Source organism: Bos javanicus, chromosome 5 (assembly GCF_032452875.1).
Source record: "Bos javanicus breed banteng chromosome 5, ARS-OSU_banteng_1.0, whole genome shotgun sequence".
In the NCBI taxonomy this organism is placed as follows: Eukaryota; Metazoa; Chordata; class Mammalia; order Artiodactyla; family Bovidae; genus Bos; species Bos javanicus.
Window position 1 is genome coordinate 100,335,322 of NC_083872.1, and position 58,330 is coordinate 100,393,651.

The 58,330-nt window shown below is 38.1% G+C and overlaps 3 protein-coding genes across 5 annotated transcripts; 1 reads left to right on the forward strand and 2 right to left on the reverse strand.

Annotated features, from left to right (window-relative positions):
- Positions 1-5,607: 5,607 nt before the first annotated feature.
- CLEC9A (C-type lectin domain containing 9A) lies at positions 5,608-16,951 on the reverse strand. The gene is made up of 6 exons (XM_061417908.1): positions 16,747-16,951; positions 14,323-14,403; positions 10,257-10,403; positions 8,030-8,181; positions 6,805-6,926; positions 5,608-6,189 (listed from the first exon to the last, which is right to left on the reverse strand). Exons 1-6 carry the CDS (start codon positions 16,835-16,837, stop codon positions 6,057-6,059), a joined length of 726 nt encoding a protein of 241 aa, XP_061273892.1. The 5' UTR covers positions 16,838-16,951; the 3' UTR covers positions 5,608-6,056.
- A 5,834-nt stretch (positions 16,952-22,785) lies between these two features.
- CLEC1B (C-type lectin domain family 1 member B) lies at positions 22,786-32,320 on the reverse strand. Of its 2 annotated transcripts, none has more exons than XM_061417910.1 (6): positions 31,910-32,320; positions 30,978-31,076; positions 29,797-29,910; positions 29,482-29,633; positions 25,849-25,901; positions 22,786-23,008 (listed from the first exon to the last, which is right to left on the reverse strand). In XM_061417910.1, the coding sequence occupies exons 1-6, from the start codon at positions 32,091-32,093 to the stop codon at positions 22,864-22,866; spliced, it is 747 nt and encodes a 248-aa protein (XP_061273894.1). In that variant the 5' UTR covers positions 32,094-32,320; the 3' UTR covers positions 22,786-22,863. The 2 variants fall into 2 exon arrangements, with proteins under 2 accessions (XP_061273894.1, XP_061273893.1); XM_061417909.1 differs by having other exon boundaries at positions 25,849-25,955; positions 31,910-32,313.
- An 11,556-nt stretch (positions 32,321-43,876) lies between these two features.
- On the forward strand, positions 43,877-50,385 carry CLEC12B (C-type lectin domain family 12 member B). 2 transcript variants are annotated; one of them, XM_061417912.1, is made up of 6 exons: positions 43,877-44,152; positions 45,931-46,029; positions 47,681-47,899; positions 48,474-48,562; positions 48,965-49,080; positions 50,082-50,385. In XM_061417912.1, exons 1-6 carry the CDS (start codon positions 43,942-43,944, stop codon positions 50,230-50,232), a joined length of 885 nt encoding a protein of 294 aa, XP_061273896.1. In that variant the 5' UTR covers positions 43,877-43,941; the 3' UTR covers positions 50,233-50,385. The 2 variants fall into 2 exon arrangements, with proteins under 2 accessions (XP_061273896.1, XP_061273895.1); XM_061417911.1 differs by having other exon boundaries at positions 43,883-44,152; positions 48,408-48,562.
- Positions 50,386-58,330: the final 7,945 nt, after the last annotated feature.

Consider the following 58,330-nt stretch of genomic DNA (forward strand, 5'->3'; position numbering starts at 1 on the left):
CTGCAGTCCATGGGGTCGCAAAGAGCCGGACACAACTGAGCGACTGAACTGAACTGAGGGTATTAACTTGATTATCCCGGTGCTAAGGTCCAGTATCTTACCATTGTGTTGAAAAAGCCTTGTTGTTCTGGGTCAAAAGAAAAATGCAAGGAAAAATCTTCCACCCGTGCGATCTGTGTGGAAAGCAATATTGCTACTGAGGAAATCTGTAGAGGTTTATGCCAGCTGCTCTGTAGATAAAACTCAGACTTGTAAATACTGCATCACATGCTGACGGATGATGTCAGCCGAAGGATGTTTGCCTCTGGCTTCATTGTACTTCTTCTCAAAAGAGTTATTAAATGCTTCCTATCCTTTCTCTAAACACAACTGCATGACAATACTTTGAAGAGTCTCGAAGACAAACAGTCTTTCCTACTAAAATTTGCCATTGTTTCTCCTTTATTCCAGGTTATTATATTGAACTGCCAGCTGCCAGCTGTGCAAACCAGAAGAGACAGCTTATGTTTTCTTTGCTATTCTCCTTTTATGGGTTCAGCAGAAAACTAGAGAAAAGTCCCTTTTATTGAAATTCCCATTTAAACTTCAAGTCAAGGGTAAATAAAGAAACAAATACAAAAACACACTCATCTCATTCTTAAAAGAACTTCTCCTTCTGAGGTCATCTTTTACAAGAGACTTCCAGATTCATTTAAATGATATCTCAGTTCAGTTCATCTCTCAGTCGTGTCCAACCCTTTGTGACCCCCATGAACCGCAGCATGCCAGGCCTCCCTGTCCATCACCAACTCCCAGAGTTTTCTCAAACTCATGTCCATTGAGTTGGTGATGCCATCCAACCATCTCATCCTCTGTCATCCCCTTCTCCTCCCACCTTTAATCTTTCCCAGCATCAGGGTCTTTTCAAATGAGTCAGCTCTTCATATCAGGTGGCCAAAGTATTGGAGTTTCAGCTTCAGCATCAACCATTCCAATGAATATTCAGAACTGATTTCCTTTAGGATGGACTGGTTTGATCTCCTTGCAAATACAAGGGAGTCTCAAGTGTCTTCTCCAACACCACACTTCAAAAGCATCAATTCTTCAGCACTCAGTTTTATTTATAGTCCAACTCTCACATCCATACATGACTACTAGAAAAACAATAGCTTTGACTAGACGGACCTTTGTTGGCAAAGTAATGTCTCTGCTTTTTAATATGCTGTCTAGGTTGTTCACCATTAAAAGATGCTTACTCCTTGGAAGGAAAGTTATGACCAACCTAAATAGCATATTCAAAAGCAGAGACATTACTTTGCCAACAAAGGTCCGTCTAGTTAAGGCTATGGTTTTTCCAGTAGTCATGTATGGATGTGAGAGTTGGCCTGTGAAGAAAGCTGAGCGCCAAAGAATTGATGCTTTTGAACTATGGTGTTGGAAAAGACTCTTGAGAGTCCCTTGGACTGCAAGGAGACCCAACCAGTCCATCCTAAAGGAGATCAGCCCTGGGTGTTCATTGGAAGGACTGATGCTAAAGCTGAAACTCCAATACTTTGGTCACCTCATGCGAACAGTTGACTCATTGGAAAAGACTCTGATGCTGGGAGGGATTGGGGGCAGGAGGAGAAGGGGACACCAGAGGATGAGATGGCTGGATGGCATCACTGACTCGATGGACATGAGTTTGAGTGAACTCCAGGAATTGGTGATGGACAGGGAGGCCTGGCATGTTGCAATTCATGGGGTCACAAAGAGTTGGACATGACTGAGTGACTGAACTGAACTGAGGTTGTTTACAACTTTTGTTCCAAGAAGCAAGCATCTTTTAATTTCATGGCTGCAGTCACTATCTGCAGTGATTTTGGAGCCCAAGAAAATAAAGTCCTTCACTGTTTCCACTGTTTCCCCATCTATTTGCCATGAAGTGCTGGGACCAGACGCCATGATCTTAGTTTTCTGAATGCTGAGTTATAACACTCTCCTGTTTCACTTTCATTAAGAGGCTCTTTAGTTCTTCTTTGCTTTTGCATAAAGGTGATATTATCTGAATATCTGAGGTTATTGATATTTCTCCTGGCAGTCTTGATTCTAGCTTGTGCTTCATCTAGCCCAGTGTTTCTCATGATGTACTCTGCATATAAGTTAAATAAGCAGGGTGACAATATACAGCCTTGATGTACTCCTTTCCCTATTAGGAACCAGTCTGTTGTTCCATGTCCCGTTCTAACTGTTGCTTCCTGACCTGCATATAGGTTTCTCAAAAGGTAGGTCAAGTGGTCTGGTATTCCCATCTGTTTCAGAATTTTCCTCAGTATATTGTGATCCACACAGTCAAAGGCTTTGGCATAGTCAGTAAAGCAGAAATAAATCTTTTTCTGGAACTCTCTTGATTTTTCCATGATCCAGAGAATGTTGACAATTTGATCTCTGGTTCCTCTGCCTTTTCTAAAACCAGCTTGAGTACCTAGAAGTTCATGGTTCATGTAAAACTGAAGCTTGGCTTAGAGAATTTTGAGCATTACTTTACTAGCGTGTGAGATGACTGCAATTGTGCAGTAGTTTGAGCATTCTTTGGCATTGCCTTTCTTTGGGATTGGAATGAAAACTGATCTTTTCTAGTCCTGTGGCCACTGCTGAGTTTTCCAAATTTGCTGGCATGTTGAGTGAAACACTTACACAGCATCATCTTTTAGGATTTGAAATAGGTCCACTGGAATTCCATCACCTCCACAAGCTTTGTCTGTAGGGCCTTTCTAAGGCCCGCTTAACTTCGCATTCCAGGATGTCTGGCTCTAGGTGAGTAATCACATCATCTTGATTATCTGGGTCATGAAGATCTTTTTGTACAGTTCTTCTGTGTACTCTTGCCACCTCTTCTTAAAATCTTCTGCTTCTGTTAGGTCCATACCTATATTGTGCCCATCATTGCATAAAATATTCCCTTGGTATCTCTAATTTTCTTGGAGAGATCTCTAGCCTTTCCCATTCTATTGTTTTCCTCTATTTCTTTGCATTGATCGCTGAGGAAGGCTTTCTTACCTCTCCTTGCTATTCTTTGGAACTCTGCATTCAAATGGGTATATCTTCCCTTTTCTCCCTTGCTTTTGGCTTCTCTTCTTTTCACAGCTATTTGTAAGGCCTCCTCAGACAACCATTTTGCCTTTTTTCATGCAGTGGAAGAAAGAAATAGATTCAAGGGATTAGATCTGATAGACAGAGTGCCTGAAGAGCTAAGAACAAAGGTTCCTGACATTGTATAGGAGGCCAATGATTTCTACTGCCGCAGTAAATTAGATTTCATTTTACTCTAAGTGGTGTCTTTATTATAAGGAGAGAATGATAAGAATCTTACATATCTCAGCTACTTTTGGTGAGAAATGAGAGATTAAGTAAAAGTATTTTTAATTTAGCATGTATTTGATGAGAGTCTGCTTTATGGTAAGGTGTTGTTCTAGGGATGGTAGATAAGTGGTAGAAAAGTAATAGTATAATCAGTTCAGTTCAGTTCAGTCACTCAGTCTTGTCTGACTCTTAGCAACCCCATGAATCGCAGCACGCCAGGCCTCTCTGTCCATCACCAACTCCCTAAGTTCACTCACACTCAAGTCCATCAAGTCAGTGATGCCATCCAGCCATATCATCCTCTGTCATCCCCTTCTCCTCCTGCCCCCAATCCCTCCCAGCATCAGAGTCTTTTCCAATGAGTCAACTCTTCACATGAGGTGGCCAAAGTACTGGAGTTTCAGCTTTAGCATCATTCCTTCCAAAGAAAGCCCAGGGCTGATCTCCTTCAGAGTGGACTGGTTGGATCTCCTTGCAGTCCAAGGGACTCTCAAGAGTCTTCTCTAACACCACAGTTCAAAAGCATCATAGTATACTATTATATTATATATAATATATTGTATATATATTATATTATATATATTATATAATATATAATAATTATATTATATATAATAGTATACTAATAACAATAATTAGTGAAATATTACTAGTATAATAATAATAATTAGTGGAAATTTCCTTCCTGTAAGTCTCAAGACACTTTCACATCCACTGTCTCTAGGGAACAAGCTAGTCCATGCTTAGGGGAGCCTGCAGACCTAGGACAAAGATTGTCTATAGATTCATTAGGTTTAAGACAGGTATCCTCTCCGGAAACTTGGTGACAATTTACCTGTAAACTTTATCTTCTTGATATCCTTATAACATGAGCAATAAAGGGATCATTTTAATCTGGAGTACACAAAGTGGTTGATGTCTAGAGATGACTGGGGATTTACCCAGACAACAGCAGCAAGCACAAGTAGAGTGTAAAATTCCATGTAAGATGCTCTTCTCAGCAAATTTACATATATGGATAATCTCATCCTCAAACAATATTTGAAGCAAAGTCTATATTTATTTTCAAAGAGGAAATTGAGGCATTGAGAGATGTAGTTAAAAGTGCTGGAGTGTTAGTCTCAGGGATCCAGGTCATGAGTCTTTTTTTTTTCTCTCTTAAAATTGGAATGTAATAGCTTTACAATGTTGTGTTAGTTTCTGCTGTACAATGAGGTGAATCAGCCATATGTATACATATATCCTCTCCCTCTTGAGCCTCCCTCCCACCCCCACCCTCCATTCCACCCAACTAGGTCATTACAGAGCACCAAGCCGAGCTCCTTGTGTTATACAGTAGCTTCCCACCAGATGCCATTCGACACATGGTAGCTACACTCTCAGTTCGTCCCACCCTCTCCTTTTCAACCCTGTGTCCACAAGTTTGTTTTCTACACCTGTGTCTCTATTCCTTCTTACTCTGCAAATAGGTTCAGCAGTACCATTTTTCTAGATTCCATATATATGCATTAATATCTGATATTTGATTTTCTCTTTCTGACTTACTTCACTGTGTATAACAGTTCATTGCAGCAACTATTTTAGCCAGGACAAGGAAGCAAACTAGATGTCCATCAACAGATGAATGGATAAAGATGTGGTACATACATACCAAGGAATATTATTTAGCCATAAAAAGGAATGAAATTGAGTCATTTGTAGTGGTGTGGGTGAACCTGGAGTCTGTCATACAGGTCTTGAGTCTTTTGATATGTGAGCAGTGGGGATGGTCAGTAAGAGGTAGAAGGGAAGATCATAGTTCTTCTATTTTTGTAGTTTTTTTTTTTAATTTATTTTGAATTGAAGGATAATTGTTTTACAGTGTTGTGTTGATTTCTGCCAAACAACAATGTGAATCAGCCATAAGCATACGTGAACCTGAACCTTCTTCCCAACCCCCTCATCCTATCCTGCCTCTTTAGGTTTTCACCAAGCACCGGGTTGAGCTCCCTGTTATACAGCAACTTCCCACCACTAGCTGCCTATTTTACATATGTGTCACAGCTCTTCTTTACTGGATACACGCTGCTGTGCCAGCCTGACTATTCTTTCCACATACATGTAGCTCTGGTTCTTCTTCTCTCCAGTAAAATTCTACAGTCCTAAAAATGATTTTGTCTTATAGGCAGCAGATAGCAGCCTATCTTCCTTCCAGTTTGAAAATCCATGTCACTGTCTTCCCATCCTACCAGTCTGATAACATAACGCCTGGCAAGCCTAGCAAATGCATAGAAAGATTTTGCAGAGTTTGAAAGATCACATTTATTCATTTATTAAAAAGGGTATCAGTTAGCTAAAATTGCATCATCTCATCAGTGATTTATTGATTTTTCTGTAGAGTTTATAGTCACTCTAAATTTAAAAAAAAATAGAAAGAGAGAGAAAGAAAAAAAAAGACAAATGGAAATGGTTTTTCTTCAGCTTGTTCTCCATTCTTTACCGATTTGTCCTCTGTTGCTCTAAACCAATTTTATTCTTGGTAATTAATTTGAACAGTGTCAAAGAAACATCTGGAAAGCATTGAGGAATATTACCAAGTGTAAAGGCAAGATAGGTTTTGTGTTCCAGGTAGCTGGTTTTACAGCTCTTGCACTGGTTTAGTTTTGCGCTGGCTCTTAGGCTCATTATTATAGGGTTTTGAAGGATCTATTGCAAATATGGTCATAATGGAGTCATCACTTTAAGCAAAATTTCTTTCAGGTAGAAGATCTTAGTGCGTACTTCTCACAGATGAAATATTTCCAAACGCTGCAGTTAGCAGAAGAAAGGTCGTTGTCTCTGAGGTATCCACAGACCTGATTTGTTGACTGGGGTCCCTGTCTTGGCAACCTGGAGCGGCAAGTCAGTGCATCTGAGGTTAGGTGTGGGCTTACGGAGATGTTCTTTGGGCAATAAAATGAGAGAGGCACAGCTTTTTGTTTTAATCTGTCCCCCTCTTGTGGTAGTTTTTCCCTTCTTCTTCAATAACAGAGCTATTTTCTCAAAATAAAATGTGCAAATATTATTTCAATGGGCAGCATATTTTTAAAAATGCTTGAATACACAAAGGTAGGCTCTAATTTCAAATCTCTTTTCTGACTCTTAATTTTCAAAATATGAAGGCACTGCTGACCAGTCTCTCCAGTTCTTTCTGAAATCTTACTATGGGACTCACTTACTTAGCACTCTCTCCATTCAATGATACAAAGGAAATGTACTTAATAATCACATAATATCATTCATTCAGACTTTCAGATTTTGATGTGAATGTGCTCGCGTGGGGCTGAGAAGGAGAAAGATTTAGAAGCCACATAGCTACTCTTTATCGTGGCTTGGATTCCAATCAAGCCTATGAAATTATCATGCTCATTATATCTCCTGGAGGAAATGCAAGGTATAAGATAAAATGAATGGCTGATTTCCCACCTGTGTCTAATTCTTGGAACATTTCCCTTAGAGACTTACAGGTCAGCAGAAGGAGAGGAACCATCCTGCCAAAGCCAAGGTTGGTTGGACCCATTCTGTGACAGTCCTACCCAGTAATCATAGTTTCTCTTGATCTTCTTCAGGCTGCCCGTGATAAAGTCCTATAAGAAACAAGACTTGAACAGGTACTCCAAAACAAACAAAAAGCTAATAAACTACCATGAAATAGAAGTGTGATATTTTGCCTCTACAAATGCAATTGGAACTTGAAGGCTGGAAAGAGAGAAACCTTAAAGAAAGTATACTTTCCCCCTTATTGCTAAATGATCAAGGTGGTGTTAAAAACTATGAAAAAAATTGGCATCTGATGTCAAAGTAATTTTAATGGATTCAGAATTTGGCAGATAGTATATATATGTCTTTTCCAGGATACGTCAGTGTGAGAAATAGTTTAGAAGACTCCAGAAGCAATTAACTGCAGGCATATTTTGTAGGAATAAATACTTCTAACTTTTATCACTTAATTTGCACAGAAAAAATAGTGCAAACCCATAACTGTCATTAGCTAGTCCAATTTGCTTTGGTTTATTACCTATCCTTAACAAATTGTTCTATTATTCTTATAAAAATGAGCTTTGACTAATTACTGAATATGGTAGATGTACATTTTTAATAAATTCAGAAATGTGTAACTGTGCTTTCTACTTCACACATAATTTATGGGTATAACGATTTCAAGGAAACATCTTACTCATTAAAATATTAGTAAACTAGGTATAATGTCAATTAAACAGTTCATTTAGCAAATGTTTATTTTCACAAATCTCTCCATTTCATGATGTCACCTCACTTTTTGTACTCCTACTTTTCTTGATAATTATATAATTGTTATAGTTTACTATACCGCCCTAAAGTGTTGAAACTTCAAATTTAAAACAAATTAAACATATATACAATCATAATGTGTGCATATCTGGGAGTGGATTAGCGTGTTACAAAATGGAATTTCTCTTGCTCCCTCCTTTTTTGAGTAACAAAGAACATAGAACTAACATTTTCTCCGTGATTTCTGAATAACCATCCTGTATTTTGTTTCTCCAATTAAAAGGAAAACAAGCCATGCCAATTCCTACTTTGAATATTAAAACATTTTTTTCCCAACAAATATACCATTGTTACAGAGTATTAAGGAATTCTATGAGAATCAGTCTTTTCATTTCATAGGTATTTTCAGAATGATATGAAATCATAAAGCAGTGTTTACCATTTCTTCTTTGCTCTCTATTTGCAGAAGATCAGAGCCCTTCTTCCAACAATCCTTTCTACTAGTGTGCCAGAATGTCCAGCTTTCAAAGACATGATAACAACTTTCTCCATTCTGAATCCAGTTGTCTGGACAAGGGCTGCAGTTATAGGCTTCAAATATAAACATTTCATTAAAGTTATTGTAAAAATATTGGTAGCACACCTCTGCAAAAGAACCCCTTGTATTATTCCCAGGGAAGCTGAATTCTCTCCAATGATCCCCAACTTTTTTTGCACCAGGGGTCAGTTTTGTGGAAGGCAATTTTTCCATGGACCTGGGAGCGGGGTGTGGTTTTAGGGTGATTCAAGCACATTACATTTATTATGCATTTTATTTTTATTATTATTACATCAGCTGCAGCTCAGATCATCAGACATTAGATCCCATAGGTTGGGGACCCCTGCTTTAACCCAGTGGCTCATATGATGCAGTTCTCAGCAATTTAAGCTCCTTTGAAGCTGAATACAGTAAGGTTTGTACAATTACTTCCAAATGCAATAGGTCTCTAAGAGTTTAAGATAAAATTAATTTGGGAATATTTTCCCCAGATTGTTTCTCTTCTACAATAATTGATCTGATTATTCTATTTTTAGATATCTTTCCACCTTTTAATTTTACATCATTTATAATCTTCACTTGTTTGCTTATTGTTTTGTGTCCATTAATATTATTGGCCCAATTTAATTGAGAATGTAATGAGCCATTAGGTGAGTAGAGTAGTAAGCCTCAAGTTGATTTTTAAATTCTGAGAGTCAAGCATGAAAATGTTTCTCATATAGTGGAGAGAACAAACAGGGCACCTTGAGGAGTGATTTTAAAATATGTAGGTGAGGAAAATTGAACAAGTGACCAATATGTTTAATTTAGGACTTTGATATAACTAAGAAGTAAGTCTTAATGTTTCACCAGTTTTATAGAACTTATCTTAAGAAAAAATGTATTCATGAAAGAAGGATGCTCAGATGTGTAAAAGGGAAACCAAAGATCAAGACTTTGACCAAGTGTTTCTAGCACAATTTTATAGAAGGAAAGACTCTGATACTTCCAGAACTGTAGTCTCCAGGGAAAAGCCTTCTACTTAGGGTCACAAATAGTTCATTATCAGTTTCTGTGGCTCAGATGTCAAATTATTTAGGGCTCTTCTTCAATATCCTTTGAGAACAACTCTAATCAGTATCCTGAATATTATTAAAGTTATAGCATAAGCAGTGCTGACAATGGCAGTTGAAAGGCTGAGAACATGCGGGATTTGAATTAATCTCCAAAATGGATTTTGTCACTGATTTAAGTGATCACGTGACTGAGCAACTAAACAACAACGCTGATTAAGTAAGGTTGATGATTCAGAGGTAGGCCTAAGCCATGCTTTCAGCAGATCATAAAACGTTATTTTTTTAAATATTTACTTGACTAAATCTCAGTTAGAAGGAACTAACTACCTGGCTTATTGACGATTACTAAAATGATAGCCACTACAGAGAAGTTAATTTTCTAAATTTTATGTGTAAGTGTACGAGTGTGTGTTCAGTTGTACCCGACTCTTTGTGAACCCATGGACTGCATGCAGCTCACCAGGCTCCTCTGTCTATAGAATTCTCCAGGCAAGAATACTGGAGATACACAAAAATTTGAATGATTGGATAAAACATAAAATGCTTTTTTTGTTTAATCTTACCTACTCATCTCACTCATTACATTTTGACATTTGACTGTATATTTTCCTTTTTTTCTATTTCTTGGAACCTCAGTATTTTCCACATACTATTAATGTAATGTGGGCTTACCAGGTGGCATTAGTGGTAAAGAATCAGCCTACAATGCAAGAGATGCAGAAGAAGTGAGTTCCATCCCTGAGTCAGGAAGATTCCCCTGGAGGATGGATTGGCAACCCACTCCAGTATTCTTGCCTGGAGAATCCCATGGACAGAGGAGTCTGGCGGGCTACAGTCCATACAGTCACAAAGAGTTGGATACCACTAAAGTGACTTAGCATTGATGTATGTATAAATGACATTGAACTAAAGAGCAGATCAAGAGTATCTCTATCCTATTTTTTATGAAATCCTGACTATAATTTACAGAGAAATATGCGTTGCTGTGGGTTTTTTGTTTTGCTGTTGTTGTTTTGAGGAACTGGTGTATACATTGTTATCTGTACAGTGAAAATTGATTTTATATCCATTACCTGAACTGAGAGACTTCTGCATTAAGGTTTGGCAATATGTCATCTGTAGGTTGGGGTTTCTCTTCCACTGTGTGAAGTTGAGCAGTGCTCTCTCCCGTTGGATGAGTTTTTCTTGCTGCTTCATTATAGTAGTGGACATCTGAAACACTTCAAACAATAACAACAATTCCTGATAAAATACTGACACATAACAAAATAAGCCTTCAATCTAGACTGAAGAGAACTACATATTACTCATTATATTTGTGATTAAAAGCTACAAAGGATATCTATTTAGGTGTTCTGCCCTTTTTTTTTAATTGTGTTGTTCGCTTTTTTATATTGAGCTACATGAGCTATTAGTATATTTTGAAGATCAATCCCCTTATTGGTTGCTTGATTTGAAAATATTTTCTCCCATCCTTAGGGTTGTCTTTTAGTCTCATTTATGTATTTCTTTGCTTTGCAAAATCTTTTAAGTCTCCTCTGTTTATTTTTTTTTTTTTCATTACTCTAGAAGGTGGGTTAAAAAAGATCTTGTGATTTATGTCAAAGAGTGTTCTTGCCTATGTCTTCCTTTAAGTTTTACATTGTCCAGCCTTACATTTATGTCTTTAATCCATTTTGAGTTTATTTTTGTGTATGGTGTTAGAGAATGCTCTTATTTCATTCTTTTACATATAGTTGTCTGGTTTTCCCAATGCCATTTTTTGAAGAGGCTGTCTTTTTTCTAATGTATATTTTTGACCATAGGTTCATGGGTTTATCTCTGGGCTTTCTATCCATTTACCTATATTTCTGTTTTTGTGCCCATACCATACTGTATTGATGACTGAAGCTTTGCAGTATAGTCTGAAGTCAGGGAGTCTGATTCCTCCAGCTCCGTTTTTCTTTCTCAAGCTTGCTTTGGCTACCTAGGGTCTTTTGTATTTCCATACAAATTGTAATTTTTTCTAATCATGTGAAAAATGCCCTTGCTAATTTGATAAGAATTGCATTGAATCTGTAAATTATTTTGAGTAGTATTTCACAATATTGATTTTTCCAGTCTAAGAACATGGTATATCTCTCTATCTCTTGGTGTCATCTTTGATTTCTTTCTTTCATCAGTATTCTATAGTTTTGCCATCACTAAAAAATCTATATATCTATAAATGCTGGAGAAGATGTGGAGAAACGGGAACCCTCCTATAGTGTTTGTGGAAATGTAAATTGATACAGTTTCTATGGAGAACAGTGTGGACGTTCCTTAAAAAACTAAAAATAGAAGTATCATACTGCTACTGCTAAGTCGCTTCAGTCGTGTCCAACTCTGTGCGACCCCATAGACAGCAGCCCACCAGGCTCCCCCGTCCCTGGGATTCTCCAGACAAGAACACTGGAGTGGGTTGCCATTTCCTTCTCCAACACATATGCTACTTCTACCCATTTCCCTTGTTCCTCACAGAACCAGTCTAATTGTAGAACAGTATTATACGTAAGAGACCCTCCAAAGGGCCACCGTTCGCCGTCCTCCAATGGATACCATGGCCATGCAGTATCACATAGGAAGACCAGGTGTGTCTTCTTTAAGCCCTGGGGATCAAATTTATCCCAGTTTTTCAGGATACAGTTCAAAGGAGTGAGGCTGGAATTGTTAGCTCCCATCTTGTCCTGAAGGATCCCGGACGAGCCCCCAAGATGAAAGGTTGTTGAATCACACAAAGACACCGGGATTCTTGGCCCCCATAGGAGAAGAATTCAATCTGGGGCCAGAGACGAGGCTTAATCACTCAGAGCTTTTGTGTAATAAAGTTTTATTAAAATATAAAGGAGATAGAGAAAGCTTCTGACATAGGCATCAGAAGGGGGAAGAAAGAGTATGACCTAGCAATCCCACTACTTGGCACATACTCAGGGAAAACCATAATTCCAAAAGACACATGCACCCAAATGTTCATTGCAGCCCTATTTACAATAGCCAGGATGTGGAAGCAATCTAAATTTCCATCAACAGAGGAATGGATAAAGAAGATACATACAATGGAATATTATTCAGCCAAAAAAAGGAATGAAATAGTGTCATTTGCAGAGACATAGATAGACCTAGAGACTGTCATACAAAGTGAAATAAGTCAGAAAGAGAAAAACAAGTATCATATCATATTACTTATATGTGGAATCTAGAAAAATGATACAGATGAACTTATGTACAAAGTGGAAATAGAGACACAGATACAGAGAACAAATTTATGGATACTAAAGGGGAAGGGGAAGTGGGATGGATTGGGAGATTAGGCTTGACATACATATACTACAATGTATAAAATAAATAACTAATTAGAACCTGTTGTATAACACAGGGAACTCTACTCAGTGCTCTGTGGTGGCCTAAAAGGGAAGGAAATCTAAAAAAGGGGGGAAATATGGATACATATAATTGATTCACTTCACAGTACAGCAGACACTAATACAATATTGTAAAGCAACTATATTCCAATTAATTTTTTTAAAAAGCTGCAAAGGATGTACAGCAAAAAAGCTCTTTGCCATCCCTGATTCCTTACCCACTTAATTCCAGCTCTTTGATGCACTCAGATTTATCAATTTATTTTTTATTCTTTCAGAGGTGTTTTGAAATTTACATGCAAATGAATATAAAGTTCCCTCAATCTTCTTTACACAAATGATAACAATCTTTTTACATGGTTTTTCACTTTTCATTTGATCACTTAAAATGTATTTTTGACATAATACTGTTAGTACATAAAGAGCTTTAGCATTCTTTTTTATATTGGAGTCTATTGTATGAATATATCATGATTTATTTTAATAATGCTTCATTGACTTTTACACTATTTGTAATCTTTTTTTATTGTAGAAAGAAATACTATCATGAGGAACCATAGTTATACATAGTTTCACACGTAATAGGTCAAAGTTTTGTGCATTTACATTGCATTAGATATTTCCAAATTACCTTCCATGTATCCTGATGCAAACTGCATAGGTTTGAATCTCCTTGACTTTTACACTACTACCACACTCACACTTCTGACACTTGTGTTCACCAAATGTATTGTCCCCATTCCACCCCACCCCCTTGCCCTGCTCTACAACACCAATTGGGTGTCCTATAATTTAATTTAATCTGACACTATCTTCCTGGAAATAGTGTCAGTTTCCAAAGGTTAAGAGCTCAGCCCCAAAGACTGCTCCCCACCTCAGATGCCAATGCAAGTAGTAGATTCCCAGGTTAGCATGACTTCTTTTTGATTTGCCTACAAATTAGAAGTTTCCATGACTTCCTCCTGGGTTCTATTCATTTGCTACAGCAGCTAATTCCTCCTAGATGGAGAAATGATTTGCCAAGGCATACAAGACATAAGAATTATCTAGACAATTACTCTTCATCACTGTCTTTCTAAGCATATTTCTTTGTGCTAGCATAAGTGGCAATAAAGGTTCTTGGTCTTTTTTCTGGAACCTGTGCTTCTGTAATTGTTACACTTTATAAAAAATTCATTTGCTATATATAAAAGCATGTCTTCACTTTGAACTGAAAGAAAAAAAGAAATATGGCAAAATATTGGCCCAAATAAAATCCTCACATTTGCCTTAAACATACTAAATTGTACCTTGTCTAATATAAACTGAAAAGTTCATAAAAAATAATCTGTATAATTTAGAATAAATGTATATTAGAAAAGGAAGAGCATATTACTGAAAACCTTCAAATTGCATGCTTTGGCATATTAACATAATTCATAAATTGGATCATAATATAAGCAATTATTTGCATCATTTTTCCCAAAGAGACCTATGGTATTAGATTTGAGTTAAACAGCTTACCATTGAATATTAAAAGTTATCAGTGGCATCTGAGTGCTTTAGAGAGTTATAGCTAATGGATGTCCCATAACTTAAATAAGGAAGTCATTATTTTATATAATTATATTCATTTAGGTGTTTCTAATTTATTTATTTATCAATTTATAAATTATGAAGTTCCAGTTAAAATGATATGCATACTTCTATGTAATGCTACATGTAGTATGCAACCTATCTATCTATATAGATTATTTTGAAGATATCTTTTTATACTTACATTTGATGCCCAAGAAAATAGAGGTTGCTAATGAGCCAATGCAGAAAATACATAAGATCACCATCACAAGACACCATACTCCTAAACAAGAAATAGAGGCAATGAAATTGATTTAGAGAAAGTAGGGGAAAGACGTGGGTCAGTTCAGTTCTGTTCACTTGCTCAGTCATGTCTGACTCTTTGCGACCCCATGAACCGCAGCATGCCAGGCCTCCCTGTTCATCACCAACTCCCAGAGTCCACCCAAACCCATGTCCATCGAGTCGGTGATGCCATCCAACCATCTCATCTTCTGTCGTCCCCTTCTCTTCCTGCCCTCAATCTATAGGAAAAGACTAAACTGAGTAAAATGAGGAGGTAATGTTGTAACTGTGTATAACAGGAAAAGGTGAACTCAAACTCTTTGAAATGCAAGACATAACTTGGAAAAATGCCAGCTTGGACAGCTTTCACAATATACTTCCTTTATCCTTGTATGACACCACCAGCTCAGTAACTTGTTAGATGTATTCTCTTCCAACAGTCTTTTAGAGATGATGGCAAACTAGGCAGTAAGTTTTGATTTTTGAGAGCAAAAGGGCTGTTTCCAGGACTTCTTGGGAGTCTAGTGGTTCAGAGGGCTTCCCTGGTGGTTCAGAGACAAAGAATCTGCCTGCAGTGCGGGAGGCCCAGGTTCGATCGCTGGGTCAGGAAGATCCCCTGGAGAAGGGAAGGGCAAACCCTCCAGTATTCTTTCCTGGAGAATTCCATGGACAGAGGAGCCTGGTGGGCTACAACCTGTGGCATTTCAAAGAGTCAAACACGACTGAACTACTAACACTTTCACTTTCAGTGGTTAAGAATCCTCCTGCCAATAAAGGAGACACAGGTTCGATCCCTGGTCTGGAAAGATCCCAAATAACATGGAGCAACTAAACTCCTGTACCTCAACTACTGAGCTTGTGCTCCAGAGCCCGTGCTCCACAACAAGAGAAACCACTGCAATGAGAAGCCCACACACCGCAACTAGAAAGTAGCTACCACTTGTCATGACTAGACAAAGTCCACGTGCAGCAAGGAAGACCCAGTGCAGTCCCCCAAATTAAATAATAAATTAATTAATTTTAAAAAGCTGTCTCCAATCTCCTCATCTCTGGTCAGTGTCATTTGAGCACGATTGATTCAAAGGTATTTCCCTTTGAACGTATGATTTTGGATAAGGAACATTTTTAAAGACAATTTTGCAACAATTCAGGGAGCAAAAATGAGTGAGTGATTCGTTATATTCTTAATGCTAGTGAGAGAAAAAAGCATACAATTTATCTCTGGATAATGATGAAGACTGAATAATGACTCTTCCCAAAATGCCTATGTTCTAATCTCTGGAACCAATAAATATTTCCTTATGAGGAGAAGGAGACTTTAAATGTATAATTAGGTAAAAGATCTTTGAATGGGGATATCATCCTGTTTTATCTGGCCCTTATAAGTGAGACATAGATCAGAGGAACAGACTGCCATATAATAAAGGAAGCCAAGACACATCTGAAGATGTGCCACTGTAGTTGAAGATGGAACAGGAGCCACAGGTTAAGGAAAGCAAGGATGCAACTCTAGAAACTGGAGAAGACAGGGAATGGTTTGTCCCCTAGAGAAGTGTTCCCCAATCTTTTGGCACCAGGGGGTGGTTTCATGGAAAATGGTTTTTCCATGGATTAGGAAGGTGGGGATGGTTTGGGGATGATTCAAGTGCATTAGTTTGTTGTGTACTTTATTTCTATTATTATTGTATCAGCCCCAGTTCAAATCACCAGTCATTAGTTCCTAGAACTTGGGGACTCCTCCTCTAGAGCCTCTTTATGGAAGGTAACCCCACGACACCTTGGTTTCAATCCAGCAGAATCCATTTTGGACTTCTGATCTCTAGGACTAAAAGAAAATAAAACTATGTTGTATTATGCCCCTAAGTCTGTGGTAATTTATTACCTAAACAAAAGGAAACTGATATAAATATTTTACATTAAAGACAGAACTGACCCAGGCTGATGAGTGTTTGCCACTTTTCTCAACCTATGTTTTCTCTTTTATTTCTTAGTATTTATCAGATAATTTACAGGATGTTTTTTATGTGGAAGCTAAAATTACACAAACTATGTGAGTTCTTTCACTTATTTTCCAAATCCAGGAATTGTCTTTCCAGCAAGAGAGAGAGAGAGAGAAACCCAATGTACTACATATGTCAAGTCCATTTCTCTTTTCCTTTTTCACCTCTACTTACTCCTCCTCCACTTTATTTCATTTTTAATATTAGCATACTATGCATATTATTATACTTTTAAGTGGGTTATCTCAGATTATAAATATCACCTTGGGCTCATCATAGAACAGGAGAAAAGAAAACCCATAAACCACAAAGTCTAAGTGTAAATAGTTAGAACTGGTTACCTGAATTTTTGGTAGAAGACAGATGTTTCTGATAAGGGTTTGATGTTGGAGTATCCCACTGAAGAGAGGTGTATATTTCATCCTCTTGCATGTCTGGGAGCTTTGATGGATAAGGCAGTCCACATGAAAGGCTGAGACAAATTCTCCTTTTGTAGTCAGGAGCAGATTAATGCAAGAACTGAAATTAGTTAACTTTTCACACCCCTGGGAAAACATGTTGAGTTTAAGGAATAGGATACATACATCTTCATCCAGAAAGTAGAAGTTTATGAGGTTTTAGCCAAAGCATAACTTGGTAAAGAAGGAAATGAGAAAGAAACTGAACCAATATGGCCAGTTACAGAATAGATTATTGCTCTGGTTTTTACAATGTAGCGGATGTTGAAGGTGATAGTACTGGATTACTGTCAAGATGAAAAGGACAGAGAATGAGCTTATATTTTGGATAGAATATGAAGATGAGAATGACCTTGATAGCAAAGAATGAGGATAACTCACATTGGGCAAACCAGTATGGAAAGAGTTGTACATTACTATATATCTTTAAACAAGGAAGCTGGAAAGGGATTTAATCCCTAAAATAAATAGACACATTATATATTAGTTGGTGATGCAGTTGTTGTGACACATAAACCTCAAAATAATTATTGTTTAACACAGAGTTTATTTCTCACTTACATAACATTTTGTTACCTAGTCCAAGCTCACTCTGCTCACCACTCAACAGGCCAATTAAATGAGAGATGAAGTATTGAGGCAATGAACAGGAGAAGATGGCAGACAAATGTCTCAAAATAACCATCTTATGGGGACTTAATACCAGATTCTTTTATAGAACAGATGGGATGGGGATGAGGAGGTAAAATTAAAAAGGCCATTAATCTCACAAATATTTCCTGGAATGGCCAGTCTCTGTGGAATGAGCATGGGGGATGTGTTAATTTTTTCCTTTCTGTAGCCATCCACAGGTAGACAGGGTCCCGAACAAAGGTATTTTTGTTTAACATTAAGGCACAGGGGCAGGGTTCCCCAAGGCAGGTTATTATGTGTGAACAGTATCCTTTTTTTTTGTTGTTACTGTCTTCGATCATTGCTATTTTAATCTTAGACTCAATAATGCTAACATATGCATTTATTATTGTGTTATTTCTGTTGTTTCCCTGTAGAGGCGGGGCAGGCTAGGGAAGGAGGGGATGTATGTATAATTATGGCTGATTGGCATTGTTGTATGGCAGAAACCAACACGACATTGTAAAATTTTTTAAAATATTAAAAAAAATTCAACAAAGGAAAAAAAAAAAGAAAGAGAATACATTATCCTTGAAAAAAAAAAAAAAAGGTATCCTTTTAGTGAACAAAGCAACAGGAAGCAAAGGTTAAAGTAAAAGATAACAGATCCGCATGGAGTAAATTCTCCCCTGTAACAATTTTAGCTCCAGTAATCCTGATTTAATGGGCTTCCCAGGTGACTTAGTGGTAAAGAACCCACTTGCCAATGCGGATTTGATCCCTCATCCTGAAAGATCCCCTGCAGAAGTAAATGGCAACCTACTCCAGTATTCTTACCTGAAAAACCCAATGAACAGAGGAGCCTGGTTACTATAGTCCATGGGGTCACAAAGAGTTGGACACGACTTAGTGATTGAACAACAACAAATCCTAGTTAATGGGTAGTTGTCTTCTGAATGTAGCCTTGCTCCTTCCGTCTTGTGAGTGATTAAACTGTCCTACTTCTAGCCATTGGATAGAAAAGGAGAAGCTGGAAAATCTACAACCATTTCTTAAAAGCCATGACCTTGAAATACTGGGTATCACATTCACATCCACTAATAATGTCTGTGTTTGGTTCTAAAGGTTGGGCCAGATCAAAATATTTTTTGCCTGGCTGGTAGTAATTTCACTGTAGAAGGGAAGCATGAATTATTTAATGGATGGAGGGTTGTTTCTGCCACATCCTGTGACTACAGTATTGGTATTGAGAAACTTGATACTTTAATCCTCATTCGTATATTGGCCATTTGTCCTCGTGGCCAAAAGTCATATCTTAGTAATTTACAGTCTGCAAATCCCAACTAGCTGCAAAAGTCTCTTTTGTTTCAGTGTCTCACTGGATCAATCATTGATCTCTGTAACAGAAGAAATCAAAGGGCACACTCCAGGGGTCATCTGAGGGCATTTAACAAGGACACTTTTATACAGTTTTGGCAAGGATTAAGGGACTCATTGGAAAAGACCCTGATCTTGGAAAAGATTGAGGGCAAGAAGAGAAGAGGGCAACAGAGGATGAGATGCTTGGATGGCATCACTGACTCAATGGACATGAGTTTGAGCAAACTCAGGGAGATAGTGAAGGATAGGGAAGCCTGGAGTGCTGCAGTTCATGGGTCACAAAGAGTCAGACACAATTTAGTGGCTGAAAAACCACAGCAACAAGGGAACCAAAAAGGGGTGGTGAAATATGCATTGGTCAGTTATTATCACCCCTGGGCCTGAAAGGTTAAGAAAAGGGTGTTTGTTGGAACTTTGTGACCTATCTGATAAGGTCATGGCCTAAGGTATAGAATGTGCAGCCTTTGCCAGACCACAGCATGATAGGAGAAAGCCAGTGGAATAAACACCAGGACCATTCTCCCCTTCCACCCCATGAACATTGCTAATACCTCCCAAAAGCTGAATTAACGGGAAATCAGAGGCCAAGTTTGCCCAGATATTGCTGTATATTTGAGTTCTGCTTCCCAAGGTGTATGATGGGACCAAGAGCATCTCCAGAAGCAAAGAATATTCAGAAAATTCTCCAAATATTTCATATGATTTTTATGTGACCTGAGATTCTGACATAAAAAATAATGTGACTTAACTCCCTTCAATCTTTTCAATAGGGCAGTTTCTATCTTGAGGTGACAAAGAGGAAGAAACAATATACATAAAAATATGCATTAAGAGTCATGTCAAGAATGAAGAAATGGAACTTCAGTGACAGACATTAATTTCCAGGGGCTCTCAAATTTTATCCTCACTAAATATCAGGCTCAGAAAGATCTAGTTTTTTTCCCAATATGGTATATTCTCTGATAAATCTCTTTGGGAAAAACACTGGGACCTCTTAACCAAAGATTAATATGTTACTTGTATTACTTTTAATGTTTTTAATCATACTGTCTTATTTATTGTTCCAAGTACTGTTTTGAAGGTCTTTTACATGCATTACTTTGACTCACAGCAGCTCTGTGAAATAGTTACTATTATTAGTATGTTGTAACTAAACTGCAAATAGAGGCATAGACAAGTCAAAGTATTTACCCAAATTCATTCATGTATTAAGTGGAAGAGTTAGTATGTAAACTAGGTGAGCTGATCACAGAAACTGTGCTACTAAAATCCAAGCTATTCTGACGTCTTGTACAAGATACTTTTGGTATGAGTATCAGATAAAAAGAATCTTTGTAGGTATGGCTTGATTGGTTTACATTTTTTAATTATAATTTTTCCATCCACTAAAATATTTTTCTTTACAATTCAGTCATATATAGTGATATAAAATCTGTGCTTTTCCATTGGGGAGAGATAAAACACTAAATTGCAGAGACATGGCTGATCTTTGGAACTAATAATTTGGTTTTCTCAGTTATTAGTTCCAATTTGTACTTTCTAAATGGACAAGTGAAAATAGGAAAATAATGACATTATGCTCCAAAGCCAAATCTCAAGATATTTAAGGTAGCAGCAGAATCCTTAGTATTTCTGTTTTTCCTCAGTGTCCCACCCCCTGCCAAATCTGCTTGTTTATTGATTGTTTACAGCAAAACAATCAAGTGTCTTTGGATGTCAGAGTCCAGAGCTATAAAAGTTACACGTATGTGTTGAGTATTAATTATATGCTTGGTGCTCTGCTCAATGCTTTACACACTGTATTAAATGATCCTCACATTACTTTATAAGTAGGGTAATAATATTAAACTCATTTCATAGATGAATAAACTGAGTTTTAAAGAGACTAACCAATTTATCAAAAGGCAGATAGGGAATAAGCTATAAAGTAGTGTTTCTCAAGATGTATTAAAGGATATTTGTGTCAGAATCAAGTTGGAACACTTATTAAAAACATAGGACTCTGGGTTATCACAAAGCACCAAGCTGACTTTTCTGTTCCATATAACAGATGAATGAAACTGGATGGGAGGGAGGCTCAAAAGGGAGGGAATCAGTTCAGTTCAGTCGCTCAGTCATGTCCGACTCTTTGCAACCCCATGAATCGCAGCACGCCAGGCCTCCCTGTCCATCACCAACTCCCGGAGTTCACTCAGACTCACGTCCATCGAGTCAGTGATGCCATCCAGCCATCTCATCCTCTGTCGTCCCCATCTCCTACTGCCCCCAATATATAGCTAATTCACTTCATTGTACACCAGAAACTAATACCACATTGTAAAGCAATTATACTCCAATAAAACAAAACAAGAAACAGGACTTTTCCTTCTCGGCCTTCCCACTGAGTACCATAACTATTTGTGTTTGAACTTCTGCATGTTTTAACAAGCACCTTAGCTGGGATTTTGAGAATCATGTTCATAAATTTTAATACCACAAATTTAAGAAGAAAGAGTACCTTTAGGGAAGCTGTGAAAAGAAATGAAAATTTTGCCTGTTATCCTGTTAAAGGGTGCCTCTCTCTCCACATATCTATAAATATTGCATGAGTTATTCAGCAAAAACCAAACATAGGACTGTCAGGAAAAGAACTAGATAAAGCATTTGTGCTTGCTGCTCAACTAGCCTGTGAACCTTGCATTTACTCATTTTCAAGCCCCATTTGTTTTCTTGTAAACTTTTTCTTCTCTTGGACAGAAAATTATTGCTATTGAGTCTGACCAGAGGTAGACTTTGAATAGAAATTATATATTTGTATAGTGTTTTACTGATTGCTGTGCTTTTAGGAACTGTCTCAAACAATGAGAAGCAAATATTTTTGTTTTTTATGAGCCAGGAGCTGTGCTTAAAGGCATAGAATAAAAATTAGGAGCAACATTGCGTTTGCTTTCATGGAATCTCTGATATAATTAATGCTCTGAGGTTTTATTTTAGGTTGTAGGACTGTGAGGTATATGATGGGTGTTATCTTATTTTTAAATGTGAGAAAATGAAAGTTAAGAGGCCACATGACTGGTCCATGGTTGTACTTGGGTGATCACGCCATCTAAATTATTCTGATTCCATCCATGTCTCTAGAGACTATCATACAGATCAAAGTAAGTCAGAAAGAGAAAAACAAATATTGTATATTAATGCACATATGTGGAATCTAGAAAAAAAAAAGTATAGATGATGTTATTTGCAAAGCAGAGACACGGACGTAGAGAACAAACATATGGACACTAATTGGGGAAATGGGGGGTGGGATGAATTGGAAGATTGGAATTGATGTATTTTCACTATTGATATTATGTATAAAATAGATAACTAATGAGAACCTACTGTATAGCACAGGGAACTCTACTCAGTGCTCTGTGGCTACCTAAATGGAAAGGAAATCCAAAAAAGAGGGAATATATGTATATGTAGAGCTGACTCACTTTTCTGTACAGCAGAAACTAACACAACATTGTAAAGCAACTATACTCCATTAAAAATTAATATAAAAATAAATAATTCTACTGATTCCAAGTTTAGTATACTTTCTCTTACCTTATATTGTCCTTCAAACTTAGATATTTTGCATAGCTTAAGTCACTGAAGCCCTAACTTTTTTGTTTCAATGTAAAATGTATGTATTTATGTCTGAAGATGCAGTGAATCATAGTATTAATATCTTGTGATAATTAGGAATGGAAGACAAGGAGAATGAAAATTAATGGAAACAGAACAAGTGGGAAACAAATGATGGGTTCACACACTGGCTTCTGGATGTTTAAAGAAGGCACTAACCTGTTCCTCAGTATAAAGGACTATATAAAGAAGGAACTACGTGTTGTTGGTAGGATAGATAATGCAAAGTCATGGATAATGACTCCAAGCAGAAAAAAAGGGAAAAACAGGCAATTCTGTGGCTAGTGGTTCCTTCGCCCAGATCTTTTATTGTCCAATTAAGCGCTTATCCGTGACATTCTGCCCGTCTTTGCATTAAAGTAGATGTTCCACCTTTACTACGCCTGCTTTCCTTTCACACATTAAGTAATGTCTATTCTCACAGAAGGTAGGGTGAATTTTTCCGTTATGAAAATAAGCACAGTTCATATTTTCTGTTCCAGTTCCAGAAAGCTTCAACCTGTGAATGGAAAAGATAGAATGAGCTCCTTTGAAAGCTAAATAAACAATCAGCAATAAAACTCTGGGTCTGGGCTTCTTGGATGGCTCAGATGGTAAAGAACCTGCTTGCAATGCAGGAGACCCAGGTTCGATCTCTGGGTTGGGAAGATGTCCCGGAGAAGGAAATGGCAACCCATTCCAGTATTCTTGCCTGGAGAATTCCATGAACAGAGGAGCCTGGCGGACTATGGTTCTTGGGGTCACAAAGAGTCAGACACAACTGAGAGACTAACACTCAGTCAAACTCTGTGTGAAGTAGTCTGTTGAACAAAGTGAAGATAAGAAGTATGAGAGAAAAAAATAAAAAGCAACATTCAGATCTTTGAGGAACTTCCAGCCTGCTTTGGAGTATAAAGTATGTACATGTGAATAACACAATAGCAATTTAATATACTTTAGGATTAAGTAGAAGTGAACAATAGGTACAATAAGAATCCAGAGGAAAAGATGGATGGGGATCTGAAATGATGAGAAAGGCTTTACTTTTTCACCTTTTCATGGAAGATCATGCTTTAGTTCTGTTTTGAAAGAAGGGCAGGATTTAGATAGAGAGAAGCCCTGTCAGACAAGTACCTACACAGGGTGGAAGTGAGCTCAGGGAAAATTAAATCGATTAGTTATTTCTGAAATGAGGATTTATGTTACAGGGTAACAGATATAAGACTGCATTATAATTGCTTGTTCACTTGTCTATATTTCCTGCTACACTACTATAACAAGAGGAAAAAAATGGATATTTATTAATTCATTTGCCAATATCTATGGGATACCTAGGTAGCTCAGTGGTAAAGAATCCCCCCTGCCAATGCAGAAGACTCAGGAGACTCAGGTTCAATCCCTTGGTCAGGAAGATCCCTGGCAGGAGGAAATAACAATCCACTCCAGTATTCTTGCCTGGAGAATCCCAAGGACAGAGGAGCCTAGTGGGCTACAGTCCATAAGTTCGCAAAGAGTTGGACATGACTAAGTTAGTACAAGCACAAGCACGAACATGGGATACCTACTACCTGCCAAAGTTGTTCGTGTGCTGCTAATAGAGCGATAAACAAAACACAAGGTCTTTTCCACTGGGGAACTGACATTGTAGTGAGGGAGTTGGTAAGAAGCCAGCAAATAAATAGAAAATCTCAGAGACTGGTAAAAGTAATAATGGAACAGTGTGATGTGATAGACTTGAGTGGACGCGGTGGAGGGAGGCTAGTTTAGTTTGGGTAATTAAAGATGGTCTCATTGAGAAAATGATGTTTAAATGGACTTGAGTGACAAGAGGGAGCCTGCCATGGAGGAGGGCATTCTAGAAGGAAACAGCAGGTACAAAGCCCTAAGACTACTGCTGCTGCTAAGTCGCTTTAGTCGTGTCCGACTCTGTGCGACCCCATAGATGGCAGGTCACCAGGTTCCCCTGTCCCTGGGATTCTCCAGGCAAGAACACTGGAGTGGGCTGCCATTTTCTTTTCCAATGCATGCAAGTGAAAAGTGAAAGTGAAGTCACTCAGTCGTGTCTGACCCTCAGCAACCCCATGGACTGCAGCCTTCCAGGCTTCTCTGTCCATGGGATTTTCCAGGCAAGAGTACCGGAGTGGGGTGCCATTGCCTTCTCCACCCTAAGACCACAAAGCATGTTTAATTTATTGAAGGAACAGAGGGGTCACCAGTGTACCTGAACTACCGTGAAAAGTCAGCAAGTGATAAATGTAAGGTCCAGATCTATGAAGAAGCTTGCTTGTACTCCTAGTACTCTTGAGTTCTGTCCATAATAAAAATTAATAAGTATCTGTTGAATGAATTAATTAAAAATTAAGTAATGATCAAATTATGCAAGTTTGGGTTGTCAATTTACATTTTAAATGTAGAGACATTGCACAACGTGAACAAAAGGTGACTGGAGATTAGAAAATCATTTTGAGTAACTCAGCATAATTGATCCTTTTCCCTGGATTGTCTGTAGAAGGTTAGAGCCTTTTGACATGGACTTTAGAATCCTCTTGTAATTGATAATGTGCCTGATTCTTGGAGACCTCTGAGGTAAAAAGTGAAAGTCGTTCAGTCATGTCCGGCTCTTTGCGACCTCATGGACTCTATAGTCCATGAATTCTTTAGGCCAGAATACTGGAGTGGGTAGCCTTTCCCTTCTTCGGGGGGTCTTCCCAACCCAAGGATTGAACCCAGGTTTCCCACATTACAGGTGGATTCTTTACCAGCTGAGCCACAAGGGAAGCCCAAGAATACTGGAGTGGGTAGCCTATCCCTTCTCCAGAGGATCTTCCCAACCCAAGAATCAAACCAGGGTCTCCTGCATTGCAGGTGGATTCTTTACCAACTGAGCTATCAGGGAAGCCCCCCTAAGGTAGAAGACAAGGGAAAATGATACTGAAAAGTCAAAAAAAGACTAAAAGTAAGATGTTCCAACCATAAATTATAAGGATGAAAATTTTGTTCTCAAAATAAGTGAAGAGAATCAGATCATGCTACTAAAAAACCAAAACCAAACCAAACACACGTTTAAAATGTTCAATGGTAAAGTTAAGGGTAGAAACAAGTGGGAAAAAAGTATCAGGAGTAAGGTGGATTACAACTTAGATAAAGAGCAGAGAATGGGAGAGTCGGAAAATAGATTCTAATTGCAAGCACTCTCTTGTTAGGATTAGGGAGTAAGTAACTCAGTCATCACCTTTGTAACACACAGTACAACATAGAGCCACTTCCCAACTTTTAAGTAACTTGTACTCAAGAGCAGAGAAGATCTCAGGAATGAAAATTCCTAGTTGTGCCTTGTGTTCTGAGTGTTCTATGACTTACATAGTTTTGGAAAGAACTGAGCCGTCTTCCCATCTCCAGACGTCACTGGATTTCTGGCGGGACAATCCAATCCAACGAATTAATCCAGTCCTGCTATTGAAATATTGCTATTGCAAATGCAAATAATTATAATGGTCAGAGTGTTTCTACAGTTCTTATAATGGCATAAAGGAAAAACTTCATAATATGACTCTGGAAAAACAATGGATTATATGTCTATATTAATGCTAACTGATTATATTTGATATTTAGAATTATACCAAGTTTACTTGTTTTAGCATAAAAATAGTTGTAGGATACCAGGAAAAACTGTAAACAAGATAGACAATATTCTAATAATCCTATATATTTATCTTCCATCAGTTGAAGGTTAGAATCCCAAATAAAGTACCACATATGAGAAGGAAAATGAAAAATACATTGTTGATGAGATTTTATATTCCCTAGAATTAAGCTCTGCTTGCTTTGGTTTCATTGCTTAGCTTGTCTACAAAATCTTCATATAGAAATATCAACTTCTTTTAGTTGACTGGATAAAAGAGATGTCTTTCTCAAAAGGATTTACAAAGACATACACCTACAATTTTTTACTTTGAAATTATCTCTATTTACTATACTATATGGGCTTCCCTGGTGGCACAGCAGTAAACAATCCACCAGTAATGCAGGAGACAGGGGTTTGATCCCTGGGTTGGGAAGATCCCCTGGAGAAGGAAACAACAACCCACTCCAGTGTTCTTGCCTGGGAAATCCCATAGACAGGAGCCTGGCAGGCTACAGTCCATGGGGTCTCAAAGAGTTGGACATGACTTAGTGACTAAACACAGTAATAATTATTTATTTTGTTCATTGCCTGTTGCTCCAACAGAATAAAGTTCCATGAAGCTAAGAATTTTTGTAGGTTTTATTAACACACAGGTTCAAGTCCTGGAATTTGTTGAATTAATGGATGGATTTGTTGAATTAATGGAGGATCAGTCAATCAATCAATCTATCTATGGGTAGCAAAATTAGAAAAAAGTAAAATGTTCACATGCTCGCATACCTCCCAGAAAAAAATAGATGAGAACATGTTCTTGGCAAATAAAAATGGCCTGAGCATCTTGGCAGGAACGTGAAACACAAGATGGCATTCCATGAGGGGGATTTCGTGAGAGTCCCTTATTTCTTAAATGTGAGCTACTTGTCATGTTTCTATTAACTTTTGTTTCTTTAAAATACATCCGCATTATATACTTCACTATAGAATTGACAGATAGATTCTACCTGAAATTCTGCCCAAAATTCAACTATATTCCTCCAAAATCACATTACTTCTTTTAATTGTAGATCTTCAACATGATATTGGCCTATAGTAATAAGACTTGAGAAGACATGTTTAGTCTCTAATTAACCTCCTTGTAATAGAATTGAGATTTTAAGGCACTCTCTTATTTTGTCTGATTTGAAAGAAATTAATTTATCTGAATATCTTCTCTATGAGCCTGAGCCCACAAGAAGAGCAAATATGTGGTACAGCAAGTTAGAATAACAGGACATACAAATGAGCATGAATGTCACTGGGTTAATTTCCTCTTTTCTGGTCAGTTACTGGTTATTTCAGCTCTCAATAAGGTACAAGTCAGTTTTGCTGATTAGTCATAGCAGTTCTATAGAAAATGACTTGCCTAAATCTTTGAATTCTATTGAATCTCTGTCTGCATAGAACCCAAATCCTGATCTATTCCAATTTACATTTGATTTAATTTTAATATGCAAAAATGTGAATGAATACTATATTCAAATTGTGGGATAAATACAATAAACAATTTCTTCCTTTTAAAGAATATGTGCTTTCATGTATATGTATGGCTGAGTCCCTTCACTGTTCATCTAAAACTACACAACATAGTTTATGGGTTATATCGCAATACAAAATTAAAAGTTTAAAAATATGCATATATATATATATATATATATGCAAGAGTCTCTTGATTAAGGTGAAAGAGGAGAGTGAAAAAGCTGGTTTAAAACTCATCATTCAAAAAATGAATATCATGGCATCCAGTCTCATCACTTCATGGCATAAAGATGGGGAAATGATAGAAACAGTGAAAGACTATTTTCTTGGGCTCTAAAATCACTGTGGATGGTGACTGCAGCCATGAAATTAAAAGACACTTGCTCCTTGGAAGGAAAGCTATGATAAACCTAGACAGCTTGCTAGTAAGCGAACATTAATTTGCTGACAAAGGTCCATTTAGTCAAAGCTATGGTTTTTCCAGTAGTCGTGTATGGCTGTGAGAGTTGGACCATAAAGAAAACTGAGTACCGAAGAACTGACACTTTTGAACTGTGGTGTTGGAGAAGACTCTTGGGTTCGTTCTACAAGGATATCAAACTAGTCAATCCTAAAGGAAATCAACCCTGCATATTCATTGGAAGGACTGATGCTGAAGCTGAAACTCCAATACTTTGGCCACCTGATGCCAGGAGCTGACTCATTGGAAAAGACCCTGATGCTGGGAAAGATTGAAGGCAGGAAGAGAAGGTGTACAATAGAGGATGAGATGGTTGGATGTTATCACTGACTCAATGGACATGAATTTGAGAAAGCTCTGGGAGATGGTGAAGGATAGGGAAGCCTGGCGTGCTGCAGTCCATGGGGTCGCAAAGAGTTGGACTGTCCGAGTGATTGAACAACAATGTTTTGACAAACTGTTATTGGGTAGAAGGGAAACTTCAGTTCTTGGCTCCTGGCTTGCTTCCAAGATTTACAAAAAGAGAAGCTACATTCAATAAAAAAAGGGAGAATGCAGTAGTGGATGTGAATGTGTTTTGCTTGGAAAGAGCTTTTGTTAAAAGCTGTCAAAGAGGGAAATGTAGAAGAGGAGAAACGTTTTAAAATGTTTTCAACTGTGTCAGTCTCAAACTCTCAATTCCTCCCAAAACACCTCCTTTCCAGACTTGGTATCCATACGTTACATCTGTGTCTCTATTTCTACTTTTCAGATAAGATCAGCTATACCATTTTTCTAAATTCCACATAGCACAGGGAACTCTACTCAATGCACCGTAATGACCTGAATGGGAAAGAAATCCAAAAGCGAGGGAATACATGTATACATAGAGCTGATTCATTTTGCTGTGCAGTAGAAACTAACACACTATTGTAAAGCAAACCAACTGTACTCCAATAAAAATAATTTAAACTATTAATTTAAGTTAATAAAACTATGTCTGGAAGAATCTGTGAAAAGACAGAGTTTGCACCATGGTTCATTCAAAGAGTCAACAACTTAGCAAAAACTGAGAAGGCATGTTATGTTGGGATAACACTGATATTTATATTTCACAATCATATTGAGTTTCTTTATACTTTCAGATTCTTTTTTGAATTCATGAATTGAGTTAAGGAAACTAAGAAATTATCTTAACTTTTGTTATAATACCAGAACTCAAAGTTTCGTTAGTTCTATTTCAGTACTTTCTACTCTCAAAGGTTGTAATTTTTACCTAGCTTGATAAACTTCTCAGATGAGAAAAAACTGGACAACATAGACATGTGAAAAAAAGGAAAATGCTGAAGATTTGTCTCCTTTGAAATTTATCTCCTTATGACTCCCAAGATATTTGACATAGAAATATCCTTACCAGGATGCTCTTGCTGGAGATCTTCACAAGAGTAGCATTTACGTCAATACAGTACTTCTTACTCTCTTCCCATGTCAGGTTGTGCCTGAAGAATCCATAGCAACTATCTCCATAGTATCGCCAGTGTGTGTCACATGGGTTACACTTATGGCCTTGAGGAGAAACCAAGCATAGGATCCCTTTCATTCTGAATTTAGTGTACTTTTTCCTCATCTTCCTTGTTTCCTGCATATCTCAAGATTCTTTACATATGGCATCAAAAAAAAAAATACTCCAGAATTAGGGGAGATGAAGAGGTTACCAAACCATACTTACTTTGCTTTTGTCCTGATAGTTGTATTAAATCTTGGCAGACCTTCTTTACTAACAGTTTCATAGTTCCTGAGAGATTTTCATTCTCAGCTTGTAGGTAGTTTTGCTGCATGACAGCTAGATGGAAACATTAGATAATCATTTGTAATTAGGATTAAACAGGTGCTGCAAAAAATGTCCTCTCTATGAACTTTAAATTCAGTAGAGTTGTCAATCTATGAAGTATTTACTAGCTACATATGAGTAGTGTGTGTGTGTGCTCAGTCACTCAGTTGTGTCCAACTCTTTGCAAACTAATGGACGGTAGCCCACTCAGTTCCTCTGTCCACAGAATTTTCTAGGCAAGAATACTGGAGTGGGTTGTCATTTCCTCCTCCAGGAGATATATGAGTAGATGAGTGCTGAAGAGGGATCAGGGTAAAATGGGTATAAAGAACACATTAAGTACTGTGCAGAATGGCAGCTGAGGGTTCTCCAAAAAAATAATAATAATAATAAGAGAACTGTCAATACTTGAAGGAGATAATCACAAGTAAGAACATGCCGTGATCAAATCATATGCCCAAAGCGGCTGCTTTGACTTTTCCTTGAACACAAACTTCTAAGCGCGTTTCACAGAGGTGAATGACCTCTATTATTATGCTTCCATGTAATACCAGAATATTCATTCTTGTTTTGCTCAAAATACAGTGACATTGAAATCAATCAAAGGTGGTGAATGAAACATTCTAAAATATCTTATGGAAAAATAAACAGTATATGAACAATTTTATACAGATTTGTTATTATTTATTAGCTCAGTTATGTCCGACTCTTTTGAGATATCATGGATGGCAGCCCATTGGGCCCCTCTATCCATGGAATTTCCCAGGCAAGGATACTGGAGCAGGTTATTATTTTCTTCTCCAGGGGATCTTCCGGACCCAAGGATTGAATCTGAGTCTTCCACATTGTAGGCAGATTCTTTACCATCTGAGCCATCAGAGAAGCCCAATTAATTTAATCTAAAATTTAATTTTAGTCAGAAGGTAAAGGTCAGAATTCTCCCTTACTGAGAGCATCCTGGCCCCTAAGCATAGGATGACTGGTGTGGTGACAAATATACAAATCGTGACAATTAGGCTTAGTGACATACACCAGGACACTTAGTTATGTCACATCATTAGGAAAAAGTCAATACTTACACATAAGCCCCAGAGCCACCAGCCCAACAACCATCCCCACGCATAAGACCAGCAGAGTCAAAGCCATCACACGCCACAAAGGGGAGGAAGCAGGTTCCACTGTGGGCATACAATAAAGATGTCAGAGGGTGGGCAGCATGGCATAGCTATGGGACAGCATCACCCCATCCCTGCCCTGTCAGGATTCTCCAAGTGATATAAACTGCTTCTTCCGTCCATCTTGCCTTTGCTCCCATGGTGACCACCAATGGTAAACACAACCCGCTCCATTCCCACTCCCACTGAGCTTCTCTCTGAGTCAGAATGTAACTAGTTGTTAAGGTCTTGTGTGTTTGTGTTTGTATTTGTCTTTGTTTTGTGCCCAGCCGTATAAACAATTGTGGTGATAAGGAGCAACTATAGAATCACACTCATTTGCTGACATCTTATAAAATGGAATTTCTGAATGTTCTCTTCTCTTATCCCCTAGATTTCTATTCCCTCCACATTTAACTCTGTAAACCTTAATATAATGTGCCCTGCTTGTATCCTTTGTTGTTTATGTGAAGTGTGTAGTGTTAGTCACTCAGTTGTGTCCAACTTTAAGGATGGTAGCCCACCAGGCTCTTCTGTCCATGGAATTCTCCAGGCAAGAATACTGGAGTGGATTGCCAGGCCCTCCTCCAGGGGATCTTCCCAACCCAGGGACTGAACCTGGATCTCCCACATTAAACGCAGACTTGACCAACTAAGTCAAGGCAAGACCTATGTTGTTTATATTCTAAGTAAATCTATCTGAGTTTATGCAGATACCACTTAAATGCTGTTGGGAAAAAGGGTCATTCAGGAAAAGAAAACAAAACCATACAAGCTATCACTAGTAGAAAAAAGGACTCTAGGGTAGAACAATTTCAATAGTTCATTTGCAAGTTGCTGGCTCTGGGCGTTCTTACCTGAAGTCAGAGCTGGTTTTTGAGTTTTAATATTTAAGGTGACATATCCATCTTCATCCTGCATGGCTTTCCTTGGGCTGCAAGTGAGTTCAGTGTTCAGTGGCTTCACAAAATTTGTCCACTCTGATGATCTCAATGTCCAGCCGCCTGTGATTCTCCTCTGTTTGCTAAGTTGGAGCCACATGAGTTGGGGCACATGTTTTTTTGTTTTTTGTTTCTTTCCAGGAAGCCCTTTGATAGCTTCTCAGAGATACATGGACCTTGAACACAAAAACACTAAAATAATAACTTGTGGTAAAGGAGTAGATATGGCATTTGTTTCCTGTTTCCTTAGCTTCCATTCTGAATCTTCCATCATGTATATCCTTTCCAAGAACAAAAGTTCATGTGTCATCTTAACCTCGGCAGAGTGCAAATCATGTTGTTTAAGCAGACTGGCTTCTGATGAAAATTCATAAATAAAATATCATCAGATAAAGAGTTTATCTCTCTGTGATAAATGAGTCTGATATAATTTGATCTAAGAAGAGCTATATTCGATGTTCCATGGTCTTGTGTTAGAATTTCGAATTATGGCCTAGAATTCTTCTGAATTATTGCATCTTTTTCATGTCAAAGTTTTTAAAAAATCAAGAAATCCACATGAGGCAGGATTTATATGGGTTAGGTTTATGCATCAAAGGAAAAAAATCTAATACAGTGAAATAAAACAAAATTGATATATTGTCTTTTAGTAATGTTTTCACTTTAAACCAGGATTCCCTGGTAGCTCAGATGGTGGGGGGAAAAAAAAAATCTGCCTGCAGTGCCGGAGACCCTGGTTTGATTCCCTGGGTTGGGAAGATACTGGGAGAAGGGAATGGCAACCCACTCCAGTATTCCTGCCTAGAGAATCCCACTGACAGACCATGGGGTCTCAAAGAGTCGGACACAACTGAGAGACTATCACACTTTCACTTTAAATTGCCAGTAATGATAACTTTAACCACAGGCTGAGTGTCTCTTGCTTGGATCTATGTTCCATGAGAATATATTTGCCTTTATTTGTATCTATCAAGTGTGGTTTTGTGGTGTTAGAAGTATGCTGGGTGAGTACAGACTCTCAGGGTCAAAGGAGGCCTGATAACATTAGTCTTAATTCTACTTCCTCTCTCTACATACCCCATAAATGCAAGCTGAATTACTCAGCAAAAATTAAGCAGAGAACTGCAGGAAAAAGTGGTAGATAAATGCTTTTCTTTTCCCTTCTCCAAAATTCAGAGGTTTGCAGATGTTTCTCAGTCACCCCACAAAGCCTGCCACTGACATTTTATTTCTACTTGCATATTTTTTTCAGTAGGCTCTTGTGTACCTATTTTATGATAGTAGTGTATATATGTTCCGTAAGTTTTTCATATCTTTTTAAAATTCTTTTCTACTTGAGTAATGTTCCTTCTTCTCTTGGCTTAGGAAAGCACAGCTGAAGTTTTTATTCCAAATAGCCTGATGAGTTTTCATTTGGAATAAAAACCTTTGTTTAATATTTTAGAGATGGACTGTTACATAAATTACCTCTTTTTAAAAAGCCTTTATTGAATTTGTTACAATATTGCTTCTGGTTTGTTTTGGTAATGATGGATAGAGGATGTGTAAAAAAGAAAGAAAGAGAAGCCAGAAGGAGAAGAGAGAGTCAGAAAAGTGGAATAAGCATTATCCCTTATGGCAGAAAGTGAAGAGGTACTAAAAAGCCTCTTGATGAAAGTGAAAGTGGAGAGTGAAAAAGTTGGCTTAAAGCTCAACATTCAGAAAACGAAGATCATGGCATCTGGTCCCATCACTTCATGGGAAAATAGATGGGGAAACAGTGGAAACAGTGTCAGACTTCACTTTTTGGGCTCCAAAATCACTGCAGATGGTGACTGCAGCCATGAAATTAAAAGACGCTTACTCCTTGGAAGGAAAGTTATGACCAACCTAGATAGCATATTCAAAAGCAGAGACATTACTTTGCCAACAAAGGTTCGTCTAGTCAAGGCTATGGTTTTTCCTGTGGTCATGTATGGATGTGAGAGTGGGACTGTGAAGAAAGCTGAGTACCGAAGAATTGATGCTTTTGAACTGTGGTGCTGGAGAAGACTCTTGAGAGTCCCTTGGACTGCAAGGAGATCCATCCAGTCCATTCTGAAGGAGATCAGCCCTGGGTGTTCTTTGGAAGGAATGATGCTAAAGCTGAAACTCCAGTACTTTGGCCACCTCATGTGAAGAGTTGACTCATTGGAAAAGACTTTGATGCTGGGAGGGATTGGGGGTAGGAGGAGAAGGGGACGACAGAGGATGAGATGGCTGGATGGCATCACCGACTCGATGGACATGAGTCTGAGTGAACTCCAGGAGTTGGTGATGGACAGGGAGGCCTGGCGTGCTGTGATTCATGGGGTCGCAAAGAATTGGACAAGACTGAGAGACTGAACTGAACTGAAGTGAATAAGTTAAGTAATGCATAATTATCAGATGACAACTGTAACAGAGCTTTTGGTAACACACAAGAGAGAAAATGAAAGGGGGAAAATGTATTAGATCACCTTCACAACGCTGACTGAGATGTTCATCATGCACGTGTGTACAAAATCCCTGTAAGTAAAAAGGTTAGATAATGGAATGTGCATGCTAAGTCACTTCAGTCATGTCCGACTCTTTGTGACCCCATGGACTGTAGCCCATCCGGCTCCTCTGTCTGTGGTTTCACCAGGCAAGAATACTGGAGTGGGTTGGCATGCCTTCCTCCACATCTTATCAAATGGAATAGACAAGATTTGAAGAAAAGGCACAGATTGCATAAGAAAAGAGAAGGAAAGGGGAAAGTTTATCCAAGGGGGCACACACCTGAAACAAAGCTAGTTAAGTTTGAAGGAGTATGCTGTGTTCTGTGATTGAGGGATGTGAACTGATTAAGCTTATTTGCATGAGAATTCATGTCATGGTATACTGGGATATAAGACATCTTATTAAAATCACTGCAAAACTTACATTTCATGGAAAGTTAACCAGTCAGTTGAATGTGTATCCACTGATCACTGTGTGTATGTCTTAAGCACTGTTCTATTTTCTGGGGGATCAAATGGTGAAAGAAACATACGAAAGTTGTGCTCTTATTGAGGTTATGTTCTAGGGGAGGGTGGTGAATGCAGATAGCAAAGAAGCAAAGAAAGGAAAGAGCTAGACTATTTCAGATATCATGAGGACTATGAAAAAAGTCTTATAATACAGCCTTACTGGTGAGGCTTCTGGCAAACCCTGGTTGTGCTCATTTGAACTTGACTAGGGGATGGGGGAGTTTGATAGGCTGCCGTCTATGAGGTCGCATAGAGACGGACAGCGACTTAGCAGCAGCCGCAGCAGCAGCAGAAGGGGGCTGGAGAATTGGGCAACTTTTTTCCATTTTTTAAACTGAAGTTCAGTTGATCTACAGTATTATTTTTTAAGGTGTAGAAAATGCAGATTCAATGTTTTTCTAGATTATACTTGTAATAAAGTTATTACAAATTGATGTCTATATTTTCCTATGCTGTACAATATACCCTTGTGATTCATCTATCTTATACATAGCAGTTTGTATCTCTTAGTCCCATACCTCTAATGTGCCTCTCCTCCCTGCCCCTTCCCTACTGGTAACCGTTAGTTTGTTCTCTTTATTTGCAGGTGTGTTTCTATTTCATCATACACATTCATTTTAACTTTTAGATTGCATATACAAGCGATATCTTTTGATATTGGTGTCTCTCTGTCTGACTTATTTCACTAAGCATAAAACTTTCTAAGTCCATCCACAGTGTTGAAAATGGCAGAATTTTGTTCTTTTTTTTGGCTGTAGTATTTCATTTTGTGTGTATATATACATGTATATATAATATGGTATATATATATGCCACATATGTACCTAAATTGGAATGTATATATATGTATATATATACACACACACACACATATACATATATGTGTATATATACACACACCACATCTTTGGGCTTCCCTGGTGGCTTAGTGGTAAAGAATCCACCTGCATTGCTGGAGCTTTGAGAGGTTCGGGCTCAATCCCTGAGTTGGGAAGATCCTCTGGAGAGGGAAACAGCAGCCACTCCAGTATTCTTGCCTGGAGAATCACATGGACAGAGAAGCCTGGTGGGCTACTGATGGGGTTGCAAAGATTTGGACACGACTGAAGTGACTTAGCACACGCTCGCACCACATCTTTATTCATCTGTTGATTGACTCTTAGGTTGCTTCTATATCTTGGCTATTGTAAATAGTACTGCTGTGAACATTGGAGTTCTATGTCTTTTCAAATTAGTGTTTTTGTTTTCTTCGATATATACCCAAGTGGAATTGCTAGATCATATGGTAGTTCTATTTTTAGTTTTCTGAGAAACCTCTGTACTGTTTTTTGAAGTGGCTTCACCAATTTACATTCCCACCACCGTGTAGGAGGACTCACTTCTCTCCACATCCTCACCAAAATTTCCTATTTGTGGTCTCTTTGTTGATAACCATTCTGAAAGGTGTGAGGTGATATCTCATTGTGGGTTTGATTTGTTATTTCCCCTGATGACTAGAGATGTTGAGCATTTTTCATGTGCTTGTTGGCCATCAGTGTATCTTCTTTGGAAAAATGTCTATTCAGGTCTATTCTGTCAATTTTTTAATCAAGTTGTCTCTTTTTAAATATTGAGTTGTATGAGCTCTTTATATACTTCGGCTATTAACCCCTTATCCATCACCAATATTTCTCAAGTATTTTCTCCCACTTAGTAGCTTGTCTTTTTGTTTTGTCACTGGTTTTCTTTGTTGTGCAAAAGGTTCCACTTTTAAGAGCATCCAGAATAATTTAAGGTTAATTCTGGTATAATAGTGATACCATTTGTTATTACTCCTATTTGCTTTAATTAATTACCCTTGTGGTAGATTTTACTCCAATTTTACGAATAAGAAAAAGAAGCACAGAGAATAAGGGACTTGCCAAAAGTCACTGGACTTTTGTAAATGTTTATAAAATGTTCTGGATTTGAATCAATCAGTCTGTCTTCATAGCCCTTTAGTTTAAGCAAAATATTTTATTACCTTGTTTGGATAAATATACATTAAAAAAAAAATTCTTTCCTATATTCATCCTTTGGCTCCACCCAGTGGTCATTTTTTGTTACTGTTGCTTTTATCTTTTCTTTAGATCTGATAACCTCCAGTTTAATTTTCACTTTTGTCCGTTCCTTTTTCTAAATAATTTTGAATTCATTCCTATTCTTCTCATTCTCTAGGCACTATCCAATATAGGTCCCTCTTTAAAAGCATACTCTGAAATAAGAATAATATATGGGAATGGAATGATCATGGAAGAATGAAACAAGAACACAATTTTCTGTCATGTAAACTCATTATTTCTTTTAATATATCCCAAGTGAACAATACTCCTATGTTTAATGCCTATGTTCCCTTATTTTCTGCAATGAATGTATTTTCTCACGGGTTTAATTCATCTGAAAGCAGCAGGGGAAGTAAAAGGTGATTTTAAGTTTTTGGCTGAGAAACTGTTAAGTGTGAAGTTTTCATTTACCGAAATGGAGAAGTACAGTAAAACAGCTAGAAAAGGGCTGTTCATTTTTTTTTTATGTGTTCAGCCTGAAAATTCTATTTGAATTACGACTAGAATGACTGAGGAATTGAGTTTTTAATTTTAATTCATAGAAGTTTAAACTGTCATATGTGGCTAGTAACTACAGTAAAGAAAAGCATAGCTTTAATATATGATCACCATAATGAGTGACTAATTTGTGGGTGTGGTCAAGGTTATTGGAGGTAAATCCAGTATCTGAGCACACAGGGTATTGGAATTTCACCTACAAGAGCACTGAAATTACTGATGATCACGACAGGAATAGAGGTGAACAAGGAGATTTAAGACAGTCGAAAAATGGTGAAGAAATGAGGAGAAATGTCCTAGAAATTGTAGATGATTGCAACAAGCAGTGTTATTTGCTAGTATAATCTGGCACAAAGTGCTATTGAGAGGCAGGAATTATTTTTTTAATCATATTGATTTTATTTACTTATTTTGCTCTGTGCTGGTTCTTTGTTGCTGCATGGGCTTTTCTTTAGTCGTGGTGAGTAGGGGCAACTTTCTAGTTGCAGTGCACAGGTTTCTCAATGCAGCGGCTTCTTTTCTTGTGGAACGCAGGTTCTAGGGCACGAGGGTTTCAGGAGTTGCAGGACATGGGCTCAGTGGTTTTGGCTCCTGGGCTCTAGAGCGCAGGCTCAATAGTTGTGGCCCACGGGTTTAAGACATGTGGGATCTTCTTAAACTAGGGATCTAACCCATGTCTCCTTCATTGGCAGGTGTATTCTTTACCACTGAGCCACCAGGGAAGGCAGAGATGCTGGAAATTTTTAAGGGAGAAAAGTATAGGCAGTAATTTCTAAAATCAATGAATAATAGATGATATAGCATTTAAGGACCATAATAGTAGAGTGTATATAGGATCAATCTTCATTATAGAAATAATTCAGAACCAGGTGAGATTCTTCATATTTGTTTTACCAAAGTATTGTTTCATGTAAGATACTAAAAAATTAATTAGTTTTTAAGGGAACTTTAAGGCAAATGAAAGAATTGGGGAAATGAAAGCAAGAACTCCATCTTTGCAAAATTTAATGAAATTCCAAAACAAAGAAAAACAACCTTGAGTTCTCCCTTTTTTTAATTGGTCAGCTAATATTTATTTATTATTATTTATTTATTTATGGCAATGCAGCTTGCAGAATTTTATTTCCCAGGATTTCAGTTCCCCAACCAAAGATGGAACCCAGGTCCACGGCAATGAAAGTTCCAAGTTTTAACCACGGGACCATCAGGCAATGCTCAAGTTCTCATTTTTGTAATTACTTGTTTGATTTAACTTTTGCTCATACTAATGGTCTGTGCCTTCACCTAATTTACCTAGAACAGAACATGAATGTAGATTTATTATTCATTTCCACATTCTTGACAGTGCGATTTAGAGCTGCCCCACGTTTCCCTGGTGGCTCAGAGGTTAGAGTGTCTGCCTCCCATGCGGGAGACTATGGTTCGATCCCTGGGTCGGGACGATCCCCTGGAGAAGGAAATGGTAACCCACTCCAGTATTCTTGCCTGGAGAATCCCATGGACGGAGAAGCCTGGTAGGCTACGGTCGGACACGACTGAGCGACTTCACTTTCTTTCACTTTCATGTCTTTTAGTTTGTTAGCTTGCTTTGGACTGAGCACTGCATAAGTTTGAAAAAAAATAAACAAGAAATATATGTACATTTATGTATTTAGAGATCATGCCAAAGTGTTACTGAATAATAATTTGTTGCATTTCTGCAGCTTGTTGGATATTAATTCATGCCCCTAAAGTGGTTGCCGTTCATTCTGGAGACATTTGACTAAGCTAATCTTCACACAGAGGTGAACCTTGAGACCTTTCAAACCACTTCCCCAGTCATGTGAAAACAAAAACCTAACCCACATTCTCTTCCTGAGTACAGTTACCTAATACCCCAAAGGAAGCCTTTAGAAATGATTTCTTTGTTTCCTTCCTCATGTATAGTCTCCAAATATTTGTAGAGTTTTGTGTTTGTTGCTTTACCAAATTACACAGAAACAACAGCTTAAACAATACAAGTTTATCGTCTCACAGTTCTGTAGGTTAGAATGCCAACCCTGATCTCGGTAAAGTCAAGGCTGAACTGCGCTCCTTCTGAATGTTCTGTGGGAAGAATCCATTTCCTCGAGTTTTTATCCTTTAGCTTCTAAGCTTCTTTGTATTCCTTGGCACCTGGCCCCTTTTCTGTGTATTCACCCAGAAACGTTATATCTCTCTGACCCTTCTTTGGGTCTCACGTCTCTCTGATCACATCTAGGAATGGTTCCCCACTTTCCTAGGATTAAATTGGGAGCACTCAGAATGCAAACTGATGCAGCCAGTATGGAGAACAGTATGGAGGTTCCTTAAAAAACTAAAACAGAGCTATCATATAACTCTGCAATGCTACTCCTGAGCATGTATCCAGAAAAAAAAAAAAAAAAAAAAACATGATCTGAAAGGATCCATGCACTCCAATGTTCATTGCAGCACTGTTTACAATAGTCAAGATATGGAAGCAACCTAAATGTCTATCAGCAGAGGAATGGTTAAAGAAGATGTGGTACATTTATATAATGGAATGTTCAGTTCAGTTGCTCAGTTGTGTCCGACTCTTTGTGACCCCATGAACCGCAGCAAGCCAGGCCTCCCTGTTCATCACCAATTCCCGGAGTTTACCCAAACCCATGTCCATTGAGTCAGTGATGCCATCCAACCATCTCATCCTCTGTCGTCCCCTTCTCCTCCTGCCCTCAATCTTTCCCAGCATCAGGGTCTTTTCAAATGACTCAGCTCTTTGCATCAGGTGGCCAAACTATTGGAGTTTCAGCTTCAACATCAGTCCTTCCAATGAATATTCAGGACTGATTTCCTTTAGGATAGACTGGTTGGATCTCTGTGCAGTCCAAGGGACTCTCAAGAGTCTTCTCCAACACTACAGTTCAAAAGCATCAATTCTTTGGTGCTCAGTTTTCTTTATAGTCCAACTCTCACATCCATACATGATTACTGGAAAAACAATAGCCTTGACTAGACGGACTTTTGTTGGCAAAGTAATGTCTCTGCTTTTTAATATGCTGTCTAGGTGGGTCATAACTTTCCTTCCAAGGACTAAGCATCTTTTAATTTCATGGCTGGACTCACCATCTGCAGTGATTTTGGAGACCAGAAAAATAAAGTCAGCCACTGTTTCCACTGTTTCCCCATCTATTTGCCATGAAGTGATGGGACTGGATGCCATGATCTTAGTTTTCTGAATGTTGAGTTTTAAGCCAACTTTTTCACTCTCCTCTTTCACTTTCATCAAGAGGTTCTTTAGTTCTTCTTCATTTTCTGCCATAAGCGTGGTGTCATCTGCATATCTGAAGTTATTGATGTTTCTCCTGGCAATCTTGATTCCAGCTTGTGCTTCTTCCAGCCCAGCGTTTCTCATGATGTACTCTGCATATGAGTTAAATAAGCAGGGTGACAATATACAGCCTTGACGTACTCCTTTTCCTATTTGGAACCAGTATGCTGTTCTGTGTCCAGTTCTAACTGTTGCTTCCTGACCTGTATACAGGTTTCTCAGGAGGCAGATCAGGTGGTCTGGTATTCCCATCTCTTGAAGAATTTTCCACAGTTTATTGTGATCCACACAGTCAAAGGTTTTGGCATAGTCAGTAAAGCAGAAATCAATGTTTTTCTGGAACTCTCTCGCTTTTTTGATGATCCAGAGAATGTTGGCAATTTGATATCTGGTTCCTCTGCCTTTTCTAAAACCAGCTTGAACATCTGGAAGTTCATGGTTCACATATTGCTGAAGCCTGCCTTGGAGAATTTTGAGCATTACTTTACTAGCGTGTGAAATGAGTGCAATTGTGTGGTAGTTTGAGCATTCTTTGGCATTGCCTTTCCTTGGGACTGGAATGAAAACTGACCTTTTCCAGTCCTGTGGTTACTGCTAAGTTTTCCAAATTTTCTGACATATTGAGTACAGTACTTTTACAGCATAATCCTTTCTCTCAGAATGAAATAATGCTATTTTCAGCAACGTAGTTGGACCTAGACATTGTTATACTGAGCGAAGTAAGTCAGGCAGAGAAGGAGAAATATCATGTGGCGTCCTTATATGCAGAGTCTGAAAAGAAATGATACAAGTAAACTTACTTACTAAACAGAAAGAAATTCACAGAGAATGAACTTATAGTTGCCTGTATACACTACTATATTCAAAATGGACAACCAACAGGGACCTACTGTGTAGCACATGGAACTCTGCCCAATGTTATATGGCAGACTGGATGGGAGGAGTTTAGGGGAGAATGGATAGTGTATATATATGTATGGTTGAGTCCCTTCAATGTCCACCTGAAACAATCACAGCATTGTTATTTGGCTATGCATGCATGCTAAGTTGCTTCAGTCATATCCGAGTCTTTGTGACCCTATGGACTGTGGCCCACCAGACTTCTCTGTCCATGGGATTCTCCAGGTAAGAACACTGGAGTGGATTGCCATGCCCTCCTCCAAGGGATCTTACAGATATATGGATTGAACCCATGTTTCCTGAGGCTCCTGCATTGCAGACAGATTATTTACTGCTGAGCCACTGGGCGGGTGGGGGGTTCGGAATTCTGCAGGCTGGACTGGAGTGGGTTGCCATTCCCTTCTCCAGGGCATCTTCCTAACCCAGGAATTGAACATGGGTCTCTTGCATTGCAGGCAGACTGTCTGAGCCACCAGGGAAGCCCAATCGGCTATTCCCCAATACAAAATAAATAGTTAAAATTTAGGACCACCCAGATAATACAGGATAATTTCCTCTCTCAAAAATTTGTTATCTTAATCACATTTGAAATATCCCTTTTGCCATGTAAACTACCCTATTTAAAGGTTCTGAGGACTAGGACACAGACATCTTTTGGGGGCTTTTCTTCTGCCTACCACAGGTTCTTAACAACAATTTACTTTCTTGTATAAATGAGAATGTTTTAAAAAGTTTGATGGGATTGGAAATACACAGTCCTCTAAGAACTGTTAAATCTGATGATTGTTGCTACTAAATGACAAATCACACATGTGGTGTGCTATTTTTTCTCATATTCACCCCCAAAAAACAGCCAGAATGCTTTCTATATAAATTGTCAGCTCTTTATTGCTCATTGGGGTATTGCTGAAACCTATAGTCCCAGCTGTGGATTAACTTCAGTTTTTGTGCAGTTGGTTTATTTCAGTTTTATTGGAAACACTTTTTCAGAGCATTTTTAGGCCTAAGAAAAGATATAGGTTGGTTATTTCATCAATTTTTTTTTTAATGAAATGTTAAGTAAATTGTAGCTGAAAGAGAAACCCTGGAGAGGCATAAAAACACACTGACCATTTCCCCATTATCAGTGTTCCTTATGAATATCCAGCACTACCCATCCCTGTGGTTTCCCCAAACTCTATCTTCTGATTTTTTGTACCTAGAAGACCACGTTTTCTATAGGAATTTCACCTGTCCCTCAACAATGACTGTGGGCTGCCGTTGGGCTAAAATCCAAGCAAGCAAACACATTAAAAACAGAAACAAAAGCATTTTCCCATGGGCCAGCCTCATTCTGTCCCTAACCTGCCTGCTTTTTTCACTCTCCTAAGCATCAAGCAATCATTTTAAAAATCTTGTTCTAAGTGTTAGCTATTATATAAAGGAGCATTATTCTGTTAAGAACATAGTCATGTAGGAAGGAAACTCCCATATAATGTCCCATTTCAATAGCTGTTCATTTTTCCTCTGAGCCTATTGCCAACACCAGCTGTCGGTCTGTCTCTCACCAACATTTTTTTTTTCTTTAATCAGCAGCCATATATGAGTGGTTTTCAACTGTACAGCTCTTCCTGTCTTGGTATGTGTAACTACAGAGCTCTTGCTGTCTTATGTGTATCTCCTTGATATCCCATATGAGTGAGGGTAAACCAAGATCCAGGACTTCACTGATGGTTTAGTGGTCAAGACTCTGCAGTTCTACTGCAGGGGGACATGGATTCAATTCCTGGTCAGGGAACTAAGATCTCACATGCACAAAGCACTTCCAAAATATATTTTTTTAAAGAGCAAGTAAATCGGATTCACAGGATTAGCTGACCTTAGATACAAGTGAAGAGGACAACCTGTGTCATTATTAAGACACTCAGAGAAGCCTGAAATGGAAACATTCAGTCCCCAGGCTCTGTGCTGAGAATCATGGGAACTTCCCCACAAAGCCATCATCCCTGCTCCACTTCCAAGTATCCCTTCTTTGCTTCAGCAAGAAACAATGCTGAAGGAGCAGTGAGTTGAGATCTATAGTATTTTGATTGCTAAAGGCAACAGTTGCTTTGTCTCACTTTTTCTGCAGAAAAACTGGTCTTCATTCCGTCCTGATGGGGGGATGGTGGGATGTGTCTTGTGTCAGTTGGGTGTGGACATAAGAACTCCCAGCCTTGCAAAGAACATTGTGTTCCCGGGTCTGATGATATTGAAACATTAATTACCCAAAGAGCAGAGCTTTCTTCTACAATGTCTGAAGACGTGACCTATGCGACACTCACGTTTCAGGATTCTGTTGCAGCAGGAAATAATCAGGATAGAAACAACCTAAGAAAAAGAGGTAAGGGTTCAGAGATGGCAAGATGTGATCTTGGGGGATGGACACATGTTAGATACCCTGAGGTGCTGGCTTTGACATTGATGCTGTTTGAGAAGTCTGCTTTGGAATTTTCAAAATGGAGGCAAAGTTGGAGAAATTTTTGGTAGAGTGGTGTGCTTTACATTGAGGAGGAAATATGTGGCTTCCAGGACTTTTTAAAATTGGGAAATATTGCTGTGTGTCACCAAGCTCTGTGTTATAGTGAATTATTTCAGCTGAAGATGCCAGAGATTGAGTTTGGGGACTGAGATTTCTTTTTATAAATGTAGTCCTTGATATTTATACCTCGTGAGAGATGCCAAGGGAAATATCCTTTTACAATCCAGTTTGGAAACTTCTAAACTAGAGAAGTCAGAGGGATTTTTTTTTTTTTTTTTGTAGAGTTATCTGAACTTTATCTGAAAAGATAAACTGGAGGATGAGTGAGGTAAAAATAGACAAGAGCTTGCTTCTGTCTTATAAGTACTTACAAATTTTCAAAGGGAAGTTGAAATTCCCAGTATAATTAGTCATGCTGAATCAATGTTGATATGTGTATAGTATTTTATATACACGATATCATGCTTTCATCAAACTAAAATTATGAAAGACATGGAACAATAGTAGTACTTTCTCTGAAGTATTAGTGACAAAACTGAGCTGAAAAACATTAAATGACTTAACCAAATTCATGCAATTGTTACGTGGTAGAGTTGAGACTCAGTTCTTATCCTCTGCTCATTCTCTCGTACCAAATGGAAAGAAATAGCTGTTTCTGTGATCAGGAATCCAATTTAATGAATCAGACTACATCCTTTACATTCAGGAATCTGCTGATGGTTTAGGACAGTTTGTTGTCCTGAGTCATCTACAACATTCTCCTGCTTTTTAGCTTTGTTTTCATTTTAAGCATGTATGTGTATATATGTGTATGTGCGGTTTTGGGGATGAGATACAAAAAGATGATAGGATAGATTTTTCATGTGTCTAATAAAAGTGGTTATGCATTTATGTTTTGTTGTTAAAAAAATCTAATACTTGAGAAAAAGGGAGTGGTGAATATGGTGCATATGTCAGGGCACCTGGAGATTGCCTTCATCTATCTGAGACACTAAGCTAGATGCCCCTGGATCCAGAATTAAGGAATAGGAAGGTGAGGTAAGTATAAAAACTATATATATATAATATATATACATACATATACATATATGTATACATACATATATATAGGTAAGATATTACATTTTGAAGAGTTATCCTCTGGCTTTGTGGTCTGTTCTGCTGTTGGTAGGTTATCTTGTATATTCACTCATTCTCTCGTTCAGTATCAATTCATTATCTACTAGGTGAAAAATAGTACACATAGTAGATATAGGCAGAATTCACAAAACACCTGCCTTGTGGAGGTTTGCAGTTCTAAGGGTTTCTTCCATTGTCGAGATCATCAGAGGATTTTCCACAATATCTCATTCATGAATTCAGTCATCTTGAAGAAGAAATATGTGTGGTGATGTAAAACAAAAGCCTGAAAATTAGGAGACTCTTAAAGCAACGGAGGATGGTGGAGAAAAAAAAAAATGGAGAACTGTGGCAGGGCCCTTGTTTTGTATCATTTTAGATATTTTGGAGATAGAGGATTTGAAGAAGCAAGAGACAAATTTTAATATCTGGATGGTTGTTAAGTAGGAGAAGTAAACAACTCAATGTGTAACAACCACAAGGCAGTTCTGTTTGCTAATCTTTGTGTTGGCTTTTTTCAGGGTATCCAGCTCCATCCACTATATGGCGTCAGGCTGCCCTGGGTCTGCTAACTCTTTGTGTGATGCTGCTGATTGGGCTGGTGACCTTAGGAATTATGTGTAAGTGTGCTTGCATCAAACTCAGGGCAAGGGGTTAGGAAATATAGCTGTAAACTATATAAATTTAGATTGGATTATATTAATATGATGGGTGCTAGCATCATAAACCCTTTAATACTTTCTGCCACCTCAGCTATCTCTCATTCTCTATGCCTCCAAGATAAACCTGAAAATTATGTACTTCATTGTTATGAGGATTTTGCCCTGAATACATGGTTTTCTCTTGACAAACTAGACTATGAAGACAATTTTTATTTTTCTATTCTTTTTTCTTTTTTTTTCTAATTTTATTTTATTTTTAAACTTTACATAATTGTATTAGTTTTGCCAAATATCGAAATGAATCCGCCACAGGTATACATGTGTTCCCCATCCTGAACCCTCCTCCCTCCTCCCTCCCCACACCAGCCCTCTGGGACGTCCCAGTACACCAGCCCCAAGCATCCAGCATCGTGCATCGAACCTGGACTGGCAACTCGTTTCCTACATGATATTTTACATGTTTCATTGCCATTCTCCCAAATCTTCCCACCCTCTCCCTCTCCCACAGAGTCCATAAGACTGTTCTATACACCAGTGTCTCTTTTGCTGTCTCGTACACCGGGTTATTGTTACCATCTTTCTAAATTCCATATATATGCATTAGTATACTGTATTTATGTTTTTACTTCTGGCTTACTTCACTCTGTATAATAGGCTCCAGTTTCATCCACCTCATTAGAACTGATTCAAATGTATTCTTTTTAATGGCTGAGTAATACTCCATTGTGTATATGTACCACTGCTTTCTTATCCATTCATCTGCTGATGGACATCTAGGTTGCTTCCATGTCCTGGCTATTATAAACAGTGCTGCAATGAACATTGGGGTACATGTGTCTCTTTCCCTTCTGGTTTCCTCAGTGTGTATGCCCAACAGTGGGGTTGCTGGATCATAAGGCAGTTCTATTTCCAGTTTTTTAAGAAATCTCCACACTGTTCTCCATAGTGGCTGTACTAGTTTGCATTCCCACCAACAGTGTAAGAGGGTTCCCTTTTCTCCACACCCTCTCCAGCATTTATTATTTGTAGACTTTTGGATCGCAGCCATTCTGACTGGTGTGAAATGGTACCTCATAGTGGTTTTGATTTGCATTTCTCTGATAATGAGTGATGTTGAGCATCTTTTCATGTGTTTGTTAGCCATCTGTATGTCTTCTTTGGAGAAATGTCTATTTAGTTCTTTGGCCCATTTTTTGATTGGGTCGTTTATTTTTATGGAGTTGAGCTGTAGGAGTTGCTTGTATATTTTTGAGATTAGTTGTTTGTCGGTTGCTTCATTTGCTATTATTTTCTCCCATTCTGAAGGCTGTCTTTTCACCTTGCTAATAGTTTCCTTTGATGTGCAGAAGCTTTTAAGGTTAATTAGGTCCCATTTGTTTATTTTTGCTTTTATTTCCAATATTCTGGGAGGTGGGTCATAGAGGATCCTGCTGTGATGTATGTCGGAGAGAGTTGAAATAAAAAGGCATCAGTTGTGTTTTTTCCGTGATACCTGATTAGAGACTACTAATAAATATTAAACCTAAGCAATGTTTCTGTGTTAAGAGAATTATCTACAGCTGTCAAAAAGAATGGAAGGATATATATGAGTTTGTCTTCTGTCTTGGAGTTTTGCAGATGTCCAGCGAAATTAACTCAGATTCAGACAAACTGACTCAACTCCAGAAAATCATCCACCAACAGCAGGACAACTTATCCCAGCAGCTGAGCAAGTACAGGAACTTTCCTGTGGAGGAGGAATTTCTCAAATCACAAATCTCCAGTCTATTGAAGAGGCAGGGACAAATGGCCATCAAACTCTGCCAAGAGCTAATCATTCGTACTTCAGGTAATCAGGATCTGCTGACCAGTCAGATCAAATCTGTTGCTCTGGTTTAGATTGATGATGTGCAGCACATCAGAATACGAGAGGGTGTTACCAATGACTTCTAATGATGCTGCCATAAATTTACAGAAGACCAGGGAAGATAAAAAGTTTTTCTCTTTTTTTTTTAAACATGGAGGTGAATTTGGGAAACATCTTGGGATGATATTTATCTGGATATTTCAGCTCCTCATTTTATGAACTATTTTTAGGTGATCTTGTTGTTATAAGGAATTAAAAAATATAACTGGTATTTCTGGGGCCAGAAGACTGAGCCCTGAAAAGAGTATTTCAGTTACCATTGTCTCAACACATAATATTGGATGACTTTATTTCCAGGGGCTCCTAAAGCGGTTTGTTTTTAGGGTTGCTGGTTTTGAAGCCCTATTGTCAATTTGAATGATTTATTTTCCAGGTCCTGGTCTCTCCAAAGTTGTTGAGTTTATGCTACTGGGTGTAATTTCTTTTTCAGACCACAAATGCAATCCTTGTCCTAAGACCTGGAAATGGTACCAAACCAGCTGCTATTATTTTGCAGTAAATGAGGAAAAAACCTGGCCTAACAGTAGAAAAAACTGCATGGACAAGAACTCCACGCTGGTGAAGATAGACAGCCTAGAAGAAAAGGTCAGGTTGAATCTCCTTCCCTGGTTAGAGAAATTATTCATGTATTTGAAAGTAAATAGAATTTCTGAATCACATGGTAGGAATTCAGTGCATTTTGAGTAAGAATTGGGCTTCCCTGGTAGCTCAGCTGGTAAGGAATATGCCTGCAATGCAGGAGACCCCCAGTTGATTCCTGGGTTGGGAAGATTCCCTGGAGAATGGAATGGCAACCCACTCCAGTATCTGGCCTGGAGAATTCCAGGTCACAAAAGAGTCGGACACAACTGAGGGTCTCAAAGAGGGACATGACTGAGCAACTTTCACTTTCACTTTTCACATGAATTCGATGAATGGTCCCATCTCTCTTACTTCAGCAAACAGGAATGTGCCCCTCACAGAACTTTTTCCTGTTTTCTCTTTCAGGATTTTCTGAGGTCACAACCATTACCCAAGTTTCCTTTCTTCTGGTTGGGACTATCTTGGTACCCATCTGGCAGAAGTTGGCTTTGGGAGGATAGCTCTAGACCCTCTCCATCCTTGTAAGTCTCTAATTATTGGGGAAAGAAACAAGCAAAAGATATTAAAAATGGAATGTAAAGAAAATAAATGTGAATTATAAGAATTATACATCTAGATACAAAAAAGTACAACCTCCAACAAGAAGAGAGCTTCATTAAGAGAGATGGAAATGAGGAGGACTTCATTTCATGTGATGGCAGGACACTGAATTCCATCTATTAGTTTAAGCTTATTTCTCTATTTAACAAACACAAGTAATACTTATGATGTTCAAACTATTATTATCCCTATGATAAAAGCACTGTTATATTCCCATTTTATAGATTAAAAAATTATCATAGAGTAAACAAAAGTGTATACATCGCAAGTAAGATTTAGTGAGCTAAGCCTTGAAGTGAGAAAAGAATATTATAGTGTAGTACAGATCGTTTGAATAAAAGCAGTCCAGGGCACATGGAAGATTTAGACATGATCATCATTTTCTGATGTCATTACTTAAGAGTTATCATCAATTCTTTAGCAGAAGAACTAGGAACCAATATCAGAACTACATCTATGTTGTCATTCATTTCCTCTAACCCCTGTTTTATTCTCTTTTCACTCCCCACGTATGTATAAATATATACAAAATGATATTTGTACATAGTAAAATGTAACATATTTTTATACAGAATGTGATTGTATTTTTCTGTTTTTCTTCAGAAAGTTCCAGAGTAAAGGAATTCTAGTTCTTTTAATATATAATCTGCATGGGGTAGTTTCTATCATATTATGGAGAAAATAGAAATTCTCAACTCCTGATTTAAGCTTACTTCTTAAATAATTCTATCTGAGATCATGAGTAATTGGAAATTTTTAAAAACTCAAATATGCAAGCTTTAGGGATTTTTATGGTTGCTGGCCACAGAAGTCCTTCAACATTCACACGCATGAGTTTCATTGTCAGGGAAGCTGAAAACAATGAATTGTGGTCGATTCAAATGTGATATTTGTAATTAATTTAAAATTGATTCTTTTTCAGATTTAGTGCTTATGAATATGCTCAGATAAATGAATCCAAGGGATGTGCCTATTTTCAAAATGGGAATATTTATATATCCCGCTGCAGTGCTGAAATTTCTTGGATTTGCGAGAAGACAGCTGCATTAGTGAAGATTGAAGACTTGGATTAATATGCTTCCTCCAAGATGTAAGGGACTTATGATTAAGGTGATATGAGGAAGGAAAGAGCTTTACTATTAAAGGGAAAAAAAAAACAGATTAAATAGTGACTGTCTGTATATTTAAACCATCAGGCAACAGGCAAATAAACTTGCTACACAGAACACATTACACGTCATTGTCTGATGCCTTCTGATCTGATGTTCTTGTTATTTCATCTCAAGGTCACTGGAAACCTACAGGAACGGCTGTTCTATGACCATCTTCAATCTCAGACTCATTTCACTCAATTTCCTTTCTTTCAAATAACAGACTTTTCTTGCTTTGTTGTTAAATATGCCCAAGTGAACAGGGGCGATGTGTAAATATTTAACAGCCAGAACTGAGACAGGCCACAGCAGTGGAACAAGGTCCAGGAAACCCTGTTGTGACAGTTGCTGATTCATGTAGAAATCTGGGGGATCCTGGAGAAGGGATGGGCTTCCTAGGTGGCTCAGTGGTAAAGAATCCAGCTGCCAATGCAGGAGACAGAGGTTCGATCCCTGGGTCGGAAAGATTCCCTGGAGAAGGAAATGGCAATCCACTCCAGTAGTCTTGCCTCATAGTTCAAGTAAACAGGTTTACTAATGCTCATATAAGACTGAAATGGAAGTCTCATATAAACAGATTTAAAAAGCAACTTTATCATTTCTTTTTAAAAGTAGCCTACTGTCACTGTCATTCCCAGAAAGATAAAATTATTCATTGAAGGTCAAAAACTCTGCACTTGACCTCCATACACTGGGTTTTTCTTTATTCTCATGGGAAAGCTAGTTTCTTCTATTGTTCCTCTCCAGAGAAATATCTGCTATTAATAATTTTGATATCTTTGTTGGCTAGTTTGTTTGCAAAAAGAGGTTACAGTTCTTTTCCTTGAAATCTTGTGTCTTTTAATTTTTATTTCGTGGACTCTCTTTCATATTCACTAAAAATGACTATTTTTGTTTCCGACCTTGGAGTGACTCTGAAATTTGATCAGATTCTATTGCTCATAGTCCTCTCCCTGCTGGCCTGCTATCATCATGTTATCCCTGGCAGCCTCTACAGCGTAGGAGTAAATCCAGAGGTTTTCTTGAGGATATATTAGCTTCTTGTGTCAGAATAGTTTATCCCTCATTGCTTTTTATGATAGCTTGGCATATGAGACACAGTGTGTCTCAAAAATCTCAACCAGTCTCTCTCTCTCTGTCTACTATATCTTTTTCTCCTGCCCTGGTTAGAACTCCTGGGAGCTATTACACGCGCACACACACACACACACACACACGCGCACACACACACACACACACACACACACACACACACACTGCCTTGGGAGAGCCCAATTTTGTATTTATTTTGGATAACTCTTTCCTCATTGAATAATTACATGATTTCCAAACCTGTCTTCACACCAGATTTATGTGGAGAGTCCCCTTAGAACTTTACATTTATTGATTTATTTGTTTCTCACAATAACCCTAGGGCCTCCTGGGTGGCACTAGCGGTAAAGAACCTGTCTGCCAACACAGGAGATGCAGGTTTGATCCCTGGGTCTGCAAGATCCCCTGGAGATGGCAATGGTAATCCACTTCAGTATTTTTGCCTGCGAAAATCCATAGACAGAGGAGCCTGATGGGCTACAGTCCATGGGGTTGCAGAAGAGTCAGACACAACTCAGCAACTAAATAACAACAACTCAGTGAAGGAAGTATCCCATGTAGAAATTGTTTTTTGGAAAATGTTTGACATAACTTAGTCTATTCACTGGAGAAGGCAATGGCGCCCCACTCCAGTACTCTTGCCTGGAAAATCTCATGGATGGAGGAGCCTGGTAGGCTGCAGTCCATGGGGTCGCTAAGAGTCGGACATGACTGAGCGACTTCACTTTCACTTTTCACGTTCATGCATTGGAGAAGGAAATGGCAACCCACTCCAGTGTTCTTTTTTTTTTTTAATATGAAAAGGTACGTAGTTGCTTTATTCATAGTCATCCAAAACAAGAAACAACCAGAATATCTTTCAACTGGGAATGGATAAGCAGGCTGTGGTACATTCACACAAAGGAATACTATTCAGCAATTTTAAAGGATCTGATATTGACACAAGAAACAATCTGAATGTGTCTAAAATGCATTCTGCTAAGTGGCTACATACTGAATAATTCCATTTACATGGGAAAAGGCATAATTACAGAACAGAAAACAAATCTGTGGCTGTCTGGGCTGGGAGTGGGTGGAGGGCTTGATTTCTTTGGTTAAGGAACTGGTTATAGTTACAAAAACAGACACAGAATTTGTCAAAATTCACAGACTATAGACTAGAAGGGGCGCAATTTACTGTCTATAATTAAACCTTAAAAATGAGAAAAGTAAAAAAATGAGGGAGTGATAAAGAAAGGGCTTTGGGTGGAAAGAGAGTAGTTAAAAGAAGTACTGTCGAATGAGCAGGAGAAAGGAGGTGGGAAGAGGACAGTAGAGGAGGAGGAAATGCTGCCTAGTGTGCATTTGAAAAGTGAACAGGACTCTTCCAGGTGGGCAAGGGTGGGGAGAGCATCATCGTCCCAGGTGATGTGACTTGCAAAGGCACAGATCTGTGAGTCTGCAGTGTGGGTACAGGGTTGCCACCAGCATAAACAGTTGAGCCTCAGGAAGAAGGTGAGAGGGGATAGATCATGGCAGGCCTTAGTGGTTTTGGCCAAGGGTTTGGAACTTTTTTTTAATTTAATTTTATTTAACTTTACAATATTGTATTGGTTTTGCCATATATCAAAATGAATCCGCCACAGGTATACATGTGTTCCCCATCCTGAACCCTCCTCCCTCCTCCCTCCCCATACCATCCCTCTGGGTCTTCCCAGTGCACCAGCCCCAAGCATCTAGTATTGTGCATCGAACCTGGACTGGCGACTCGTTTCATATATGATATTATACATGTTTCAATGCCATTCTCCCAAATCATCCCACCCTCTCCCTCTCCCACAGAGTCCAAAAGACTGTTCTATACATCAGTGTCTCTTTTGCTGTCTCGTATACAGGGTTATTGTTACCATCTTTCTAAATTCCATATATATGCGTTAGTATACTGTATTGGTGTTTTTCTTTCTGGCTTACTTCACTCTGTATAATAGGCTCCAGTTTCATCCACCTCATTAGAACTGATTCAAATGTATTCTTTTTAATGGCTGAGTAATACTCCATTGTGTATATGTACCACTGCTTTCTTTTTTTTTTTTTTATAATTTTATTTTTAAACTTTACAATATTGTATTAGTTTTGCCAAATATCGAAATGAATCCACCACAGGTATACCCGCGTTCCCCATCCTGAACCCTCCGCCCTCCTCCCTCCCCTCCCCTCCCTCTGGGTCGTCCCTGTGCACCAGCCCCAAGCATCCAGAACCGTGCATCGAACCTGGACTGGCGACTCGTTTCATACATGATATTATACATGTTTCAATGCTATTTTCCCAAATCTCCCCACCCTCTCCCTCTCCCACAGAGTCCGTAAGACTGATCTATACATTGGTGTCTCTTTTGCTGTCTCGTACACAGGGTTATTGTTTCCATCTTTCTAAATTCCATATATATGCGTTAGTATACTGTATTGGTGTTTTTCTTTCTGGCTTACTTCACTCTGTATAATAGGTTCCAGTTTCATCCATCTCATTAGAACTGATTCAAATGTATTCTTTTTAATGGCTGAGTAATACTCCATTGTGTATATGTACCACTGCTTTCTTATCCATTCATCTGCTGATGGACATCTAGGTTGCTTCCATGTCCTGGCTATTATAAACAGTGCTGCGATGAACATTGGGGTACACGTGTCTCTTTCAATTCTGGTTTCCTCAGTGTGTATGCCCAGCAGTGGGATTGCTGCATCATAAGGCAGTTCTATTTCCAGTTTTTTAAGGAATCTCCACACTGTTCTCCATACTGTACTAGTATGCATTCCCACCAACAGTGTAAGAGGGTTCCCTTTTCTCCACACCCTCTCCAGCATTTATTGCTTGTAGACTTTTGGATCGCAGCCATTCTGACTGGCCTGAAATGGTACCTCATAGTGGTTTTGATTTGCATTTCTCTAATAATGAGTGATGTTGAGCATCTTTTCATGTGTTTGTTAGCCATCTGTATGTGTTCTTTGGAGAAATGTCTATTTAGTTCTTTGGCCCACTTTTTGATTGGGTCATTTATTTTTCTGGAATTGAGGTGTAGGAGTTGCTTGTATATTTTTGAGATTAGTTGTTTGTCAGTTGCTTCATTTGCTATTATTTTCTCCCATTCTGAAGGCTGTCTTTTCACCTTGCTTATAGTTTCCTTTGTTGTGCAGAAGCTTTTAAGGTTAATTAGGTCTCATTTATTTATTTTTGCTTTTATTTCCAATATTCTTGGAGGTGGGTCATAGAGGATCCTACTGTGATGTATGTCGGTGAGTGTTTTGCCTATGTTTTCTCTAGGAGTTTTATAGTTTCTGGTCTTATGTTTAGATCTTTAATCCATTTTGAGTTTATTTTTGTGTATGGTGTTAGAAAGTGCTCTAGTTTCATTGTTTTACAAGTGATTGACCAGTTTTCCCATCACCACTTGTTAAAGAGATTGTCTTTAATTCATTGTATATTCTTGCCTCCTTTGTCAAAGATAAGGTGTCCATACCTGTGTGGATTTATCTCTGGGCTTTCTATTTTGTTCCATTGATCTATATTTCTGTCTTTGTGCCAGTACTATACTGTCTTGATGACTGTGGCTTTGTAGTAGAGCCTGAAGTCAGGCAGGTTGATTCCTCCAGTTCCATTCTTCTTTCTCAAGATAGCTTTGGCTATTCGAGGTTTTTTGTATTTCCATACAAATTATGAAATTATTTGTTGTAGCTCTGTGAAGAATACTGTTGGTAGCTTGATAGGGATTGCATTGAATCTATAAATTGCTTTGGGTAGTATACTCATTTTCACTGACATAGTATATTTCTCCATCTATTAGTGTCCTCTTTGATTTCTTTCACCAGTGTTTTATAGTTTTCTATATATAGGTCTTTAGTTTCTTTAGGTAGATATATTCCTAAGTATTTTATTCTTTTTGTTGCAATGGTGAATGGAATTGTTTCCTTAATTTATCTTTCTATTTTCTCATTATTAGTGTATAGGAATGCAAGGGATTTCTGTGTGTTGATTTTATATACTGCAACTTTACTATATTCATTTATTAGTTCTAGTAATTTTCTGGTGGAGTCTTTAGGGTTTTCTATATAGAGGATCATGTCATCCGCAAACAGTGAGAGTTTTACTTCTTCTTTTCCAATTTGGATTCCTTTTATTTCTTTTTCTGCTCTGACTGCTGTAGCCAAAACTTCCAAAACTATGTTGAATAGTAGTGGTGAAAGTGGGCACCCTTGTCTTGTTCCTGACTTTAGGGGAAATGCTTCCACTTTTTCACCATTGAGGATAATGTTTGCTGTGGGTTTGTCATACATAGCTTTTATTATGTTGAGGTATATTCCTTCTATTCCTGCTTTCTGGAGAGTTTTTATCATAAATGGATGTTGAATTTTGTCAAAGGCTTTCTCTGCATCTATTGAGATAATCATATGGTTTTTATTTTTCAATTTGTTAATGTGGTGTATTACATTGATTGATTTGTGGATATTGAAGAATCCTTGCATCCCTGGGATAAAGCCCACTTGGTCATGGTGTATGATCTTTTTAATGTGTTGTTGGATTCTGTTTGCTAGAATTTTGTTAAGGATTTTTGCATCTATGTTCATCAGTGATATTGGCCTGTAGTTTTCTTTTTTTGTGGCGTCTTTGTCAGGTTTTGGGATTAGGGTGAGGGTGGCCTCATAGAATGAGTTTGGAAGTTTACCTTCCTCTGCAATTTTCTGGAACAGTTTGAGTAGATTAGGTGTTAGTTCTTCTCTAAATTTTTGGTAGAATTCAGCTGTTAAGCCGTTTGGACCTGGGCTTTTGTTTGCTGGAAGATTTTTGATTACGGTTTCAATTTCCATGCTTGTGATGGGTCTGTTAAGATTTTCTATTTCTTCCTGGTCCAGTTTTGGAAAGTTGTACTTTTCTAAGAACTTGTCCATTTCTTCCACATTGTCCATTTTATTGCCATATAATTGCTGATAGTAGTCTCTTATGATCCTTTGTATTTCTGTGTTGTCTGTTGTGATCTCTCCATTTTCATTTCTAATTTTATTGATTTGATGTTTCTCCCTTTGTTTCTTAATGAGTCTGGCTAATGGTTTGTCAATTTTATTTATCCTTTCAAAGAACCAGCTTTTGGCTTTGTTGATTTTTGCTATGGTCTCTTTTGTTTCTTTTGCATTTATTTCTGCCCTAATTTTTAAGATTTCTTTCCTTCTATTAACCCTGGGGTTCTTCATTTCTTCCTTTTCTAGTTGCTTTAGGTGTAGAGTTAGATTATTTATTTGACTTATTTCTTGTTTCTTGAGGTATGCCTGTATTGCTATGAACTTTCCCCTTAGGACTGCTTTTACAGTGTCCCACAGGTTTTGGGTTGTTGTGTTTTCATTTTCTTTCATTTCTATGCAAATTTGATTTCTTTTTTGATTTCTTCTGTGATTTGTTGGTTATTTAGCAGCGTGTTTTTCAGCCTCCATATGTTGGAATTTTTAATAGTTTTTCTCCTGTAATTGAGATCTAATCTTACTGCATTGTGCTCAGAAAAGATGCTTGGAATGATTTCAATTTTTCTGAATTTACCAAGGCTAGATTTATGGCTCAGGATGTGATCTATCCTGGAGAAGGTTCCGTATGCGCTTGAGAAAAAGGTGAAATTCATTGTTTTGGGATGAAATGTCCTATTAGATATCAATTAGGTCTAACTGGTCTATTATATTGTTTAAAGTTTGTGTTTCCTTGTTAATTTTCTGTTTAGTTGATCTATCCATAGGTGTGAGTGGGTATTAAAGTCTCCCACTATTATTGTGTTATTGTTAATTTCTCCTTTCATACTTGTTAGTATTTGTCTTACACATTGCGGTGCTCCTATGTTGGGTGCATATATATTTATAATTGTTATATCTTCTTCTTGGATTGATCCTTTGATCATTATGTAGTGACCTTCTTTGTCTCTTTTCACAGCCTTTGTTTTAAAGTCTATTTTATCTGATATGAGTATTGCTACTCCTGCTTTCTTTTGGTCCCTATTTGCATGGAAAATCTTTTTCCAGCCCTTCACTTTCAGTCTGTATGTGTCCCCTGTTTTGAGGTGGGTCTCTTGTAGACAACATATGTAGGGGTCTTGTTTTTGGATCCATTCAGCCAGTCTTTGTCTTTTGGTTGGGGCATTCAACCCATTTACATTTAAGGTAATTATTAATAAGTATGATCCTGTTGCCATTTACTTTATTGTTTTGGGTTCAAATTTATACACCGTTTTTGTGTTTCCTGTCTAGAGAATATCCTTTAGTATTTGTTGGAGAGCTGGTTTGGTGGTGCTGAATTCTCTCAGCTTTTGCTTGTCTGTAAAGCTTTTGATTTCTCCTTCATATTTGAGTGAGATCCTTGCTGGGTACAATAATCTGGGCTGTAGGTTATTTTCTTTCATCACTTTAAGTATGTCTTGCCATTCTCTCCTGGCTTGGAGAGTTTCTATTGAAAGATCAGCTGTTATCCTTATGGGAATTCCCTTATGTGTTATTTGTTGTTTTTCCCTTGCTGCTTTTAATATTTGTTCTTTGTGTTTGATCTTTGTTAATTTGATTAATATATGTCTTGGGGTGTTTCGCCTTGGGTTTATCCTGTTTGGGACTCTCTGGGTTTCTTGGAGTTGAGTGATTATTTCCTTCCCCATTCTTGCCTGGAGAATCCCAGGGACAGGGCAGCCTGGTGAGATGCCGTCTACGGGGTCGCACAGAGTCGGACACGATTGAAGCGACTTAGCAGCAGCAGTAGCAGCAGTCTATTCATTGATCTTGTTTGGATGAGCTGTCATTATCTTTACAGAACTTTTCTTTAACATTTTTTCCCATAATTTTGTCAATTACAGTCTAGGTTTTCCTGCTCTGGTAGCAACTCTTATGTATTTTTCTACTCTTGGGCCTCTGCTCCAGGAAGCTATGATTCTAC

What these genes read in the sequence shown, in the direction of transcription:
- CLEC9A (XM_061417908.1), bottom strand. Translation starts at nt 16,837, where the DNA reads ATGCAAGAGGATGAAATATACACCTCTCTTCAGTGGGATACTCCAACA. An exon ending in TAGAGAGCAAAGAAGAAATG is followed by an intron (nt 6,927 to 8,029) that starts GTAAACACTGCT and finishes TGTTTCTTATAG; the next exon opens with GACTTTATCACGGGCAGCCT. An exon ending in TCCTCTCCTTCTGCTGACCT is followed by an intron (nt 6,190 to 6,804) that starts GTAAGTCTCTAA and finishes TTGCCGCTCCAG; the next exon opens with GTTGCCAAGACAGGGACCCC.
- CLEC1B (XM_061417909.1), bottom strand. Translation starts at nt 32,093, where the DNA reads ATGTGGCTCCAACTTAGCAAACAGAGGAGAATCACAGGCGGCTGGACA. An exon ending in GGTGGCTCTGGGGCTTATGT is followed by an intron (nt 29,911 to 30,977) that starts GTAAGTATTGAC and finishes GTTTCCATCTAG; the next exon opens with CTGTCATGCAGCAAAACTAC. An exon ending in TCAGTTCTTTCCAAAACTAT is followed by an intron (nt 23,009 to 25,848) that starts GTAAGTCATAGA and finishes TTCCATTCACAG; the next exon opens with GTTGAAGCTTTCTGGAACTG.
- CLEC12B (XM_061417911.1), top strand. Translation starts at nt 43,942, where the DNA reads ATGTGTCTTGTGTCAGTTGGGTGTGGACATAAGAACTCCCAGCCTTGC. An exon ending in AAACAACCTAAGAAAAAGAG is followed by an intron (nt 44,153 to 45,930) that starts GTAAGGGTTCAG and finishes GGCTTTTTTCAG; the next exon opens with GGTATCCAGCTCCATCCACT. An exon ending in GGTGACCTTAGGAATTATGT is followed by an intron (nt 46,030 to 47,680) that starts GTAAGTGTGCTT and finishes TCTGTCTTGGAG; the next exon opens with TTTTGCAGATGTCCAGCGAA.